This window comes from Malus domestica, chromosome 10, assembly GCF_042453785.1.
Source record: "Malus domestica chromosome 10, GDT2T_hap1".
Lineage (NCBI taxonomy): Eukaryota > Viridiplantae > Streptophyta > Magnoliopsida > Rosales > Rosaceae > Malus > Malus domestica.
The window spans coordinates 12,963,455-13,035,543 of NC_091670.1; the positions used below are offsets into that span (position 1 = coordinate 12,963,455).

Genomic DNA, 72,089 nt, shown 5'->3' on the forward strand with positions numbered 1-72,089 from the left:
ATTTTGAACTCCCTTAAAAATAATGTTCACGAGGGTTTGCAGGGTTTTAAAATTTCAAATGACAATATGATCATCGTCAAAGCGTAGAGGAGATCACGAACATTTACATATTTGTTTAACATTATTCACACTTGTAAATTAATTATTATGAATATTTATATTTTCTTACAAAGTACCAAAGCAAATTAAAAAATAATTATTATTATAATAATTAATTTACAAGTATGAAATTTTGAAAAAAAATATGTAAACGCTCGTGATTACGTTCTTTGCTCGTTGAGACAATATTACAAGAGTCATAAATATATGTACTTTTTGTTTAGGTCGAAATACAGAAATGTTTACTAGTATTTGTAACTTATTTGGTTGGATTGGACTATATATGGTGAGTCATATCAGTGTCGAGGGTGATGCACATTCGTTTATATGCCCTGATAGCCCTGATTATTGCCAATGATAAGTCGGAGACCGAGACACCTAGACCTATGGCTAGCTTAGCTCTTCAACAAATATATATAGAGGCTAGAGAATCAGCAAGCAAACCTTGGTCCTTCTGTATATGGTAATGACAGATGCTGATATGTTATATATGTACGTATTATTTCCTTTTGCGGAAACAAATGGCAAATAATAGAGGAAAATCGTGTAAAATTGGACATATGGAAATTCCACCTTCATATATTTATCCGACGACATCATCACATGGTGGCCTAAAGAGGTTGATGGATGGGTGACTCTTGTTGCTGTATGTGTTGGTTTATGAAAATTCCATGTGATGCGAGCAGCTTTTGTCCCAGCTTCAATGCCAACCAGCCACCACCAGTCCACTACTGTCCACACCAACACCATTTTAGAATGTAGGACGTACACAATATATGACCTCTTGTGAAATCCTATTATTGAATTTAGATTTTAATTAAACCAGTTACGAAGTTTGAAGTTTGGAAATTAATTTTAAAATCTGTAGACCTTTTGAGGTCACAATTTATATTTTTGAATAGATCTTGAAACCACAAATGTTTAGGCGAAAGTCGTTTACAAGTCTGGATTATAACGGTATAGTTACGGACATTTAGTAAATTCAAGTGGAACTTTCTGGAAGCCACGGACTTCATTTTTGCTTCTTTCCTGCGTGAAAAACCAGGAGGCCTGCTGATTTTTCTACCCTTTAATTCTCCTTCACTCCAAAAAAATTTCAAGGAATCATAACTTTCTTGTACGGCAACGAAATCACGCACGGTCGAATCCTATGTATTCGTAGCGAAGCGCTCTTCAAATTGATACCAAACCCATATGCTGGAATCAAACGTGCCCATATTTTGAACCCTAGAAGCTTCGACGGCTTTTGTGGGTTTTTCGCCGATTCCGGCTAACCTCGCCGGAGATAGGTCTTGACCCAAGAGGGAATAATACTCCTCTCTTCATACGCTTCCAGGATATGTAAGTGGATCTTCCGAATTTCAAATTTTATTTTTCCACAAGTTTGAGATTTATTTGTTTAACTTGAATTTCTGGTGTTCTTGATGGGGAGTTATGGTGATAACATTGATTCAAGAGCTTAGTAGCTAAGTGGAGATTGATGAACGACTTTGGAGGGCAGGACAAGAACAAGAAATGGTACATACTTTAATTTTATTGAATTGTTTGTAGACTTTGGCTAAAAGAGGAAGAATTAAGCATGTTATAGGTAAGCTAACACATTGAAATAGAAGTTAAATATGATTCCTTGATAGTTTGGGAAGTGCTCTGAAATTGTAAATTTGATTAAACGAGTATGGGTTCTAAATTACAGGAAACTTATTCATTTTGCGGAGAGAAACTATGTTTCATGTAGCCTACTTTGGCTCTTGATTTCCATGTCCTTGGGAGTTCCTTTTGATCTAATATTATGTGTTTTGGAAATAAACATGTCCATGATCAAAACCCATCTGATTTCACTTAACTGCGTTGAGTCTTGATAGATTAAAATCATGTCCAAAGTTGAGTCACAGGGCTGCCAGGCAGCAACAAGTTCTGTAATTCCAGTTTTGGAACTTCATTTCATAGTTAGAATAACTTACCATTCAAAGTTCCGTTTGCTACCAATATTTTATGATTTCAAAGTGCACAAAACAAGCCTCCAAAAACCATTTAAGTTTGTACCATTTGGTTCAGGTTTGAGCTTTCAAAGTAACTTGGTTGATCGAAGCAGTTTTTATGCAACTTTTGTGGAGAAAATGAGTGTTTATTTCTACATTATCCAATTCTTCTCCGAGTTTTTCCTTTAAAGTGCTTTTGCTTTGTACTAGTATCGTTATTTGAAGTATATATTGTACTAAAATAATGTATATGTTACGTGGTAAAAAAATGGATATATGATATTACTTTGGCTGCTAGTTGATTTATTTCAAATGGAAGAAAGGATCAAGGAATAACTACTTCACTTGTGGTCAACCTGTAGCTTGCATATAAGGGTAAACATTTCAAATTTCTTCATTCTTCTAATGACTGAATATAGGTTGTTATATACAAAATTAATATGGTTTATGGTTCAGAAAAGTAGAAAGCCTGAATTAGAGCGAAACCCAATGGCTCCTCCTATTTTGGTTCATTGCGTTATATATATACAACATGATAGGTGATTAGTATAATAGGTATTTACAATAAGAAGTATATACCTCTTGGTTTTTATGTTTGGAGGTCGAGATACAAAAGGATGTATAAGACATCTGGTTATCATTTAATTAATTTCAAAGGATAGCATACTTTTATCTAACTTTTACATTTTCCATGCTACTAAAATTGTACTTGTTCAAATGTATGGGTGACTAGATATTGGTAGTCAAGAGGAATCGGCAAAATGTATATTTGGATGTGTATTGAACTTGTTGTGAAGTGCTTGTTGAATTGTTTGATGAAATGTGATTTGACGTGCATAATTGAATTGTAGTTTGATTCACATGATTGGTATAGTGTGATGAAATGTGAGGGCTAGAAGTGGACCGTTAACCATTGTGATGGGGATTTGTTGCTTCGATATTGTTTCATTTTCCTCTACGTTGATTAGTTCTAAATTTAGTAATTGTGTCTAACTTCCCTTTGTTGAGCTTTTGTAAATTAAGTAACCTTTGCTTGTCTCATTTCTTTGAGTCGCCGTACATTATGGTGTTGGCCTTCCACGATTCCGTTGAGTGACGGTCCGGAATCGTATCCACTCGGATTCTGTTGAGAGATGGTCCGGAATCCCTCCTACTTCGTGATTCCATTAAGTGATGGTCCGGAATCATATCCACTTGGATTCTGTTGAGAGATGGTCCGGAATCCCTCCTACTTCGCGATTCAGTTGAGTGATGGTCCGGAGTCGTATCCACTCGGATTCTGTTGAGAGATGGTCCGGAATCATTTCTACTTCGCGATTTCGTTGAGTGATGTTCCGGAATCGTATCTCATTTGGGTTTCATTTAGTGGTTGTTATGCATTGTACTCCGCGATTCCGTTGAGTGATGGTCCGGAATCGTATCCACTCAGATTCTGTTGAGAGATGGTCCGGAATCCCTCCTGCTTCGTGATTTCGTTGAGTGATGGTCCAGGATTGTATTCACCTTGGGTTTTATTAAGCTTGGATTGAGATAGCTTTAGAGATGTAGGCTTCGGTCAAACTATGTCACTCTAGCCTTGCATTTCGATGAGTGGTATGTGATATTAATGATTATGATGGTTGGCATTATTGTTTGATGTGATTACGGAATGATGTTGGTTATGGTTATCGTAATTATGATATGCTTTGTGATATATGGTTGAAGCATAGCAATTTATGTGATGATTATTCGATTGTAGTGAAATAGTGAACTACGAATGGCTTGATCCCTATAGAGGGTATGTAAGCAATCTAACGAGGAGGTTAGATGCAGCCATAAAGTAAACAAAAAATTACTTTGCAATTTAATTCTCGAGTTGTGATTTGCCATATCCCGGAGGTGGGGTATGTGAGATATACGAATATTTGATGACGTCACGTGTCGATTCTGAACGTATATCAGGATTGGAGCATGACACATCTACTGTTTCTTGTGCTGATCTTCTGTGTCCACAATATCTAGTTGAATGGAAACTTGGAGGTCATAACAAAATATATGGTTTTTATCACAAATAGTTCTTAAATTTGACTCACACCATTAAAATAGTTTCTGAAATTAAAAATCGATCAATGTAGTCAGTGAAAATAGGTGTCACAAATCAATGTGGTCATTCTGCCATAACTCTGTCTAAATTTCTGTTATATGTTGATGTGGCACATAAATGGGTCTAACAAGATTTATAGGTTTTTTTTTATCACAAATGATTCTTAAAATTGACCCACACCATCAAGATGATCCCTAAAATTGAAAATCGATCAATATCCCTTAAAATAGGTGTCACAAATCAAAGTGGTCCTTCCATAATTCTGTAAAAAAAATTGTTATTTGTTGATGTGGGTTTAATAATTTTTAATTGTCAAAATACCTTTTTGCACAAGGGATTATCCGAAGGCAGAGCTCACCGTTCTCTGCATCACCAAGGTCATTAAGAGAGCGTCCAACAAGCTCTCCAAGTTAAGGTTATGAGGTTGTCGATCATCTGAATATTAATGGTGATGTCATAGGAATCATTCTAATCCAAGCCGTCACCAAAGGTGGTCTCCATCCTGGGGTAAGGCTAGCCGACATTCACCTCTCCCAGACTCTGCGTAAAGCGGGGGCCTTGTGCACTGGGTACGACCTTTTTTAAAAAGAGATGATGAAGGTTACCATAGATGGAGGTAGACGAGTGTGGGTGACAAACCGAGGTTATAGCGAGACTGAGTTTTTGGTTGACAACTTTTTTAATTATTAAATTATTAAACCTATTTCTAATTTATTTTTAAGTTAATTAGACTTGTGGGACCCATTTACATGTCACATCAACACATAACAAAATTTTTGAAAGAATTGTGATAGAAGTACCACTTTAATTTGAGACACCTATTCTAGGACTACATTGATTTGCAACACCTATTTTCAGGGACTGCATTGATCGATTTTCAATCTCATACTCTTTTGACGGTGTGAGTCAATTTTAGGGACCATTTGTGATAAAAATGACTTGTGGGACCCATTTATGTGTCACATCAGCACAAACATAATTTTTTATAGAATTGTGATAGAAAGACCACATTGATTAACGACACTTATTTTCAGGGACTACATTGATCGAATTTCAATTTAAGGGACCATTTTGATGGTATAGGTCAATTTTAGAGACCATTTGTGTAAAAACTGCAATATATATATATATATATATATATATATATATATATATATATATATACACATATATAAATTTCTTGAAACCAGCACCATCTTGTTAATAAACCAGAGAAAGCTTAATTCATAAGAAACTCTTAAGAGATGAGAGATAGATATTGGACAGAGAAACTAGAGAGAGAATTGTAATAACTGTTTTATGTTTTTCTCTATTGAACAATGATACCTTGACAATAATTACAACTCAGTATATATACTTTTACACCCACACAACTTCCTTAAGATACTATTGCTAACGTAATGACACTTGTCAAAATCTTGTCTACTTATACACACTATCATCCCCCCTTAAACTCATGCTGTGAACAACCAAGCATGAGATTTGAACAATTAAAACTAAATTGAGGAGAACAAAGCCCTTTTGTAAAGACATATTGATCTGCAGAATTAACAAACTGTAACAGAATGGTGCCACGTTGAACTCTGTCACGCACAAAGTGACAATCAATTTCAATATGCTTGGACTTGGAGTGAAAAACAGGATTTGTAGCAAGAGCCATTTCTGAGATGTTATCACAGTGAAGCAATGGTGTGTCAAGAACCGGCATATAGAGATCCTGTAACAACTGTTGAATCCAAACTATCTTAGCAGTAGTAGTGGCCATTGCCCTATATTCAGCCTCAGTAGAAGACCTGCTCATTGTATGTTGCTTCTTGGAGCTCCATGAAATTGGATTAGACCCGAGAAAAATAACAAACCCAGTAGTAGAACGACGATCATTAGGGTCATCGGCCTAATCGGCATCTGTATAGGCTCGTAAGTGAAGTGAACCAGGTCGAAAACAGAGCCCCAAGTGCATAGAACCTTTACGATATCTTAAGATGCGTTTCACAGCAGCTAAATGAGACTCAAGAGGAGAGTGCACGAATTGACAAACCTGATTGACTGAGAAAGCAATATCAGGGGGAGTAAAAGTAAGATATTGCAAAGCTCCTACAAGACTTCTATAGGAACCAGGATCTGAAACTGGAGAACTACCATGTGTAAGTAATTTCTGATTTGGGTGACAGGGAGTAAGACATGGCTTGCAATCCAACATATTTTCTTTTTGCAACAACGCCTTCACATATGTGGATTGATGAACAAATAATCCTTGAGATTGATACTCAATCTGCAACCCAAGAAAAAAATGTAAAAGTCCCAAATCCTTCATGTCAAACTCAATAGTAAGTTGAGAAATCACTGATTGAATAACAGCATCACTAGTACTAGTAAGAATGATATCATCCACGTAAAGCAAAAGAATCACAACTGAACTATCAATGGTCTTAACAAATAAGGAAGGATCGGCATAAGAAGTATTGAAACCCAACTGAATAAGGAACTTGGTAAACCTGTCATGCCAGGCACGAGGAGCCTCTTTCAAACCATACAAAGATCGTTTCAATTTGCAAACATAATCTGGATGATCATGGTCCACAAAACCTTGAGGTTGAGACATATAAACTTCTTCATCAAGAAAGCCATGAAGAAAAAGCATTCTTGACATCTAATTATTTTAACTTCCAACCATGAGTAGCAACCAAGGACAAAACCAATCGAACAGTGGTTGGTTTCACAACTGGACTAAATGTCTCATAATAGTCCAAACCAGCTTCTTGAGAGAACCCTTTTACCACTAATCGAGCCTTATATCGAGCAACAGATCCATCAGGATGTTTCTTGATCTTGTAAACCCACTTACAACCCACAAGATTCTTGTGAGGAGGCAAAGGAACCAAACTCCAAGTATGTTGTTGTAGAAGAGCATTCATCTCTTCCTTCATGGCAACTTGCCAGTGAGAGAGCTTAGAAGCTACTTTAAAGGACTGGGGTTCAATAAGAGAAGTAGACTCAGAGGTAACATAAGCATGAAAAACTCTCTTTTTGAAGATACCAGACTTAGACCGAGTTTGCATAGGATGAGAATTAATAGTGACAGGTTGCAGATCAGGAACCTGAGATATTGAAGTATCAGGATTGTCTTCTGAAAAATACACTGAACAGTCCAGAGCATTATCTTCTTGTATACTTAGTGAACCAACAGCTGCAGAACTAGAAGAGACAAGGCCACCACGTATAGGAGATAGTGAAGGACAAGACTGAGTAACGTTTGAGACACCAGGAACAATAGGATAGGGAATGGGAATGGAAAGAAGGTTGTTTTGACTAAATGTATTAGGGTGAACCACAGATGATAGTGAATATGGTAAAGAGATAAAAGACTAAGAAAGTGATGTAGGAGACTAATTAACACCTGGAAATTTGGTTTCATCAAAAATAACATGTCTACAAACAATGAGCTTGTTTTTCTGTTGGAACAAAACAAATGTATCCCTTATACTGAGCAGCATATCCGAGAAAGAAACATTCAGTGGTCTTAGATTCTAATTTATTAGATCTATAAGGTTTCATAGATGGGTAACAAGCACTCCCAAAAATCCTCAAATGATTTAGTGTAGGTGGTGAGTGATATAAAACCTCAAAATGAGATTGCATATGCAAAAGAATACTCACCCCCCCCCCCCATCACTTTGTACAATTTTAACTTTAGCATAAAAAAAATGAGATACAAAAGCTAAGAATTGAACAAACACAGTAAACACACCAGCTTTATTCATTAATGGGAAAATTCATGTATACCTTGTACACTCATCTATGAATGACACATAATACCTAAACCCTTCTAAAGACACATAAGAAGATGGACCCCATACATCGGTATGAATTACTTCAAATGGAACAACAGATTTGGAAGCAATAACAGGGAAAGGCAATTTGGTAAACTTGCCTTGCAAGCAAGCAGTACAAGGTTTGGGTTTGAATTACAAGAGAAAGGAATTTTAGACCTACTTAATGCTGCATTAACCACTGGATTAGCAGGGTGTCCTAACCTGCAATGCCAAGGCTCAGTAGATACTTTTTGTCCCAAAAAAGTTGCATGATGAAAATGAAGAGGCTTGGGAGGTTTTAAAACCAGAAGAGGGTAAACTGCATTGTTACTCAGTTCTTGGTAAAGCATTTGTCCTGTGGCCTTGTCCTGTATACAAATGGAAAATTCATCAACAAAACATCGACACTTGTTATCTCTACATAATTGATTCATAGATAATAAATGATGAGACAATTGAGGAACATGTAACACAAATTTAAGTTGAAATTGATGAGATGGAGTAGTTAAAGAAGTGTTACCAATATGAGCAATAGCTAAACCTTTACCACCAGTTCCAGTAACAGTTTCAGAAGAACAATAAGGAGCAGCCTCTTGAAGATTGGTGATATCTGAAGTCATATGATTAGTGGCTCCAGAATCCACTAACCAATATTCTTGTTGAGGTGCAGAGGGAGAAGGATTGATCATTGCAGGCATAGCAATAGGAGAAGATTATGAAGAGGCATGAGGCATCATAACCTGTGATGAATACTGGTACTGGTGTAGAGACGGAAACTGTGGTGGAGATAGAAACTGTTGTGGAGACGGAAACTGTGGTGGAGATAGAAACTGTTGTGGAGACGGAAACTGTTGTGGAGACTGATACTGTTGATGAGACTAATACTGTTGCAGAGCAATCATGCCACATGAGGAATAGTATGGATGTGCCTGAGACTAACCATTATTTCTATCAAAACAAGTAGCTGCAACATGTCCAACCCTGTGACAGATTTGACATCCATGTGTGAAAACAATTGAGTGCCGAATGTCCCTTTTTGTCACAGATCTGGAAAATTTGCAATAGATTATAGGTAGTGGAGAAGTCTGTTGTTGACCAGATGATGGATAGAAAAACTGAGATCTAGAGTTACCAAATTGTTGGGTGGATTGAGAACCAGAATAAAATTTCTTCCCTTTTCCTTTGCCTTTGTAATTGTTGCCGTGGAAATTATTGTATGAATCAAAGTTGCCAAACTGCTGAGTGGATTAAGAAGCATATGCAACAGGTATAGTGGGAAACTAAGGTTGAGAATACCCTTGCATGGGCATTGGAGACATAGGAGACATTTAGGGCATGGAAGACAACTAAGACATTGAAGATGGGGAAAAACCCTGTAGTGATACAGATGATGACCCTGGAGAGAAAGGAGATTGAACACCAGAGGTAGAACCATGATCATATAATGAAGTAGAACCAGACCCTTATGCAAGCATAGTAGACATGATTGGTATCTGTTGAGCAGCTTCATTCAAGGTGGATTCCTCAGCTTTAAGTTGAGATCGAAGCTCTTTCAGATTAACCAAACTTTCTCTACCCCTGATAACAGTTTTGATAGTATTATACTCGAAAGGAAGCCAATTGATCCCTAGAGTCCTTAATTCGCTGCAAATATTGATCAATAGTTTCTGGTTCTTTTTTAATATTCTGAAGATCAATCTTCAGTTGAACAATATTAGTTCTGGTTATACTTGCAAATCTTTCATGCAGAGATTCCCACATCTGACGAGAACTAATACAACCAATGATGCAAGACAAAGCAGATGGTGACAAAGTGGCTGTGATAAGAGTCATTAAAGCCTTGCCATGTATCTTCCAGACTTTGTAGGCATCAGAAATGATAGTATCATGCACAACCGTACCATCTTCAGTATCAGTACTATCAAACTTCTCTGGACAAGCAATGGAACCATCAACAAACCCCAGAATTCCATTACCCTCAAAGAGTAAGTCCATTTGAAAACTCCATGTCACGTAATTAGAATCATCTAGTTTAACAGTGGCCATGTTACCAACACTCGAAATCAGAGATGAAATTGGAGATTGTGTGAGAGTTAATTGTAAAGAATTCACCATGATGAATCGAACAAGAAGACAACTTCAGTGTGAACACCAATCACAATACTCCAATAATCAAGAACAACAATGCTACAAGAGACACAATCTCAATACTCCAAAACAAAGCACAATTTCCCAAAATTAGGGTTTCAGATCCAAAAATGCCACAGATGCAGAAATTAACTACCAGATTATTGACGAAGATCAAGAATGCAACCGAGACACAGAAAGATCACACAACACAGACTAGAAACAAATCAATCAACAACAATTGGATAGAATGTACCAGAAATTCCCAAATTAGAGGAACGAAAAATAGCAACAACAATCAAGCGCGACGACAACCAACACCATAATGCAGCAACCACAACCAAAATCCACAACCGACATCGAGAAATCAAGCGAAAGCACCAAGATCGTCACTCGACAGCGGTAGCCACCGGTGAAGATACCATGTTAATAAACCAGAGAAAGCTTAATGCATAAGCAACTCTTAAGAGATGAGAGAGAGATTAGACAGAGAAACTAGAAAGAGAATTGTAATAACTGTTTTCTGTTTTTCTCTATTGAACAATGATACCTTGAGAATAATTACAACTCAGTATATATACTTTTACACCCACACAACTTCCTTAAGATATTACTAATGTAATGACACTTGTCAAAATCATGTCTACTCATACACACTACCACATCTAACTTCCTCATTCTTTTCTCAAGTGTGGTTTAGATCGAGCTAGATTCTCTTTTTATGGTCGATCGTGTATTAGCTTTTATTTTTAATATAGAAGGTATCTCACCAGTCACCACACATTGATGAAAAACTAATCATCCTTTCTATAGTCTTAATATCAGATGAGGCGATAGTGTACTTTTTGCTCAAGTCAAACGGTTGTCTGCAACTAGAAGCTCCCAAAATTAATTCGAACACTTGTCATGAATGTGAACTCTCAATGAAAACACATTGTTAGAGCCGTTTTCCAACCGTCAGATAAGGAACCTGTGTAGACCAAAAACAAGCAGATACCGTGAGTTCAAGCGTCGGGGGGTGTTTCCCGACATTGAGGCTCCGATGCTCAAGTCGGCAAGGTAGAGGAGAAAATGGGCGTAGTATGTTTCTGGGGTTCGGAGTGTCTAACATTTCTTGAGGAGTCACCAAGCGTATTTATAGGCCTTGTAAAGTCAATCCACATCATCTGACATTCCCCTGAGTCGTCGGGGACATTGGAGGCCAGCAAGGGGACTAGTATGCCACGTCAAGGAAGTAAAATTTATCTCTTCCACATCATGGGCGGAAGGCGTAGCCACACCAGTAGGCATAGTCTAACACTTGATGTGGGCGAGATGGTACTGCGCAGTCTAGGTAGGACAATCTAGCACCTGAGTAAAGACGGCTGGCTAAGTCCGTACTCCGAAGTCGCCAGGAGTGCTTTGACCACGGATACGGGATTGATTACTTTTGTTCACACCGGGAACCACCTGATTAGATCATTCCCCCATGTGGCAGTACTTGGCCTTCTCTTTTCGCCGAGTTAGTCCTGCAGAGTGAGCGTGCACTGCTATCACTCTAGGGAGGTGGTATTTTGGTTCTTACAAATGTCATCGCGGTTGATCACTAGTGGCCAGCGCTCTAGCTTAGCTTCTCGTCAGAATGACCCGGCGACAGAATTGCCCAGCAACACCCAAGCGACCACTCCCAAATCGACTGCCGACCCAGTACATCTGATGCATCGGGGCGGATGCTCCAACCTACCTACCCTGTTGACGCTGCGATGCCGATTCGGCAGCAGTGTACATGGAGGGAGATGAGAACTCCCAACCGGAAAGAAGACCAAAGTGCGAATGAGAGAAAAATTTCAAACCTTAGAGAACTCCCAGCAATGAGCTGTCGAGAGAGAGAGAGAGAGAGCAGCTACTTCGATTCAAACCTTAGAGAATGAGAGTCTGATTATGGCTAAGAAAAACATTGGACGGTCAAGATTAAATCTCAACTGGTCCAACTGTTATCAATTTTTAAAATTTAATTTAAGTATATCTATATATTTATATTTTAACTTTCAATTCAGTTTGGAATGAAATCCTACTTCTGTTAATTATAGTATTTATTTAATGGTATAAAATTATTAAATTAATATTTTTCTTATTGTATAACAGATTACCCATGTATATAGCTAGAACGACTCATATCTTAACAGGTGCTTATCGGATTACCCTATAATGACTCAATTCATTATCTATCGACCCGAAACCTGTTAATTTCTTGTCGGGATAACGGATCGTGTCAGAAATTGACAAGCCTATGTAGTGTGTATATATAATTATTGGTTGATAGTTCATTACTTTAATCACAAGCCTAAGAGCATAAACTAAAACATGAAAAGGAAAAATGGAATTTCAGAAAAATAAAGATTCCGGACTGTTGTACCATCTTCCGCAACAGGGCCAATTAAAAGGCTGTAACAACATACTGTCACAAAAGATACATTAAAGTAGCGCTCATGCAAATGCTAAAGCAAACAGGGAAGATAATCTAAGCATGCAAAATTGTGGTTCAAGAAACAGGAGTATATGCACTTTGAAGGTTTACATGTTGTAGTCGTCAAGTCCCAGATCCCTCAATGCATCGGTAGCGGCTTCATTACAACTTACATGGTTTTGCTTGGCCATCCTTATGTGTTTCTCCATACCGCTATTGAGCAGAATAGTTCTGTGAAGTGAAAAATTGGATATCACAAGAGTTGGGTATTATGGAAAAACCACAGCAAAAAACAATGCCATGCATGATATGAGAAAAAAGATGTGACACTGAAAACGAAAAGACGGGAAGAGAAACTGTAACAGGGAGTGAGATGGATTTATAACAAAAAGACTTGCCTGTTGGCTGCGTTTCTTGAGACAAGATTCCGAATCATGAGACAGGAATTCCTCTGCATTTGCTGTGCCGCAGGGAACTTCTGCATAGCTTGGAGGGCAAGTTCTCCAGCCCCAGCTTCAATGGCAATGGCTGCATTGTCTGGGGACCTTAAGGAGAGTACAGAAATAACAGCCATAATCTGAACCATAACGGAAAGAATCAATGCGAAGATTGAGCAATAGAACAAATGTCTGTATCAACTGCAAATCACAGTTAGAATTAGCGGTTTGGGAAATCATTTCAACATTATGCTTTCGCAAGGATCTCATCACTGAAAATATTTTGTTCAGCATTCTTCCTTATTAAAAGTCAAACAAAGACACAACATTTTCTTGCTAACAAGAATGTTAACTCTGCCATATCATTAAAGTCATCCAATCAACTTACAGTGACACTATAAAAACCTAAAATGCAACAGTTGAAAGATCAGATGAATACAGAATGCAACAGTTGAAGTATTCAGAAAAATACAGCTAACATCTAGCGATACTACCACATAAACTGAGAATTTCCCTTGAACAGAAACCTCAGCCCCATAATGTGTTCAAAAGTATGCAAATTCAATGTGAAAGAATTGTGGTTCCTTACCTCTTGAAGGACAGAAGGGTCATCAAAAAATCTAGATGACAGTTTCATTAGCCTATCCATACCCTTCTTCTCAACAATGGCATTCTTATTTGCGTCACTTCCTGCCAACTAAAACACAATAATGCATAAGAGGCACTAAAATGCTTCACCAGAAAGTAACACCAATAATTTTCTAAGTAGCACGAGTAAATGATAACGAATGTATTTACTCACACGAATTGTGGTTCAAGAGTTCTACATAAAACCTTAGAAGATAGAGTTGAAATTTAAAACATTCAATTTTGGATTCAAAAGCTAAATAGTAAGCCAATTCACATACAAATGATAAGTGTGATTTAGACCTTGCAGAGCAAAGAACAGCAAACTTTAGCAACAGTTTTGTTGCCTTGTTCACTACTGTCATCAATACATAAGAGAACTGCATCAATTCCACCATTTTCGGCAATGGATGTACATATTTCATCCTGTGGAAAATTGAAGACCAATAAATAACAGAATTAGAACAAGAAAATATTCAGCGTACAAAATACTACATTAGTTGTTAGTATATTTCCATATCATTCAGACACATTTTCCAGTCATAAGTCAAACCGATAAAAGAACAAAAAGGACATATAGGGTGAAAATAATGAATTGATTAACTGATCTTATAACAAAGTCTAACACACAAGTCAGAATGTTTCACACTGACTGAACATTAAAACTATGAAGGCCAAACAGTCATTATTAAAACATCAACTCTTAATTTGTATCCCATCAGATTACAAAAGTCTTACATTGACAGCGACAGCCTTTAAAGCAATGCTTGCTGAAACAAGACTAGATGAGCTAAGCCCCCCACGTACTGATTCAACCAGAGCTCCAGCAATTCCAATTTTGGCAAAGTTCCGCGCATAACCATAAACCTGAATTTTGCATTCACAGTCATGTTATAAACACTTGAATGAAAAGGTTCCATAAAGAAGCTTCTGGATATCTAATCATCAACTATCGCTCAATTCATTTATGTTTATTACAGTTCTACATTTGAGACAAAAAAATTAAATTGCTGGAATTTTGCAATAAACCTCAACTTACTTGTGAAGCCAAAACACGATTATCATCAGGTGTTAAGAGAACCCGTATAGCATCATACAAACTCTCAATGCTGACTTCCCTTTTTACACTCAATACTTGCAGAATAAGCTCATCAATCTTCAACTCCATGAATAACTCCTTTATGACCTCATTACTCGTTGCAGCCGCAGCAACGACAGAAAAACCACTACTCACTATGTCAATATTCTCAAATCCATCAGTTAGAATACCCACCAAAATCTTTGGTCCACCACTTGCCCTAAATGCTTCTCGACTTTGCAAATCTACAAATCAACAAAAATCCAGAAAATTATACACAACTCATGCAACGTTTTAGAAAGACTTCATGAGAAACCAAAGAAGCAAGATAGACTGTCCATCATACCATGTAGCAATGAAGCCAATGCCCTCAACGCCAAAAAGACAGCGCGTAAGCACCCGATCTCAATCTTAGAACATATAGAACAAACTATTTCAACCCCTCCATTTCTAGAAGCTATTGCTGCATTCCCAGAACCTTCGGCTTTACAGAGCTCGGTAAGTTTATCAAGTAAATCCACAATTTCATCGCCAATTTGACTGTTTGGACTAGAATTCAACTGGCTCAATCTATCCAAGCACTGTAACACAGGATTGTCTTTAACACTACCCTCTCCGGGGACGCAGGTCACGATCCCTGCCAAACACAAGAACCAAAATTTACATATCAAAACGAAACAAATGCTGCATTCATCAAATGGGTTCTGTTTGGTTTCCGAGAAAATACGGGAATACAAATTGCAGCAATCTCTCTGTTTTCTCTTACTTTTTCTACAAACGAATCGCATTGGGGGATTTGGGGGTGTAAGAGAGAAGAGTACCGGAGAGATCGACGCCCTGGAGAGTTAGGGTTTGGATGGCGTCTTCGAGGGCCTCGGTGGGGTCCATGCCGAGATCTTCCATGTTCTCCTTCACCACCTCGTCGAAGGCCTCCTGAGAGATCGTACGGGCGGCGTTCTTCGGTGGGCCCATCTCTGCAGTCTCCGGCACCGTCCGATCGCACTGGGTTGTGGTGGTGCCTGGGATGGATGATGGTAGTAGAGTTCTGGAGAGTTGAGAGTGGAGAGAGTGGGTGGCGAAAGGCAGCGCGCCGATTTGAAAACGAGGGATGGTCTGAGATTTGATTTGAGGGTTACTCGTCTGTCATCAAACTCTGCACACAGCCAATTATGTCATCCCACCTGTCACTAAAATTATTGGGTGTTTAAATAAATATAATTTTTACGTTCTCATTTTCTTCTCTTTCATTTTTTCTCTAGCCCTGTAATTTTATTTGGGGTGTGATATTCACACACCCCATTTTACTTCTCATACATCTTTTTAATTTTCGTCTGTTAAATCGAATGAATTGAAGAAGATCAACAGACATAAATTATCAAGGGGTGTGTGAGAAGTAAAATGGGATGTGTGAATCACACACCCCTTTTATTTTTGTCAAACAATAGATAAATACACACAAAACAATTTGATTGGGACTAGGGATGGGCAACGGTTATGGCGGGCGGGTAACGCGGTTATTTACCCATAACCATTTATGCTCATACCCGCATAACCGTTTACCCGTTAGGTAATTACCTAATCGGTTATACTCATACCCATAACCGTTTATAAACGGTTAACCATACCCATAACCGCATACTCATTTAATCGTAACTGTTTAATACCCGTTTACCCATTTACCATTTTTAACCCGTTTATCTTCTTTATTTTTACCATTACCCCATTTTCACCCGTCTACATGATTTTTAACAACTTGAAAATTAATAAAAAAATGTCATAATTTTCTTTTTTTTTTGACAATTAAACACCGTTATAGGTATATTCATCATACATTTCCGTATTTTAATTTTTTAAGTCCTTATACCATTCCAATAATTGAAATAATAGTTTACTGACGATATTTTTAACTGTTACTAATGAAGGTAAATATAATATTTGTTAAGTATTATTGGGTTACAAAAATTGTTTATGAGACATTTCTGTCAATTTCACGATTACCCGCAAGGAATTTAAATTAATTTAGCGAATTCCTTGATGATGAGATCATTCCTGTAGCAGTGTTATTGAGAGAAGAATCGATGAATTTCTTGCTAATTTATTGGGTGCTAAGTATTATTGGATCGAGAACATGGTTTGTGTTAGTTTTACATATATAAAATAAATGGGTAAACGGTTACCCGTTTATAATCGCAGTTAATACTCATAACCGTCCATTTAAATTTCATGGGTAAACGGTTATACCCATAACCATTTATTTATCTAAACGGTTACCCATAACCGTAACCGTTTAATTTAAATGAACGGGTAACCGCGGTTACCCATAACGAATGGGTATTTGCCCATCCTTAATTGGGACACCAAAAAAAAATGATGAATAAGGTAATGGATATGAGTAGGCTGGAGATTGAGCAATCAAATGTTACATTCTGCTTTTAGTTTAATTGTAAATTCGTCATTGCAAATGACGTTTTACTACAATAGCAGAAAACAATCATATCTATACACTCTGGTGTTAATGACAAAATTAAGAGATTATCCATGTCAAATTGAGTTCGGATGAAGAAAAATTGAGTGAGTTTTTAGGTGGGTGGATGCTGGAAGCTTAATGCAGGTTACTTAAACATGGATTTGTTAATATAGGGGGATTTTGTGTTAACCGAAGAAAATATTGGAAATTTTTTAAGTAACTAGAATACAATGATTATTTTAGTAGTATGGTTTGAATTCGTTTGTTGGGGCTTCAAAAGAGAGAGGATATGTATTTTGGCCCTGGAACCAAAATGTAAATTGTGTCTAAATCATTTCGTCATGAAAAAGATCTGGATTGTGACTGAAAACCTCATAACTAATTGATTTAATCACAAGAAAGCACATTGATTGACTAAAAATGTATTAGTCACAACATACGTTGTTACTGGAAAATTAAACCAAATTCTAACTTTCAGTCATAACATCCTTTTAGTTATAACATAGTAATCATGTGTCATCCCTTATAAGGACTAATAAGCATTTAGTCACAACCACTCTTCATGATTAAAAAATCTTAGTGATAACAACTATAACTAAAACCCTATTAGTAACAACTAACGACTTTAACTAAAGTCTATTGATCACAACTTGAAGGAGTAGTGTTTAATCGAGAGCCGGGGTTCGCAACTATCTAAAGTAAGAAACATGCCACAACAAGCAGAAGTAGTAAATTGATAAAAACTCCTTCACATATACAATTAATTGAATAGCCATGGCATTAAAATCAATCGTTCACCTTGTAATTTATAAGAACAAGCACATCCAGTAGAACAAAGATAACGAATATTAGCCACTTAGTACTACGGTATAGTGGTATTTATCTTCACTTTTAAGTGAAATGTATTAAATTCAATTATAACCAAAAATGAATTTGAGCTGATGTGGTAGATAAATGGGCCTCATAAGTCATTTTTTTTCTTCTTACAAATGGTCCTTGAAATTGACCTAGGACATCAAAACTGTTCCTGAAATTGACCCACGACATCAAAATGGTCTCTGAGTGGTATTCCTCTTCACTTTTAAGTGAAATGTATTAAATTCAATTATAGCCAAAAACGAATTTGAGCTGATGTGGTAAATGGGCCTCATAAGTCACTTTTTTTCTTCTTACAAATGGTCCTGGAAATTGACCTAGGACATCAAAACTGTTCCTGAAATTGACCCACGACATCAAAATGGTCTCTGAAATTGAAAATTGATCAATGTAGTCTTGCAAGTGTCTTAAATCAATGTAGTCCTTCAGTCACAATTTTGTCAAAAAATTTGTATGTGTTGATGTGACACATAAACGAGTCATACAAATCTAATTAAATTTAAAAAATTACAAATATACTTAATAATTTAATAGTTAATAAAAAAGTTGTCAACCCAAAAACCCAGTCCTGCAATCACCTCTGATCCCAATCCACATTTCTCTACCTCATTAACTATCTATTCTCTAAAAAAAAAATCTCAATATACCCATCTTTACACACTTCGACACATTTCACCGAATTGAACCTGGATCGAGATCACCTTTAGTGACGGCTTGACCAATTGGCAACGACTTCTAGGACATCACCATTAACATTTAGGTGATCAACATCCTTACAACCTTAATCTTAGAGAGCTTGTTCGGCGTTTCCCTGGTGGTATGATGATGCAAAGAACAGCGAGGTCTGCCTTAAGATAATGAGGTTATACCCGAGGTGCGTCTATTGTTAGTTGAAAACTATTTCCACACTCTCTCTTACCTTTGAGAATTTATGGAAGGGATCTCTCTTCGGAGTAAGCCTTACTATAAGAAACAAAGATTTCATTGTGCAAAAAGGTATTTAGACAACTATTTTAATTAATTATTAAACCCACATTAGCACATAACAAATTTTTTTACAAAATTGTGCGAAAATATCATATTGATTTGCGACATCTATTTTCAAGGATTACATTGATCAATTTTTAGTTTTAGGGACCATCTTGATAGTTTGGCTCAATTTTAGGGACCATCTTGATAGTGTGGCTCAATTTTAGGGACCATCTTGTTGGTGTGGGTCAATTTCAGGGACCATTTGTGATAAAAACCCGTAAATCTTTTGGGGTCCATTTATGTGTCGCATCAGCACTAAACTGAATTTTTAACATAATTGTGACGGAAGAACCACATTGATTTGTGACACCTATTTTTAGGAACTATATTGATTGATTTTTAATTTCAGGGACCATCTTAATGGTGAGGGTCAATTTCAAGAACTATTTGTAATAAAAACCCATGTTATAATGCACACATGATAAAACAAGTTGATGTCCGCGATCCTTTTTTTTTGCCTTTTGAAGGTCAGTTTGACTAAACAAGTAATGTTCAAAATTCTGATGCAACTTGTTGTTTCGTTGGTTGTTTTTAAACCTGACATTCGTGTCGTGTTTCTCGTGTTCGTGTCATTTTCGTGTCATATACGATAACTTAACCGGTCATGTCATGTAACACTCATTAAAGTAAACGGGTAATATGACTTGACCTGAAATCGACCCGCTAATATTTTCAGGTAATATGACCTGACCTATTACCCGTTAAGAAAAATATATTTTAAATCAATAAATAATGAAAATGAAAAACATAATTTGACCCAAAAAAATGTAAAACATAATATTAAATTAGTATATACATACTAAATTTCGGAGTTGACCCTTTCACGAAAGTTGTAAAGCTTGTCATTACAAGTGATATTATATATATATATATATATTACATTTTTCACGCTTCTAAAATAATTATTATTAATTTTATTAATTTTGTACTCAAATAAAAAACACTATTCATGAGATTTGGAGGGTTTTAAAAATCTAAACGACCATGTAACCATCGTCTAAGCGTAGAGGATGCAATTACGAGCGTTTATATATGCTTTCACATTTTTTTGACTTATACATTAATGATTATGAATTTTATTTATTTTGAACTCCCTTAAAAATACTATTTATGAGGGTTTGTATGGTTTTAAAATCAAACGATAATGTACCCAACCTCAAAACGTAGATGATGCGATTACGAGCATTTGCATATTTTTTTCACATTATTTTACACTTGTAAATTAATTATTATAATTTTTTTAATGTGTTTGGTATTTTTTAATTGCTTGATATTTTTATTTTTAATGTGTTTTTTAATTTTTTTAATATCACTATTTGCCTACAATATACTATAACAATAAATAAATAAATAAATAAAACTTAAAATTTTAAAATTTATTTAGAATAATAATACAATAATAATTAATAAACAATATATATGTATCCATTTATCTATTGACACACCCCGTCCCGAAGGAGGGCATGCTGGCCGTCACGTGAGAGTAACATAACCATTTAAACAGTTCGAAAGCTTTAAAGATACAATTACTAAGATGTAACACCCGGGGGTGAGTCCTACTTTTGTGAATTCTGTCAGAACACCGTGGGAATCCTCGTGAGCCACCAACACTGCTAACTAAAACCTGGAGGGGCGCAAAACAAGATTGAGTGGGTCAGTAAAACAACGCTTTTAAAAAATATTTCAGTTAATAACATTTCTAACCCCTCGCTGTAAAACATGTATACTTTCCCAGAAAAATAGTATATAATATGCATATAAATCTTCAAATATCTCAATTGTATTTTATAGTAAGTTTTTTTAGTAGTTTAAAAAATTAAAATCATCAAAATAATTTTTTCCTTATTGTGTCGAAACAGGTTACCCGCATCACTCTCGTGTAAGCCTGTTAAGGACCCGTTATTAACGAGTTCTTATCATGTGGCCCGGTAACAACCCAATTAGTTATCGTGTTGACCTGAAATCCATAATTTTTGTGTCATTTTCATGCCGTGTAAGAAATTGTCAGGTCTGGTTGTTTTATGCGCAAAGTCTTTATTGTAGCAATCTTTCTTTTGTAGTTCCCCTTCGAAGTCGGCATTGCTTGTATGCAAAGAGTGTTCCCCAGTTTTGTTGGCAGTTTTGTGCGCATATTCTCCCATGCTGTTATGAAGTGATTGAATTTTTAGTTGATGGGATTGAAGGTCTTATGGATTTGGTAGCTATTAAATGGGCCAAATTGACCTGGTCTTTTCTTTGTTTTTTTTGTTTTGGAGTCCTTTTTGTATGAAAAGCCCTTAAATTTAATCCAAAATGCTCATTTGAAGTTTGTACATTTTATTAAGATGTTAATGAAACCGCTATTGTTTCACCTCAAAACTTCATCTCAGCATGTAAAGAGATGGTTCCTTATATGTAGAAAGATTCCTCCTAGTTATGCTATGATTTTGTATATAATTTGTGGATGTCATCAGTATGTCAACATACGTATGACATAACCATGATGAAAGTTTCCACAACTTTTAGGCGGCAATTCTTACTAGTTTCCCCCACTCGAGTAGTTCGGTTAAAATCGCAATGCCCCAAAATTTGCATTGACAATTTGACATTGATTTTTCTATTTCAAACAACTTTCAAACTCAAAAGAAAATGGTTGACCCTGTTTTCGGTTGAGAGGAGAGTATCCGTCCAATCTGAATCGACCCATTGACTCCCTTATCAATCTTTTTGGAAGGGTATCGATCTTTGTTGCTTCATTTTTTTGGGAGGAATTAATGTTTATGAATTTGTTAGGTGTTCGCTTCCATATTATTAATTCATAAGTTCATTAGGAAACTAGAGAAGCCACGTACTTAACGAATCAAACTTTATATTTTTGGCTTTTTTTATCATAAACGGACTTTGAATTTGACTCACATTGTTAAAATTGTCACTGAAATTGAAAAATAATCAATATAGTCCCTGAAAATAGGTGTTACAAATTAATATGGTCATTTTGTCACAATTATGTCAAAGTTCTGTTATGTATTGGTGTAGCACATAAATACCTTGAAATTGAAAATCGATCAATATAGTCCCTAAAAATTGTGTCGCAAATCAATTTAGTCATTCCGTCACAATTATGTCAAAAATAATATTATGTGATGATCTGAGTAATAATGAATTTAAAAATTTGTCCAAATACCTTTTTGCACAGTGAGATTATCTCAAGGCAGAGCTCGTTGTTCTCCGTGTCACCAAGATCATTGGAGGAGCTCTAGGTTTTGAGACTATTGATCGCCTAAATGTTGATGGTGCTGTCACAAAAGTCGTAGCCAATCCAAGCCGTCACTGAAGGTGGTCTTGATCCTGGTGCAATTGGATGAAAGGTGTAACGATGGGTGTCTTAAGAATTTATTTTTTCAGAGAAACGAAGGTGAAGGCTACCATAGATGGAGGTAGATGAGTGTGAGTTGGGATAGGAGGTGATAACTTTTTTAATTAATTATTAAATTATTAAATCTATTTCTAATTTATTTTTAATTTAATTAGACTTGCTGAACCCATTTTTGTGCCACATAGAACATAACAATTTTTTTTACAAAATTGCGAAGGAAGGACCATTATGATGTGAGACACCTATTTCTAAGGCTTCATTGATTAATTTTCAATTTCAGGGACCATCTTGATGGTGTAGATCAATTTTAGGGGCATTTATGATAATAATTTATTATTATAATATATAGAAACCAAAGAAAAATAACTAACCGACCACTAGGTGGATTTTGAGATCAATTTGAAACATGTTGAAAAATTACTATTTTATTCTTATTATATTTAATTGTTTTGTTTTGAAACTCTAATCGGAAGAAGAGTATGGCTTGATATTGTGAAGCTTTTAGGGTGTTTAACTTAATATATAGTGAAGCACGGGTGTTAACTTAATATATATAGAAATTCAATTTCATATTTTGCATTCACTTTCTGTTTTTCTAATTTTTCTCACTTATTCAACCATTTACTAACTAGTGCTGTTATTTCCACTCCAGTGTCTTATTTCTTCACCCACTTTTTAATGAAAATTTTAATTACAAGTTGACTCATTTGTAAAATGATCAATAAAGACAAAGATAGCCTTCTATTCACAAACAATTATCTACCCTTAAACCCTAACTCACCTAATAAAATCCCAGTGCAACTTTAGCTTGAAATCGTTTCGATTCCGCACATTTTCTACATTTTTGCATATTAATTCTCCTAAAAATCTTGAAGACGAAGATGAACCCAAAAACCAGGTAACCATAGTTTGATTCTTCTCTGCTTTCTCCGGCCACTGTGCGGTTCAAATTTAATGTTTTTGTTGTGGTTGGATGTTTCAACAATGGATATCAGCATGAATTGATATGTAATGTGGACTTGCTGCATATGTATAGAGATGCAAATATTTCTATACACAAGTGTGGAAGAAGAACTGAGGAAGGGTAGTCTTCTGTAAAGTGTATTGAGTTTGATTAGTAGAAAAAAAAAATGGTGCAAAGTCTATCACTGAGTGCTCTAAAATTATTTCACCACTGGTGCAATAATTTTAGAGACAAGCTCAGAGTGGAGAGAGAGTGCTAATGAGAATATTTTAGGAATAAAAGTGGGTGAGAAAATAGCATTTTAATTTTGTAACTTTTTATGGTGGGTGGGATTATAATATGAGCAGAGAAATAAGACAATGGAGTGGGTCTAGTAGCTCTCTTAATAACTTCCTCCTAAGTACATGCATAGAGGAGTGGAGGTTGCTAGTAATACCACCGATACGCTTGATATAGACAGCTTTAGGTCCCTTATATAGAGAGACAAAATCAGAAGGAAGCACATCACATACGAGTCCTCAATTTGTTGCTAATACTTTTGTTAAAACTGGAGGCTTAGCAAACTTATGTTTAGCCTAGTTAGTTAAGAGTAGTGTGATCTCCCTTTTACACCCAAATTCAAATTCTCTTTCCGTAGTTCAGACAAGATTAATTCAAATACCACTCAAATCAATAAGAAAAACAATATGGATATTTCTAATCCACATCACAATTAATTTGATTCTTTAACTCTGGTGATTAGGAAACACAAATCTCATTCTTGACATAGCAAAGACATTAAGCATGATGATTGAGAACAGGAGAATTTAAGATACAAAAGTGGAAGAGTGACTCTTAGAGGGAGACTTGAAACTTAATTAGGACTTATTTTCTTCATCTTACCCACCAATGTTGAAAAGGTGTTATAAATTCGGTCATTTTGCATTACTTAATTGGCCTACAAAAGCACCAACTTACTCATTCTAAATTCACCACAATCTCATTCTTAAGTTTCATCCTCCCTAGCTTCTAAATTTCACCCTATCTTCCACCAGTTGTTGCATTTGATAGGGAACAATGGGTTCCAATTTTGCTCAAATTACACTAGCAATGGTGCTAATTGCTTCAATGCTGGCAGTTAGCACAGCCAATAAGGATTGGCAATCTGGTAATTACAGCGGTTGGGGCTTCAGCCATGGCTCATATCACCTCAATAAGACCCAAGGACCAAACAAGATCGCTGTTGGTGGCTCAGAAAACTGGCATTTCGGATTCAACTACACAGAATGGGCTTTGAAGAATGGACCATTTTACCTCAAGGACACTCTCGGTGAGTATCCATTTTTCTGTGCATTTTTGGCTTTACTTGTTGTTTGCAAAGATCTTACTTGTTTAGCTCCCCGTATTCAATTCTTGTTGCAAATTTTATCGGGAACTTTGAAACATAACATGTCAAGCGGTCGACCTAAAATCGAAAAATATCGCCCGTTTAAATTCTAATGTAACTAGAATGTTTTCTCTGCACAATTTGTTCAGCATGAGAAACGCTTTTTCTTTTGTTCATAGAAATGAACAACTATAGTTACATGATAAATGGTGTTTTGCAGTTTTCAAGTATGATCCACCGAATAACACCACACGTCCTCACAGCGTCTACTTGTTCCAAGACTTTTGGAGCTTCTTGAACTGTGACTTGAGTCGAGCAAGAATGGCGGGAAATCAAACACAAGGAGGCGGAGACGGCTTTGAGTTTGTTCTCAAGAGGTGGCAGCCTTACTACTTCGCTTGCGGCGAGCATGATGGTTTACATTGTAAGGACGGATTGATGAGGTTCCCTGTCTTCCCAATGTTTCGTGGCTAGTGACCAATCGATGTTGAAACGCAGTATTAAGGCAATGCACAAAACACACTTTGCATTCGTGTTGAGCAAATAACAAAGAGACTTGGTATGCAAGTTTTTGAGAGAGTATAGTTGACAAGTTCAATGACATAGGTATTGACCATGTCTACTATTTAATTATTATTGTTCTTTAGTGATGTTTTACTATGTAACCAAAAATTTGAAATAGTTTTTGGAAATTTGAAATTGAATGTTAATGGTAATGTTGTACTAATTAAACCTCTTATATTTCCTCTTCAGAAATAATATTACATTGAGGTAGTGCATTCTCATTTTATTATTAAAAAAATTATATATATAAAAAAGAAGATTATCCTTGTGTTTAGTGCAATTTTCTTCAAGTCATTGCATCTCGATTTCAAACCCTGCTCCTTAGGGTAGATTAGGGTATAAGCTTTTGCACAGCTGGTTCATGCTAACATGTAATATTAGCAAACAACCACTCAACTTTAGCAAATTCTAACTTTTGCAAATTCTTACTGAAGGGCATCAAATTCTCCAGCAAGGGGGCCAAGCAAATAATCGAGCAATAGCAAATTTGGAAAATTAGCAAGTTGGTCAAATTGCAGCGATATTAATTGGTTGAAAGCAGGGAAGAAAATGCCGATAATATCGGCGAAATATCGCCGATATTATCGGTTTTTCGGGACGGCGATATTAAAAGTGGTATCCGCAAGCTTTTCGGCCAAATATCGCGATATTAGGAAATTATCGGCGAAATATCCATGGACGGTGGAATCGGAATCCGAGGCGACGTCGGAGAAGAACGCCGGAGACGGTGGGGCGATTCCCGGGCCGGTTTCGTCCCAAAAACCTTGCAAAAACACGAATCTTAACATCAATTTCACAAATATACATCAGATTTCACGCATGCATAAACGATTCAAGGCAGGGTGAAGTCGGAGAGATTAGGGTTTAGGGTTTCATGGAATCTCACCTGACGAAGCGGAATACGAACGATCCTTGCTCAGCGGCGCACCTCTGACTTCGCCTGAGCCACGATCAACGGCGATCTCTGTGTGTGTGTGTGTGTGTGTGTTTGGGAGAAGAGAGATCAGAGATCTCTCTTTGTATGTGGGTGTTTGGGAGAAGAGAGATCGGAGAAGGGAGAAGAGAGATCGGAGAATGGAGATGAGAGATCGAGAGATCTCTGTGTGCGTGTGTGTGTTTGGCAGAAGAGAGATCAGAGATCTCTGTGAGTCCGATCTCTGTGTGTGCGTGTGTTGGACTTGGATCCGATGTCAACCTGTGGAGCTCTCTGTGTGAGTGTGTGTGTGGGAGAAGAGAAGGGAGAAGAGAGATCGAGAAGGATGATCGAGAGAGAGAGAGACTGAGGAGCTCTGTGTGTGTGTGTGTGTTTGGAAGAAGAGAAGGGAGAAGAGAGAACGAGAAGGATCGAGAGAGAGAGAGACTGAGGTGGTCTGCGTGCGTGCGTTGTGTGTGCGTGCGATGTGTCTTTTGACAGTGATGATGTGTGTGGGTTCCTCCTGTCAGGAGGATACAACTCACTCAATATTTTTACAATTATTTGGACAATTTCATGCAGCTTTTACAATTATCAATTGTATTCTTTTCAGACCATGAATGGTGGTCATTTGTGTGTGTGTGGGTTCCTCCTGTCAGGAGGACACATGACTCACTCCATATTCTCGACAACACGAACAATTATTTGGACAATTTTATGCAGCTTTTACCATTATCATCAGTAGTCTTTTCAAACCATGGACGGTGGTTTCATTCAAAACCGTGTGCCAATATTGTTTTAAAAGGTGGAGTTTCAGAGTTATTGTGTGAACTCGTTCAAAGTTGTCATTGTGAAAAAATTTCAAGAGGTGGAGTATCAGTATCAGAGGAGCCTTTTCGATTATTTTATTTCCCTTACCCCTTTCAAAGTCATTCCAGATCCAGAGCTTAAACACAAAGGGTTCCATATTTAAAGTAAGTTTACAAACTTATATTTATATTCTTATAATTTATACAACAACAAAAAATTTGTGTGAACTCGTATGTAAATTTTTTAAGTAATTAATACTTGCATGTTAGTTTTTGTAAGTAATTAAGTAATGTTAACAATTGCATGTTAATTTTTTTAAGTAATTAAGTAATGTTAATACTTGCATGTTAGTTTTTGTAAGTAATTAAGTAATGTTAACAATTACATGTTAATTTTTTTTAAGTAATTAATACTTGCATGTTAGTTTTTGTAAGTAATTAAGTAATGTTAATACTTGCATGTTAGTTTTTGTAAGTAATTAAGTAATGTTAACAATTGCATGTTAATTTTTTTAAGTAATGTTAATACTTGCATGTTAGTTTTTGTAAGTAATTAAGTAATGTTAACAATTACATGTTAATTTTTTTTAAGTAATTAATACTTGCATGTTAGTTTTTGTAAGTAATTAAGTAATGTTAATACTTGCATGTTAGTTTTTGTAAGTAATTAAGTAATGTTAACAATTGCATGTTAATTTTTTTTAAGTAATTAATACTTGCATGTTAGTTTTTGTAAGTAATTAAGTAATGTTAACAATTACATGTTAATTTTTTTTAAGTAATTAATACTTGCATGTTAGTTTTTGTAAGTAATTAAGTAATGTTAATACTTGCATGTTAGTTTTTGTAAGTAATTAAGTAATGTTAACAATTGCATGTTAATTTTTTTTAAGTAATTAATACTTGCATGTTAGTTTTTGTAAGTAATTAAGTAATGTTAATACTTGCATGTTAGTTTTTGTAAGTAATTAAGTAATGTTAACAATTGCATGTTAATTTTTTTTAAGTAATTAATACTTGCATGTTAGTTTTTGTAAGTAATTAAGTATTGTTAACAATTACATGTTAATTTTTTTTAAGTAATTAAGTAATGTTGTATAATTATTCCCTAGGATAATTTTAATATGTTTAATGTTATTTATTATTTTATTTCCCTTACCATTTTCAAAGCCATTCCAGATCCATTCCAAAGCTTGAACACAAAGGGTTCCATATTTAAGGTAAGTTTACAAACTTATATTTATATTATTGTAATTTATACAACAACAAATAAATTTGTGTGGACTCGTATGTTAATTTTTTTAAGTAATTAATACTTGCATGTTAATTTTTGTAAGTAGTTAAGTAATGTTAACAATTACTTTTTAATTTTTTGTAAGTAATTAAGTAATGTTGTATAATTATTCCCTACGATAATTTTAATATGTTTAATGTTATTTATTATTTTATTAATATTAGGTTTTATTATCAAATAGGATTATTCTTCATTAATATTAGGTTTTTTTATTATCAAATTGGATTATTATTCATTAAATTAGATTATTATAAAATTAGATTATTATTCATTAAATTGGATTATTCATTAAATTGGCTTATTATCAAATTGGACTATTCATTAAAGCCCACTCAATGTAGTCTCCAAACTTGACCTTAGGCCCAAATCTCAAACATAACCACACTTGGGTTGGGTTGGGTTGAACCAAAAGGTCCAAAACTTAGGAAAAAAAAAACGAATTATTCATTTTTATTCATTAATATTAGGTTTTTTTTATTATCAAATTGGATTATTCATTAAATTGAATTATTATTAAAGTGGATTATTATTAAATTGGATTATTATCAAAAAGGAATATTATTCTTCACTATGTTTTATATTAGGATTATTTTCATGAAACATAATTATCATCATTTATAGTAGGATTATTTATATTAGGATTATTATAAAAAAGGAATATTATTCATCATTTATATTAGGATTATTTTTTTATCAAATTGGATTATTATTCATTAATATTAGGTTTTATTATTCCATATTAATTTTTTAATTACTTAAATTTTTACAATCATTTTCTTTACTTCATATTGTATTCTTCTGTAGAATAACTTTATTATTTAGGTTCTGTAGAATAACTTTATTATTTAATTCTTTTGTCTAATTTTCATGAAAAATAAATGTAGGTACGTTTAAGATGTCTAGTGGAGCTAGTAAACGTGATCCAGCTTGGGAACATGGCGACCCAATAGACGGAAACAAACATGGCACAATTTGCAAATATTGTGGTCGGGTAATGAAGAGTGGTGGAGTGACACGACTTAAGTACCATCTTAGTGGATTAGATCCAGCAAAAAATGTCCAACGATGCGATAATGTCCCCCCAGAAGTGAAGGCATTCATCAGCACATTATTAAAAAATAAAAAACAGCAGAAGGAAAAGATGACACAAGGAATGGAAAATATTCGAGCTGGGCTACGGGGAGAAGTCTATGGCCAAGCGGTTGGCAGTGATGATGATGACGATGAGGACGAATGTGATGATGACATGGGACCTGAAGAACGACGCAGTTTGAAACAAGCATTACGTGCCTCCAAACAGTCAGCATGGGAAAGAGAACACCTTCATAAAATTCCTAATAGGGGACAAGGTTCCGGGACAAGTGGTGGTGCACAAATGAGACGGGGAGGCAGTCTTAGAGAATCACAACCAACACCACCAATAGCCCCAAGTTTATATAAGTCATCCAACGCACGTCAAAAGAGTGTTTGGAGTTATTTCAAGGGAGGTAATGTGAAGGAGGGAATGGGGCGTCTAATTAGCAAGTTCTTTATCTATGAAAATGTCCCTGCTGCGAAGGCTTCATCACATCATTTCAAAAATATGGTAGTGGGATGTCAACAGGCCGGTGTTGGAGTACAACCTCCCACTCCCTATGAGATAAGAAACAAATATTTGGATATGGAGTATAAAGACATTGGCGAGTATGTTAACAAGTTGAGGTCAAAGTGGGAAACTAATGGTTGCACAATCATGTGTGACGGATGGACCGGCCCGACCAGATTATCTATCATCAACTTCATGGTATATTCCAAGGGCAAGACAATTTTTTTGAAGTCTGTTGATGCTTCAGACCATATAAAGAATTACAAGTATATTTACAAATTATTGAGGGATGTAATCATGGAGGTGGGAGAGCATAATGTTGTCCAAGTCGTGACCGACAACGGTTCTGCATTTGTCAAAGCTGGAAAAAAGTTAATGAAGCATCATAATGTGTTTTGGACATCATGTGCAGCACATTGTATTGATCTTATGTTTGAGGCAATGGGGAAGAGAGAGAATGTTGCTACTGTGGTCAAAAGAGCTGGAACGATCACTAATTATATTTACAATCACGGTTGGTTGTTGGCAAATATGCGTGAATTTTGCAGAGGAGAAATTATTCGTCCAGCTACCACTCGATTCGCCACCAACTATATTGCATTAAACAGCCTACTCAAGAAGAAAGCAGGGTTGAAGCAACTATTCACTAGTGACGATTGGGCCAACCACAATTTCAGCCGCTCAAATACAGGTCGTATGGTGGAAAGTATAGTGCTTGATCATGCTTTTTGGAGTCAAACAGAACATGTGTGTCAAGTGTTTGAACCTCTTTACAAAGTTTTACGGATCGTTGACACAGAAGTGTATCCTACTATGGGGGCTGTATATGAGTTGATGCGTGTAGTGAAGGATGAATTGGAAAGAAAACATGGTGCAAGGTGGGTCGTAAAAATAATTGAAGACCGATGGTATAAAACATTATACCACGATTTGCATGCAGCAGGTATAAATTATGTCATAATTTGCAATTCATTTCTTTAGTTGCATAAATATTATTTATCTTATTAGAGTATGTGTTTCTTTGAACAGCATATTATTTGAATCCCCGATACCAATACAGACCCGGTGTTGGAGATGATGGTAACCTTATACGTGCTGTACATAATGTATACTCTAAATTAGACCCTGCATCACCAGCAGTTGGCCAATTTGGAAATGAGGTACACAATTACTTAAATTATAATAATTACTTTGTTGGATTAAACTAACACAATTTATTGTATTCAGCTAACATGGTTTAAAGATGCAAGAAGAACATTTGGAGAACCAACATCAGTTGCTGCTCGAACAAATATGCCTCCTAGTGAGTATAAACATATTTCACTATAAGTTTATAATAGAATTTGTTGGAGTTATTAGGCTTATCAACATTATTTTTCATTGTAGCTGAATGGTGGATCATGTATGGGACCGATGCACCAACTGTGAGAAAGTTAGCAATAAAAGTATTATCACAAACAGCTTCCTCATCTGCTTGTGAAAGAAATTGGAGCACATTTGCACTCATCCACACAAAGCAAAGAAATAAGTTGGCTCATAGTAGCTTGGAAAAATTAGTTTATTGCTACTACAACATGAAGCTTCAAATTCGAGATAAGGAAGCAGAAATCGATCATGTCGACCGTGGTGACCCACTAGACGTGTTTGATATTGTTGGTGAAGATGATGATACGGAGGGTAACCAACTTTTTCAATGGATTAGACCTCTTCATTTAGATGATGATGAAGGCAACCCAGCTCCCAGAGTTGCTGAAGAAGCACGTAATGAAGGGATAAATGTAGAAAGAGTATTAGAGGAGGAGGTGGGATCTAGCAGCGCTACTCTTTCGAAGAACTTTTGCACCCAAGACCAAGCAACACTGGAATTCCACATTTTTCCAATCCTACACAACCACAACATCGTGCTGATACTAATGATAGCTCTAGTACAAGATCAGGAGACTCACCTACCACCGGAGGTGGGAATGATGAAGGACATAGTGGAGCTGGAGGTAGTGGTGGTGGATATGGAAACTATTATGGACCACCACCTCCCGGATATATGAGCCCCTTCACTGGTGAGGCAAACTTCACGCATGCAACCCAGGATGATGACCATGGCAGTAGGCGGGCAGGACCAGGAATTGGTGCCATAGGGAAGGACTATACTCGCAGAGAAAGAGGCAAAGGGATTTTGTCAAGTCAAGAAGATGACTCGTTATCTAGAACTTCAGACTCTGTTGGATTGGGAAGTACTAACTATGGTTTTACTCATAACCAACCATTTCCCTACCCTTCATATCCCATTCCTATTGGGATGGAATCGAGCGACTCATGGAATCAATCCCAGCCTCAATCTTCAAATGATTTTTCTTATGGACAACCTTAACCAATCTCGGATCCATATGGGTGGCATATTAACAATTACATGCAAAACTATTTTGGGGATTTATCATTTGATAACTACTCTTCACAATACACTCATTCTACACATAGAGATGATGAAGATAGTGACAAATTTGAACCTCATAGGAACTCTATGTGGTACTAAAGTGTAAAATATTGTACTAATTCATTATATATAAATGATTATGGTGTGTTTAGACTTCTTTCATTAATTACTACATATTTTCTACACTCATAATGTTTGTCAGATCGCTATATAATCAACTTGATAATGTTAAATCCATCATGCAATGCATTTCCTTCCAATTTTTTGTGATAAACTAATAGATAATTGACTAAATAAACATCCTACAAAGTTTCAATAAAAATTTCCAAGTTTTTCTTACAATTTCCGTGGTTTCCATGTAATTTTTATCGATATCGATATTTTACCGATATTTCCATCGATATTTCCGTGTTTTCGAACTACCGATATTTCCGATATCACCGATATTTTCTTCCTTGGTTGAAAGAGACCAAGTAGTTTTTCCAAGCGAACCCGAAGCTAATCCAATTGAGCAAAGTGCGTGCCATACAATTGAAAAATTTGAGAGTAGGGAAAAGATGTACAACTCGGTGAACTAACTAAAGAGGAAGCAGAGAAGAACAGACGATGTCACCCCACTTTTTAAAAATCCTACTTATGAAGACGAGTTGCCCTTTCTGCAATGTTCATAAATCCAAATAAGGAGGAGCCTAACAAAGAGTTAGAAAGCCAAACGGATGAAGACGTACGACAGAGAAAGAGACTGACAAGTAGGAGGAAGACTTCCAAGACCCCGCTTGAAGTCCACTACTCAAATTGTGGAAGAAAATTTGGAATTGAACCAAAAGTCGAAGATGTGAATGATAAATTCGATTTCACACCAATGGCCAAGATATGGTGACAACGAAAAAAGAATGAAGAAGAGAAAGAAGTCTCGAGCTTTGAGATTGAAGAAAAGTTAAAATATGCAACCCTTCATTGTTCCCCATATGATCACCATTTGAGATTGAAGAAAAGATAAAATGCACACCAAATTTCAAAGCTACAAGGTGGAAGAAAGGGATTCAGAAGAAGATTCATGGAGTTGTTCCCCATATGATCACCATCCTCTACTTCATTCCGCCTTACTCATGACTATAAAAAATCGCTTCTTGAGAGGCAACCCAAATTTTCTTAAAATTCCGTTCACTTTTTGCATTAAGTTTTGTGCTTCTTGTTTGCATTAACATTGGTTATCCAAAATTCAAGTTTGGGGAGTTCGCTACAAGCATGTCGCATGAACCTTCAACTATGTTCATTCATGCTCCAACAAAAAATTCGGGAAGTTTTCACACCCTCTCTCTCATTAATTTGCTCTTAATTTTCCATGTTTTCTTTATTCTAAAAATTGAGGACAATATTTGATTTTAAGTCTAGGGGTGAGAATTAAAGTTTTAAAAGATTAAAAGCAAGAAAAATCAGTGCATTGAAAAATTTGCGCGGGTTGCAATTTTAACACCCAGACTTATTTTGTCCCATCATGTGCATGGAATTTGTTGTGTTATTGGGTCCATTTTTTTAGTTAGTAAATTAAGTTGTTTTGTCCTTTTCCTATTTTTATGTTCGTTAATTATTCTGTTATCTGTGTCTTGTTAGTTTGTGTCATAGTTCTTCATAAATAAAAAATTAAAAACAAAATCCATAAATTTTTTTTTTAAAATGGCAAAGATTTTCTTTTTCTTGAGTCATTTTCTTTTATTAGACATTCCATAAGTCAATGATAATACTTTGCTTTTCTTTCAGGTCACAAGCTTATTTGAATTGGTGCTTTTTATGTGGAACTTCAGTTGTTTTATATCGTTAATCAGATTCCTACATGATTATTCTCAGGTTCATTTTATATAGACAGTTAGTATGACTAGCTCTTAACTTCGAGAATTATATGTGAATTTTAAGTGAAAACTTATTGAACGTTTGTGAGATTTTGAGCCTCTTGCATATTCTTTCTTGTGAGTTTTATGATAATATTGTCATTCATTAGAACTTGCTTCAATATCTCTCGAGGAGAAATTCTAAATCATGCAACATTAGGGAGATGATTTTGGCCATCTTTGGGTCATTTGAGCCTTTCTAGCTAACCTTTTATGTTATATATCCCTAGTTATCCTTTTGAAGCCAAACACTTAGCATTTTCTTTCATTGCCATGCATTTAACCTATATTAGCCATACCCTGTAGCTTGAGAGATCCCAAAGTGATGTCGAGGGCGATAAAGGTTGGGTTCTACACAAAGAAGTCACGTGCACCGAGGTACCACGTGTCATATTATCTTTTTTTTTCTTTTCTAAAGAAAAGAAAAAGAAAATGATAGTATCAAAGAAATTAGGAAAATGGTAGTTTGAAAATTTTCCATTCCTACAGCATGAGTCTGGATGCCAAGAATTGAAAATCAAGTTTCAAAAAAGGGCCGGCCAAATTTCATGATGAATATATCTTGGTATTTCCTAAGTTCTAGTTTTCCTTATCCTTTCTTTCGTAGCCCATAACCTAGTTTAACATTACAACCTTTGTAAAGACCTTTGGTCTTTGGTGTTGCATTAATTTAAATCAGTGGAGAGATGATGTGAAGAGCAAGCTTATGGGGTTTTATATTGCTTATAATGTTTTGAGTGGCACTTTACCCTTTAATGTATGGTTTCTTTGTGAGTGATATTCATAGTGGAGGATTTGAAGTGGAAGCTTTGGTTTACGTATACCTGTCCAGGTTGAGTAAGTTGTATTGATATTGGTTATTTCACTCACTACACTTGAGTATCTTATGTAAGGTTTCGATAATTCTATTTGGAAAAGTGTTTAATTCACTTAAGTTTGGTGACCCTTTTACATTGCACTGAGGCTAATTTACGGAAGATCTATTTATTTCTTGTTGTCTATTACTTTTGTTTTGCTCGAGAACTAGCAAACGTTAAGTTTGGAGCTATTTGATAATTGATTTATTTCTCATATTTTCAATCCAATATCCCTAAGTTTTGCTAAAGAGTTTATTTTAAAAGAGCTTTATTAGTTCGTTTCCTTAATTTCAGCCAACATATGCATTCATAACATTTTTGGTGATAAATCGACTTTCTGGAGGAGTTTTGATGCAAGACCAATTGGAGAAGAATGTTAAGAGGCTGAATATAATTGCATTTAAATTTCATAATTTTTCATAGAGCCAAACGTTCCAGTTTTGTAAATCCTTCCCATAGAAGTTGCATTCCCGTGAAAACTGCACATCTGTGGGAAAATGAAGATTCAGAGCCTTTCCTGGTTGTTCCTAGTGGCGTGCAATATATTCCTAAAAGCTAAGACATAGAGCTATAATGGTTCCTATTTCTCTAGAATTTTCTAGAAGCTAAATCAACCTCAAATCTAGCATGCAAGATAGATAACGTTTGTCCCAAGCCATGAAGGATTCTTTCCTAGTTTGTGTCATTAATTGTTTAGGAATTTGTTTTGTTTTAGTAGATTTTCTAAAAGACATGTTAGGGTTTTTCTAGTATTAATAAGGCATCTCAAGCTCTCTCTACACATCATCACCACACCATAATACCAATATCACCATCTACGCAATTCGCAAAGAAGAGTTTAGGGACGTGCCTTGCCATGGATTCCGGGTTCTATCTTTCTTTTATTTTTATTTCTATGTGTAACTAAGTTATTTTTTAAGGTTTGTGATGAAGTCATGACATGAATATTTGAGAAGTACTTTGTTAATTGCTATTTGATTATGAGCCATGTTATATTCTCAATCTTTGTACACAATTTATTCTAGATTTGAATTTCTAATGACTGGTCACTTTTAGGAATTTTGCATCTAGTTACCAAAATAAATCTATGAGAATGACCAACCAATTAGGTTTACTAGATTTAAGATTAAGTAGATTAGATAAACTAGTGAGGATGAACAATATCAAGCTAGTCTTACTTGGTTGACATAATTCTTGTACACTTAATGGGCTTTTGTGTATGCCTAACTGATAAGATATGGTTATTATGTAGAGATACATGAGTTGATGTCTAACCACGTATTAATTCATACATTAGAAAGAACAACCTTTAACATTGGCTTGGTAATTAGATAGTAGTTGGCTCTAGGAAAAATATATAAAATTGTTGTTGGTGGATTCATAACATTAGGCTTCATTGTTTTTGAAATTCTTCTTGACTTGTGTTTATATTATTTGCTTGTCGTTTTAATTTTATTGTTAGTTTTAGTCTTAATTCATTATTCATTTAACTTATTTTTTGTTTAATTAAGTCTAGCGTGATTAATTGGTTAAATTGGTGTTAAAGTAATCCCTTTGAGTTCAACTTCATATTTGTATATCTTACTACAATTGATCGTGTGCTTGCAAGTTTAATTTGGTTTAAATTAATTATTATTTAACTTAGTTTAAAAATACATCAACCGGAAAGATGAAAATGAAACCTAACACTAGATAGGCCCTAGCTAGCAGCTAGCTATAACCATGACCTACTTTTCATGTAAAAGTCCAGTGATCAAGCGCCAAAATCTGTCTAAATCTTTTGGTAGGTTGGAAGTTGGGAGAACTTTCATTCATGGACCATTTTGTGATAAATGAAGGCATTGAAGAGGTTTTATGTACCTCAAATTTTGTTAGCTTTCCGTGTACCAAATTATATATCTTCAAGTTAATTTGGAGCTAGGGGTTTTTTTTTTTTTTTGAGCGAACGACATTATCCATACTAAGGGGGTGTGAGAGTGGGCTAAGCTTCACAATAGGCTAGTAATTATGTGGTTCAAATTCACCTTTGGCGACAATCGAACACAAGACTTCTCACTTACAAGTGAAGATGAATGTCACTAGACTGTAATACTAAGGGGCTTCAAGTTAATTTAGTTTCTAAATTTCCAATTGACATTGTTTTCAGTTTCCGTAGGCTGGGGCCTAGTGCCTAGGCGGGATCTAGGTTGACTATACAGATTGAAGTAAATTCATTTATATTGTATAAAGAAGTGACTATTTATACTAAAAAAATACATAATTGTATTGACATCCATAAATTGTAAAATAAAATGACATATAAATTGCAATATTATAACATATTAAAAATATAGAGAACACGTATATAATGAGTATTCATCCAAGTATTCAACAAGTTTCTTACAATTTACTGAACAAAAATAAAATGCAAAATGAAAGCTATCGTTTTTCTGTTTAAGTGAGAGTTGTGACCTAAAAGGGTGTCTAAACGAGTCTAGACAGACTAAGTGAATGCCTAAAAAAGTCTATAGGCCTTTTCTTAATTTTTAAACTCCTACGCAATAACTGGGATAATAGACAGCCTCTTAACGCCTAAACAGAAATCGTTAAGACCGTGGTTATATGTGGATGAAAAATATTAATGGAAATTATATCTAGTGTCAGCCTTTGTCATTACTTGTAAATAAATAAGTTATTGTGTTTTACTTTGCTTCTTGGATTGTAATTTGTTCCACTTTACCCCCGAATTCGATTATTTAACCCTTCAATTGCATAGGCTTTGTTTTCCTACGTCCTTTAAACTTTCAATTTAGTTTTGATCTCATTCATGTAAATATCCCCCAGTCCTCAATTCTATTAAATTGGTATACTTGAGGATTATTTTCGTCCACTCGGATATTTTGTAGATGAGTTGAGTTTCAATTCCTCTTCAATTTTTCTCCTTACTCAATGAATAGAATTCTGAGTCTGACAAAAATAATAATAGAAGTCTACGTATTTACTAATTTTACACTAACAAAAAAAAAAAAAAAAAGCTTTCCCAACGACTGCGCTGACAAGTTTTTACGCAAAAGAGTTCAATTTTCGCCGAAAGAAATGTTGGAATTTTGCCAGATTAAAAAACTTTTTCCAACAAATACCAAGTTCACTAAGAGAAGTTTTGCTGCGAAAGCAACTTGTTTTTTATAGTGTTATTGCGAGTGTAGCTTCATATTTTTTAGGCATTGTGATGAGTCCATATTATACCATATATTTTACCATAATCTTAGTATTAATTATTGGTTATTTTGATAGAAATTTCATATTTTGTTATGTATTTTCAATGTATCATATTCGATTTCCTTTGGAGCAAAAAGTGATCAAACGAATCAATTTTGGAGTGATTCCAATTGGAGGATGTTCATGAGTGTTTCAAGATATTTGTATCAAAGTTTCAGATTTTTCTACTAAGCCGTTTGACCGTGGAGAAGAAAATAAGACCCAGCGCGCAGCTTTCCCAGATTGACGTTTTTGGGCGTTTTGGGCATTTTGGAGGTCAAGATGACATATTTTGAGGAAGATTCCTTCTAAGGATTTATAGGGGACATCGTCAGCTTTCAATAGATATCTTTTGAGACCAAATCGGAGTTGCTTTGGTTGGTCAAAAGACTAAATTTCTGAGAAGTCTGAATTTTAGTTCAAATAAGAAACCTTTTATTTTCTGTTTTATTATTTTATTATGTTTCCTAGTTGTATTCTAAAACCTTTTAGGGTTTTATTTTGTTGTAGTATAGATAAAGATATTTCGCTTGGGAGAAAGAGGAGAGAATGACACACCCCGACCCGGAATACCTACTTGGATTCCGAATTGAGCTGTGTTGGCTGACACTTGGAAGGTGACAAAGCCATAAAGTGTAGTGTAGTGTAGTGGAAAAATGTTAATAAATTTAAACCTAAAAGTGCCTAATTGGAAGAGTGCACTATGAGTGGGAATGAATCCATTTCACACGTGATGACAGAGCATAAGTAAAGTATAGTAAAGTGGAAATGAGAATTATACCATCGAAGGTAACCATCTATACCAATATTTGCCAAGAATTCTTGTCGATACGAAAGCTCAACTACTGAAACCTGGAGGGGCAAAACATAAGGGTGAGTGAGCTTGAAAATAAAGTTTTATAAAAACCTTTCTAAAAATATGGTAACCCCTCGCCGTAAAACAAGTATAGTTTCCAAAAAATCATACTACATATAAGTATGAAATCAAGTGCATGCCAACAGTAAATCTAGAACTATGCCACAACACAATATCTCAATGGCAATATAAATATAATCATGTGCATGCAAGTCAGAGTCACCTAATGTGACCTGTACGACTGCACCTATTGCTCATCAATCTATGCTAGCACACGAGTTGGAGTCACCTAATGTGACCAGTACGACAGGGCTAGGTGTAATAATATACGCTCTAGTACTACAATCACGTGAAGGCTAGCGTTATTCACTATCACATACGAGTCAGAATTGCATAATGCAATCTGTATGACAGGGCTAGCACCTACTTGGATCCAAGGCGAGCATGCGATGCTGATGTGAACGACACGTGAAAGACTAGCCTGGCCTAGGCTGAGCATTAACACATGGGTGTAGCAATGATGAGCCACTATATGAATATGAGCATGCCATAATGATGCAATAATTCCAATCAACATAATAAACTTACCTGAACTTACCTGCGCATCTCGTATGATCATCTTGGTATTTCACAACAGTGCAACATTTCTCATAATATAATTTAATCATCGCATGAAGTGCATAAATCAATTCAAAAGTATTTGTGGAAACTATCAATCATATAAGTATATATATATATATACACACACACATACATACATACATACATATACTACAAAAAGGAAAAGACCCACTCACCTAAGGTCCACTCTATAACTCCCAAGCACGAATATCGAGGCATCACGAACGATGAGTGCTTAGAACAATTATCAAATCACGTCTCAGGATTCTTAACGATAGAACACGTAACTTACATAAAATACATCCCCAAGGACGTTCAAGAATGATTTGAAAACCATTGACCAAAAGTCAATCGTTGGTCAAAGGTCGGTGGTAGGGTCTATAAGCCTGCGTAACTCAATCCGGAAGATCCACACCTCGGGTTTCCGATCCTTAACTTTCAAAGATCCATATTATGCTTCTAGAATATCATACTAAAGTTTCATTACGATCCAACAGTTGGATCTCCGCCAATTGCAAATTCAAATGGCAGTCAACGTTTTAGTTTACGAACTTATAATCCAATTCGAGAATATCCGTACTTCGGATTCCCAATCCTTAAGTTTCTAATATCCTCAAATATTACGTACTATAATGTATTAAAGTTTGGTGACCATCCAACGGTCGGATCATCAATTCATATAAGGATTAAGTAGCGGTCTTTATCAAAATTATGTTCAAATGATGAGATTTCATCAGTTGGACTTCACCTATGGAATTGGGGTATCAAGCTTAGCTTAGGAAGGTCAAGGGGTGCCTCGGCTCACATGCCGCCACACACGGTGGTCGGCCGCCCTGACTCGTCGGAAAAAAAATCAACTATTTCTAAAAATTCTCAAATTTCACAAAAATGAAGATCTCAATGAGTAGAGTAAGTTTTATACATGTGGTCAAGTCCAATTTGGACGGAAAAAGCCTCAAATCACCACAAACCCGTCGGAAACCCTAGAATGGGTGTTCGTCGATTCGACTTCTCCAGTGTTCCAACGCCCCTATCACTGGTTGGGTCTTGTTCTTGGGTCCAAGGGGAGTTAGTTAAGGGTAGTGGTGGGTGGTGAACAGTTTTGGACCTAAAACCTTCGAATTTGGGTGGAGATGGTAGAGGGGAGGTTGTGGAAGAGATTGCAGGTGTTGGATGATGATGGTTCGACGAGAAAAATGGCGGAACCGCTGGAAATTTGGTCGGGTAGGTGCATAGATGGGTCGATTGGAAGGGAAGGCTGGGAGCTTTCTCTCTCTCCTCTAATTTCTTATTTGTCCTTCCCCCTTTAATTTGATTGGTTACAATTCCCACATGGTGGGAGTTTAATTAGTTTATAAACTAAAATTTGAGTAAACAATTTTAAATGTCCGTAACCATACCGTTATAATCCGGACTCATAAACGGCTTTCGCCTATGCGTTCGTAGCTTCAAGATCTATTCGGAAACGTTAATTGTGACTTCAAACGGTCAACGAAAGTCAAACATCCTCGCCTCTAAGGGCATTTTCATAAAATCATTATTTTTAAATTTATAAAACTTAAAATTAGGGACGGGTTGTCACAGAGAACGCACACACTACTTTGGAAGATTCAAGTTTATTTTCAAGGTGTTTTCTATCCATGTTTTTAATAATATTTTGTTTTATGATTGTTAGTAACTAATTTCTGTTTGCTAGGGCGAGGCCACGAGTCTTAGCAAGAATATGTAGTTTCTTTTCAATTTGCTTATGATATTGTGCATGCAAGTTTTGAATTATTAATCATCGGTTTAAACTATCTAATTGTCTTGATGATTAGCCACCATTAGGATATTCAGAAAAGTAATTTGATGCAATTTTGGCGGAGGGTTGTTCCTAAAATATACGTTGGCTTCTTGTGGTTAATATGTGTAACTTCTTAGGACGGACGACACATCTTAAGGGTTATATGGTTTTTCCAAAGGTTTTCACAAAACTTAATGACTCTTGCATGTTCACATTCAATCTGAATGCCACGGATGGGTTGCATGATAGATATACGTTCTATGTTGGAGGTTCCAAGTAGGATATATATTAGGAAAACCTAACCTTCAAAATATGCATGAGTAATTCATAAGTAATTGGAAGAACTATGTAGGATTGTTAAGGTGACGGCGGAACCCTAGTGCTTAAATTTATTTTCAAAACTATTTTCTTTTGTTTTATTTACTTTCCCAATTTGTTTAATTATTTTTAATTAAATTCGTTTTTAATATTTTAGGTCATTAAATCAACCTCTTCCAAACTTTGTTTTCAAATAATTAATTAAGATTTGGTTTTAACATAAATTATTCATTCAATCCCTGCGGAAACGACCTTGCTTGAGCTGTTATACTACAACAACCTTGTACTCTTGCAAGTATTTTTAAGTGTTTTTATCCTTATTTTGCAGGTGGTAAAATCCCTATCGCATTGCATGTGATGAAATTAACGGAAAATTGTAACGATTGATGGTTGAGGAGAAGTGGGCACGAATTGAAAATTTAGGGGTCAAAACAAACTAAAAGTTTAGCAGGGTTCAGAACCATAGTGAAAGTTTGAAAGTAAAAGCAGAACAATGACCTAAATTCAAGGAAGATTGCTTTAAGTTTTTGGTAAAATCTAAGTTCAAAATGTTCTGCCACTAAAGGAGATATGAGTTAAATAAAGGTTAGTGAATTTTGTAGGTGAATTTGGTTATGATTTCAGAAGGAATTCGATATAATTTTAGAAGGAAATGACGAGGTTTCCAGGAGGAGTTAGAATCGAGGATATGAACTCAAAGCTTAAGTTATTCGTGCATGGCGTGGCGGTGGACTCAGTGGTAGTGGTGGTTTTCAGAAGGGGTTTATGATTTCCCGGCTCACCATCAACTTTAATGTTCATCATTTTCATCAGTAGGGCAGCAGTCTTTAATTAACCTGATGGGGTAACGCTCGGGCGGTCGGTAGGCAAGCAGTCTAAAATCAACATCAATGAGGTTGGTTATGACTCTGGAAAAACAGTGCACTTCAAGACACTTTTTTTTTTTGGACAAACTAATATACTTTTCCATTAAACAAAGAGACTAATACAAGGAAAAGAGAGTCCAAAAGACATCTCACAACCAAAATACAAGCCTAGCAGGAAAAAGTAAATACAACACAAAGCCGAAAAGGCATAGCTAAAAGACAACAGAAACCCTAATAATAAATAGGAAACCAGCAGCCACCACCAAATTTGACGTGCCTCCATCGGAAGGCCACCACCACCAAAAATCGAACCAAAAACAGCAACCAGATCAAAGGAAAATGGGGGTGAGCGAGTCACCAGCGCTGTGAACGCTCCCATAATCCTACCAAATACTGCAAAAAGCACTTTAACAGCCACCCAAAACCCAAGCACGTCACCGAGGAGAAGCACCCGAGGCTGAGAAGTAGGGGTTGGTAGTTGTGGACTCACGACGGAAGGAAACATCAGAGCAGGAAGGTGTCTACAGGTTTCGATCTGAGACAAGCTCAGAGAATTGAGACAAAGCTTAAACAAACTGAGACAAAGAAAAGAGAGCAAAAAAGAAAACAGAAAAAAGCACCGCAGGAAAAAAATAGAGGAGGGAGGGCGTGATAGGGGAAGAGGGATGACTTGAGGGTATGGGTAGTGGGTTGGGTTGCAGAAGGAGAGAAAAAGGTGGAGGGGAAAGGAGGATGAGGGCGAGGGAAATGGGCTAGAGAGGAGAAGAAAAGGGGGAGCAGCAAGGGAAAGCCGGCCGACTCCAACCAAAGGAAGGAGTCGGCGGCGAAGGCTGGGAATTTGGGGGGGATCCTGGCAGCCCCAAGTTTTGAACTCTGCAACACTTGTACACTCTTTTGGCATTCTAGTTGGGGTATATGGGTATGGGATCCTTCAAGACACTTTATTTCAGAATTTAAAAGTAAAAATATTAATCTAGATGTTTTTGGCCCGTCTGTCTTCCAATATTGTTTGTAAAATAAGTCTAAAAAAATTTCACAGGAGGGATTCTGGAAAACAAAAAAATGAAACCGATATACTCACAACCCATTATGAAGAAACAAAATGTGTTCTTCTCCAAATTGTTAAAAAATTATTTGTGCTTAAATGAATCATTGTTCGAATAAGTAAAATGACATTTTTATATAGAATTGTCTTTTACTTATTTGAATATGATTCATGTGGAGTAAAAAATAATTTCAAAATTTTTAGAAACCACACGTGGACTTTTTTCCGAATAAGACAAGAATTTCCTCATTAAATGGGGAGGGCCACAAAAATTCACATGCACAGTCCAACATCTTGGAGGCTAGAGCAGCGGACTACACCATCATCAAGCTCTCTTGCTCATGGTAAGGAGGAATAAAAATATGATTAGTTACTACATCTTATCTTTAATATCCTCTTGATTGAAGATCAACTTAAACAAACATGGATTTCCAATCATATCCAGTCAAAGATATTTCCAAGATAATCCCAAGATATTATTTAACAATTAATATTTTTAAGATTATTCTTTTCTCCTCCATTCTATAGATGACTCACCTTGGCCAATCAAATGCCGCCACGTGTAGGAAAAAACCTTAGGCCAGCCACCTCCATATAAATACTCCATCTCCACTAGTTTCTGGTAATCTTTTGCTACACAATTAAGCTCTCTCTCTCTCTCTCTCTCTCTCTCTCTTTTCAGAGAAACAAACTTAGACATCAGAGATCCATTGGCCAAAACTCCTCCCCCCCCCTCCAACCTCATGGGCACGTGAGGCTTTGGCCTTGATCACAAGTGTTCATTTGTTTTGTATGTACAATTTTGTCAGGACTGAAGGTGGCGGAATTTTGCTACCATAATTCATATTAAGTACAAATAATTTGTCTTTTTGTTTATACTTAGTTAAAGGAGGTCTCAAGTTTGAGTAATATAAAAGACGAGGATTGTAGATGCAAATTTCTGCCTTCTTCTTCTTGGACGAAATGCACTTGCAAAGCAATTAACACCTGAGGTCAAGGCCAAGAACCTCACGCACCCACGATGAATTGGGGGGGGCTTTGGTCGAAGAACCTCCGATGCCAAAGTTAGAATTTGAGGGAAAAGTGTTTAGAGAAATTTGGAGAATTTTATAAGAGAATTGGACTTAGGTTTTTGGGAGAAATGAGAGCTATTTATAGGGGTGTGGCCGGCCCTTATTTGGAGAAAAGGGGTCCGGCCACATATGGTGGTTTTTGGCTCTAATTTCAAGATATTATGTCAAAATAATATCTTGCAATCAATTAGAAAGTTAATTAAAAAATTAACCAATTAATTAGAAAATTAATTAATTAATTTTGGTAATTAATCATAATTTGAAAAGAATAAATAGGGTTACCTTGTGGGGAGGATTTGATGAGGATTGATGAAATAGGTTTTGAATAAATACTTATTTTGTTCATCTTTGACCTTGATTGAGCCATTATTGTCTACTTCTTGAGCGTGGGAGTTCCGATGTATCTCCAGGGTAATTTTATATTTTTTACCCAAGAATCCATGTGTCGCCTCCATATTTTTCTTGATTATTTTTTGCTCCACAAATGCCCCCACACCTGTTGGGCTGCTCGCAGAAAAGGGGCAACAAGTGTAGAGATCTTCTTCCTTTAGGAAACATAGGATTGTTTCCTATTTTGATATAATTCCCTTTTTAATTGGAAATTAGATCCTTCTAGGAAAGAGAAATAAATTACTTCTATAGTCTATTTAAGTCTACCTTAAGTAGATTATTAAATCAACTTTAGAGAGTAATTTATACTACCCTACAAGAGAGAAAGAGCTAGAGGATATTTATTCCCCCTCCCCTAGCAATCTTCTACACTTGCCTGTGCAAAAGGTCATCTTTTGTTGCTTTCTTCGTCTTCACGCCGCATCAAGGTAAGAAAAAATTAATTTTTACTTGTCTTTGTAATTTTTGGGAGCATTGGGGCTTAAAATTTGGCTCAACGAGGGTCAAGGATGTGTGAAAAATTGGTTGGAGTGGGCCATGGCATGGTTGTTGCCGTGAGACTGTTTGGCGCTACGGTGGCTAGGTCGAGTTGATAGACGTTGGGCTGAGGAGGCTCGGGCTCGTGCTAGAATGGGAGGAAGGTAGGCGTGGGCCTCATTCCTGGGTAGGATGACTAGACTTTGGCCCACAAGAAAAGTGGAAGAGGGCGCCAACCCTCCCTTTGTGCTAATGGGCCGTGAGGCCTACGGGCCGAGAGAGAATAGACCAGGTCATGGGGCCTAGCGCGGCTACTGGGTTCTTGCAGCTTGGATCTTCAATTTTTTTTTTTTTTTGGGTAGCCGTCAAATGAATTTTTTCTTACGCCTTTGTAGAATTTCTTTAAGCATGTCTTCTTCAACCCAAAAGGGTGATGATGGTGTTCCGCCGTTGTATCGTCAAGGCGAGTCTTTGAGTAAGATGGGCTCCTTCAAGACTGCTCACTTCAAAATTAGCTCCGATGATTCATTTAGAGACTTTCTTGAGGCGTATGGGCATGCCATTTCATCGGGGGTGCGTGTGAAACACATCAAGGAAGGTGGCAGCTGTGAGCCATGTGGTGAGGATCAAAGAGCCATCAAGTTCCATCCTTATTACTTTGTGTTGGGATTTACTCTATCCACGCAATGTTTCCAAGGGGTGCTCTGCTCCATGAACTACGCCTCTGCCAAATGTTCTCCTAATGCGGTTTGCGTGATGGTGGGATTTCACAATGTAAGCCAATTCTTTGACTTGGATTTGACTGTCAACGAATTTTGGTATTTCTATGACATTGGCCACATTGAAAGAGTTAGGCAGCTACGATCTCGCCATAGGCTCTTTGACCAATCGAGCAAGGGAAACCATGATTGGGCCAATGAGACTTTGGAGATAAGCGGAGAATAGGAGTTTGATTCTTCCCATGAGTCGCGTGTTCCAACGGTTTTCATCTCCGGTAAGTAGACTGCTTAGCACTTTTGCTAGGTTGTTTTCCGATTTACTAATTGTCTTTCTCCATTCTCGCAGATTCAGAATTTGGCTCGACCCCTTAAACTTCTTAAAATATGAAGAAGGTACATATTGCCTTTGGCATCCATTCCGAGTACCGTGAGTGGCATTGGCTGCTTAGTCCTCTTCGTCGGGAGAAAGGTGGGCTGCCCCCGAGAAATGAGATAAAGCGAATTAAGGCTGAGGCGTTAGCTCATCCAATCACTGTAGTTGAGTCTGTTGCTCATGAAGGTGGAAAGAAAAGATCTCCCCTACCTGCTCAAGAGATGCCGCCTGCATAGGAGATGTCGCGCATATTCAGTCTTCTTCCGCTGTTTGCGAAGGTTCACCGGCTACTCCCAAGCTGGTGATTAACTTGACTTCCCCTAAGGGCGAGAAAGAGGAGGCTGGTAGATCTGTGTCAATGGTGCATGCCGCTCCAAATGTGGCTAGTTCGATTGCTGACAAGATTGATGTTGAGTGCGTAAAGTTACACTTTTACGCCCTCTTTTACTTGGGTTTTTGACTTAAAATTTCCATGCATAAAGTATTTTGTTGTTTGTATTGTATTTCACGATGAAAGTAAGGGTTTAAAGAAATCATCTTATTTTGAATATCTTAAGAGCCTAGAATGGATAGTTTGAAGCCTAACTCGCCCAAGACCAGACCATAGCCCACAAGTTGCCCAGGATTCGCCAGAAAAGGCCCTTGCAGAATAGCCAAGTTGCTAGCTTTGCCCCGAAATGCTCAAAACGAATTAGAAAATAGGCCATATATGGTTGGAAAGCCCTAGAAGTCTTCTTTTTTATGATCATCATAGCTTGTGATTTAGAGGTTTCAACAAAAAGTTATGACAGAATACAGAGGAGCTATTCAGTTACAAATTCTGATAACAGCTAGTTTTCAGTTACTCCAATACTAAAAACTGGTTATTATGAGTTATAAATGAGAGTCAATTCGAGGATTTAAATGTGTCAGATGTTAGATAAGTCCTAAGCCTTTTAATAGGAGACAAATACTCAACAGAAGGAGGAGAATTTGAAGAGAGAGAGAGAGAGCAGGAGTCTTCAGCCTTGAGCAGTTTTTAGGTTCTAGCTTTCTTGACTTTTTATGTATTTTGTTTTTATGGATACTTAGGGCTGCTTTGAAGTAGGGATGGGCAACGGTTATGGCGGACGGGTAACCGCGGTTATTTACCCATAACCATTTATGCTCATACCCGCATAATCGTTTACCCGTTGGGTAATTACCTAAACGGTTATATCCATACCCATAACCGTTTATAAACGGTTAACCATACCCATAACCGCATACCCATTTAACCGTAACTGTTTAATACCCGTTTACCCATTTACCATTTTTAACCCGTTTATCTTCTTTATTTTTACCATTACCCCTTTTTCACCCGTCTACATGATTTTTAACAACTTGAAAATTAAAAAAAAATGTCATAATTTTCTTTTTTTTGACAATTAAACACCGTTATAGGTACATTCATCATACATTTCCGTATTTTAATTTTTTAAGTCCTTATACCATTCCAATAATTGAAATAATAGTTTACTGACGATATTTTTAACTGTTACCAATGAAGGTAAATATAATATTTGTTAAGTATTATTGGGTTACAAAAATTGTTTAGGAGACATTTTTGTCAATTTCACGGTTAGCCGCAAGGAATTTAAATTAATTTAGCGAATTCCTTGATGATGAGAATCATCATTCCTGTAGCAGTGTTATTGAGAGAAGGATTGATGAATTCTTTGCTAATTTATTGGGTGCTAAGTATTATTGGATCGAGAACATGGTTTGTGTTAATTTTACATATATAAAATAAATAGGTAAACGGTTACCCGTTTATAATCGCGGTTAATACCCATAACTGCCCATTTAAATTTCATGGGTAAACGGTTATACCCATAACCGTTTATTTATCTAAACGATTACCCATAACCGTAACCGTTTAATTTAAATGAACGGATAATTGCAGTTACCCATAACCAATGGGTATTTGCCCATCCTTACTTTGAAGCCCTAGACATGATTGAATTAATGTTATAATGCAGCTTTAGTTTATCAATTTCATTTGCAAGCTAGAATCAGTTTTCTGTTCAATCATTTCAAATGCATATTTTCAAGCTTAGCTACCTTGTTTATGTTTGCTTTCTATTGAGAATGATAAGGATGATTGCCATATCTTCTTTCATTCACTAGCAACATATGGTTAGGTTCAGAACTAATCATGTAAATTGATTCCATGAAGTTCTAGGATAAATGCCATGTTCTAGGGTTCATGTGAAGTTCCTAATCCTCTTCGTTCTTAATGAGTTTCTAGGTGCTAAATTTGAGTATATGCCGTGCTAGGTTGCACTTACAAATATAAGTTTTATGTATATGCCATGCATCTAACATGCAAAGTAAGAGAGGATTCATACAATCTAGTTATATGTCATGCTAGATATGTGAACATCTTAGTTGTGCATTTGAAAGGGATAAGTTAAAAGATCATATCACTGATTCAGGAATGTTTAGGAGAAAGCCTTTGTTCATTTGTAGTCAGATTTATGTCCTAAAAATGTTTCTAACCTATTCCATGTCTGAGGTTTGTTTTTAGATAGTTCTAATTTTTCCCTTTTCTTTCTGTCTTTATTTCTTTTCCAAAATTACTCAAACCCCCCATTTAAGTCATAGGAGTCTTTAACTAATGCTAATTTGTAAGAGTAAAAGGTTTTACTAAGTTGTTTCACAGTCCCTGTGGTTCGACACCCTTACTTGTGCCGCTATACTATCCTTATATTAGCACTCGAAAGGAACTTCAACAAAATGGCGCCGTTCCCGAGGACTGCACTTAAACAACTTTGTAATTCCTTTTAGTTTTGCTTACTAACTTAATTTATTTTGTTTTCAGTTGTATGTCTTTCAATCCATCTAAGCAGCCCATTGATTTAGAGCAGCTACAAAGTGTGTGGTATTGAATTTTTAGTCTTTTTGAGTCATGATTAGAGCTATTTGCAATTAAATAATGGGAATGTACATGTTTAACTTAGTCTTGCAATCATAACTTTGGCTATGCTTTGAAAGTTGTTGTATCTGCTATTTAATACCACTGTTCACAGTTCTGAGAATACTTGTGAAAAGTTACTAGTTCAATCCTTAGAAGAAGGATAGTGGATACTGCCTTTTGTAAAATTTTGTGCCTATTTGCTTCTTTTAGAGGGATTAAACTATTTCTATTCCTATCATTTTCTTTCAAATTCATTTCAAATGATCTCATTACTCATTTTTGATTGAATACTAAGAGTTATTCTTTTTTGTGGATACTTGTGCTTATTATCAACCATGAATGAACTCATTGAGACGATGTTAGGCTGTGCATGTTTTAACTAGTAAAATGGCATGATTCCCTACCTTTGTTGTGTGAGTCATTAACCATTTTGAAGCTAAACACAGCCATATCTTTCATCACCCACACTAAACTTTACCCATTTCCCCCCATAATAGTCATTCCCTATAGCTTGGGGATTACCAAAGTAATGAAGAAAAATATAATGCTCGAGTGTTAAACTAAGAAAGTGGCATGTACCGAGGTAACATGGGCTGGAATTGCAAAATAAAAAAAAAGGACAAAGAAAACATTTTAAGAAGAAGAAAAAAAAAAAAAAAGATGCAATTTCTTAATCCATGGATCCTGGATGTCGAGAACAAGTAAAGAAGATCAATTCAAGAGGAAAGCATGCTGGTTTTGCAAGGAAGACACTTTGGTATATCTCAAGTTCTAGTATTCCTTATCCATCCTTTCATAGCCTCTACCGTAAAAACCTTACATTACAACCTTATGAAAAACCTAGCTGATCCTTGATGATGTATTCATAGATGTCAATAAGTATGTGTGTTATTCTATTCTTAGTATTTGATTCCTTTCATGAGATCTGTCTAGAAAGTTCTTTTGTTTCTAATTGAATTATGTGTGAGAATCTTGCTTTCCATTACAAAACCTCACTCACATATACTTGTTGAGAGCAAGCCCTAGGAATCAAGTGAAAGAGTGAATCTGTGAGAATAGAGTTGAGATGAATCTTATCTTCCTTACTTGAGCTTGTAACTTAGTAACAAGTTGAATTTGGGCTAGAGCACCTCACTAACATGCATATTTGATTGCTGGAAAGGTAAAGTCAAAGTTAGGAGCGTAAGGCATAGTTGAGCTTTGATTCTTATTATCTTGTTTCAAAAGTGCTCTAATCGTTGTTTTGTAGGTTGTTTCAGAAGTTTATGGGTACCATCACTGTTAAACCCTTAGGAGACAGAACTCCTTATACTAGGGATGCCTAGAGGTTTAAAGTCTTGATGCATAAGCTGAATGCATTCATCTCACCAATTGAATTGGTCTTAGATTAACTTATGTTTGTCTTTTGTGTTGTTTTTGTTTCTTTTAGTTTTGGTTTGCTCAAGGACTAGCAAAATCTAAGTTTGGGGGTATTTGTTAAGTGTATAAAGTTATACTTTTACGCCCTTTTTTAATTAGGTTTTTGACTTAAAATCTCCATGCACCAGGTATTTTGTTGTTTGTATTGTATTTCAGGATGAAAGTAAGGGCTTGAAGAAATCATCTTATTTTGAATATCTTAAAAACCTAGAATGGATAGTTTGAAGCTCAACTCGCCCAAGACCAGACCATAGCCCACATGTTGCCCAGGATCCGCTAGAAAAGGCCCTTGCAGAACAGCTAACTTACGAGCTTTGCCCCGAAGTGCTTAGAACGAATTAGAAAATGTGCCATATATGTTTGGAAAGCCCTGGAAGTTTTCTTTCTAATTGTCATCACAGCTTGTGATTTGGAGGTTTCGAAAAAAAAGTTATGACAGAATAAAGATGAGCTGTTTAGTTACAAATTCTAATAACAGCTAGTTTTTAGTTAGTCCAATACTAAAAGCTGGTTGTTATAAGTTATAAATGAGAGTCAATTCGAGGATGTAAATGTGCCAGATGTTAGATAAGTCCTAAGCCTTTTAATAGGAGACAAATACTCAACAGAATGAGGAGAATCTAGAGAGAGAGGGAGAGAGAAAGAGACAGAGACAGAGAGCATGAGTCTTTGGCCTTGAGCAGTTTCTAGGTTCTAGCTTTCCTAACTTTTTATGTATTTTGTTTTTATGGACACTTAGGGATGCTTTGAAGCCCTAGACATGATTGAATAAATGTTATGATGCAGCTTTAGTTTATCAATTTCATTTGCAAGCTAGAATCAGTTTTATGATTCAATCATTTCAAGCACATATTTTCAAGCTTAGCTACCTTATTTATGTTTGCTTTCTGTTGAGAATGATAAGGATGATTGCCATATCTTCTTTCATTTATTAGCAACATGTGGTTAGGTTCAGAACTAATCATGTAAATTGATTCCATGAAGTTATAGGATAAATGCCATGTTCTAGGGTTCATGTGATGTTCATAATCCTCTTCGTTCTTAATGAGTTTCTAGGTGCTAAATCTGAGTATATGCAATGCTAGGTTGCACTTACAAATATAAGTTTTATGTATATGCCATGCATCTAACATGCAAAGTAAGAGAGGATTCATACAATTTAGTTATATGCCATGCTAGATATGTGAACATCTTAGTTGTGCATTTCAAAAGGATAAGTTAAAAGATCATATCACTGATTCAGGAACGTTTAGGGGAAGGCCTTTGTTGTTGGAAATGTGCCCTAAAACCAATCATGTGATGATACTTTACGGACATTTGACATGTTAAACTAATTTAGTTTAAATATAAAGGGCAAAGATTATTGTTTGAGCCGTCTCATATAAATGTTATATGCTTAAACGATAAGTCCAAGGAATATGTGATTGGAAGAATACGATCTAAAGAAGTTAGATTCATGAGACCATTCTTTCGTAGACACATCCTAAACGTTCCTGATCATAGGATTGCCAATTGGGCATTGACAGTCCGTTAAGATCAGTACGTCCTGTGTCTTCTCTCAGGGAGAGTGACTAGTCTCGAGTCATTGGTGTGTGTGACATCAAGACAAGTACGTAGGTACTCAATAGAGAATGAGTTCACTGAACACGATCAACGAAGAGTTCTCATATTCATGTCACATGAGAACTCATGGTTGGGATAATGCAAAGTAGTCCTTTGACCTGAGGCATCACAGTTGTCTTGTGGTTAAGTCCTTGATCTTTGATTATGTCAAAGTCACCCCATCGGGGTTCCCACGGCATCGTTGGGGTTAAGCCACCTAGCCATGGAGACAAGTGAATGCGCAACAAGGGATCTCTAACCTTCAAATCGTTTGAGGGAGAATACTCTATGATATGATTTAGAATCTCTGGCGCCAGAGTATGAATGAGATTTAGGAAGTCGTTCCAAATCACATTCAAGGTAATCATATAAGCACACGAATCACATTGGATAGTAGACATGAATAAATAAACTATCAAACCAAACAATGTGGTCAAGAGTATTGTATTAGAGAAAGACCGTATTGCATTTGTAGTCCTAAACTGAATAGGTTCTCCACTTCTTCTGATTAGCTTGGGTAACCATGATATGCTGCTAGGTGTCACTCATGGTTTGTGGAAGCCCTAAACGTGTATAATCACTAAAGGGAGAATTGAAAGTAAGTTTCAAATTCACAATCGATTTGAAATGGTTTTAATCGCCCACTGCCTCGCTAAAAGGAACCTAATGGATCGTACACCGTATAAGGTGGAGATTGAAGAAACAATGGAAATGAGTAAGAATAATTAAATGGTTTAATTATATATGGCAAGGATTAATTAATATGTTAATTAATCAAACAAATAAGTTCGTTAAAGACCTCGGGATAATTTTGGACCTTAAGGCCCAATGGGCTTTGAACGTCAAGTCCATTAACTTAAGTTGTATGACAACTTAATGAATAATGATTCACAAAGGCCCAATTAGTCCAAAAATATCCCAATGGCTGGCCATATTAGAGATGGAGTGGGTTTTGGACTTATTTACAAGTTTGCCACTCCAATGAATTAAGGTATAAATATGACTTTATAGCCAAAATTCATTAAGGGTTTCTTTTAGAGAAAATTGGAGAGAACATGTCTCTCCCTTTCTCTCTAAAGAGGCCGGCCACCCTTGGAGGGTGTATCTAGCAATCCTAGTACTCCAAGGTCACTCATTTCTTCTCCAATCTAACCTTGGTGAAGATACTTAGAGGTTCTCAATTTTGGGAACTTGGAGAAACCTTTTCATCCATCCAAATCCATAGATTTTAGATGCAAGGAATGAAGGCCCTCTCTTTGGGTGATTAGCCTTTGCTTATGCAAAGAGGAATCTACAAAGGTATGATTTCAACTCACTTTGTTTTGAGTTGAGTTTTGGTTCACCAATCTACTAGGCTTTGAATTTCATGGGTAATGTTTTGTTTTTTGAGTGCATGCAAGCATGATTCCGCCTTTAATTGTTAATTGCATGCTATATGATGTTGTTCAAATGAACATGTTTTCACAAAATCTTCCTTCATTTGTTCATTTGAAGTTAGATTTATGTCCTAAAAATGTTTCTAACCTATTCCATGTCTTAGTTTTGTTTTTAGATGGTTATATTTTTTTCCTTTTCTTTCTGTCTTTATTTCTTTTCCAAAATTACTCAAACCCCCCATTTTAAGTCATAGGAGTCTTTAAATAATGCTAATTTGTAAGAGTCAAAGGTTTTACTAAGTTGTTTCGCAGTCTCTATGGTTCGACACCCTTACTTGTGCCGCTATATTATCCTTATATTTGCACTCGAAAGGAACTTCAACAATTGCTCAGCGTAGGAGTTCTACCATGCCCCCAGTACCAAAATTTCTACCCAAACGTCCATTGTGGGCTAAGTCTGGTTCACCTTTGGAGAAACTTGCTACTATGAAAAGCGATAAGATGGACTTCGCTACTAAAGTGGCTCCAAAACCCACTCCCCAGGCTGCTGAGATTGATTATTCTGTTGAGAAGAAAGAGACTGCTCGTGTGGATAGCCGTGAACAATCCACCAAGCCTGTTTTTGGGGAAGCTGCTGAGATTTGTGCACTTTTGAGAATAGATATGCTTAAGGACATGGATGTGTGTGCCAAGTTTGTTGATGCCGTCAAAGGGGTTGTTGGCCCAAGTTCCTTTGTGAAGTATACGACCGAGTACATGAGGACTGCTCTGCTGTCTATGATGCAGAAAACAACGATTTTAGCAGCCGAGTCTTTGCTCCTTGATCAATAAGACACCAAGGTTGCCAATAAGGTAGCAAAGACTATGGCAATCGAAGCTACTCCTCGGCCAAGAAAGTTAAAAGGTTGGAATCTGAGCTTGCCACTTTGAAGGGGTCTAATATCTATGCCCCCACTTCTCTGCAGCTTGAGACTGTTTTTCGGGAGATCGTGGATTTGAAGACTAGGCTTGTCACGATCCAAGTTAAGTAAAAAAGTGTAGAGAATGAGATTGGGTATTACATACCTCAGATTCAAGACCTTGGGCGTGTCATCTCTGAGCTTCGATCCGCTGCTTATGCAAAGGATGAAGATCTAATTGCGACTTATAAACAAGTGATTTACTTCAAGAAGGTCGTTGATAGGCTTGAACCTCAAATGTTGGAACTTCAGGATGCTTTGAAGATCAACAATAGTCTGAAGAAGGAAGTGGATGAGCTGCAGCGCATCCGTGCCGGTCTGCTAAAGGAAAATGAGCAGTTGAAGGGTGAGAAAGTTGGGCTTGAGGCTTTGCTTACTCAAAGTCAAGCCGATTTCTACACGCTGGGTTATGTAAACTATTTCTTTGGGCGGCCGTCTGACTTTGAGTTTTTTGGTAAAGACTTCGAGACCTTCTCCATTTCTATGGAAGACTTGCTTGCCTTTACTTTCGAGGTTTCCATTGGTGAAGTAGTTGGAGAAGCTGATGCCCAAGCTGGGGTAGTCGGGGATGAAGCGCTGAATGGTGCCACTGCTGAAGGTGCCGTGGCTGCTGAAGGTGTGGCGACCGAGTAGTTGTGGAGCATCCAAGCTGCGGATGAGTAGTCTTTTATGTACTCTTCAGGATTTTCTTTGTTTTCCTTGTTGCTTTTGCTTTGCTTGAACTCATTCGGTTTTTGCTAGTCGTATATCAATTTTTCTAGAAAATTTAATAAACTTGCTTCCTTTGTTTTTCTCCATCTTCGCTTATTTTGTTCATGCCCTAACATTTAGACTTTATAAACTAGTGGCAGGTATGCTACTTTTCTATAAGCAGACAGGCCGCGTAGCCTGTGCAGTCGTAGATGTTGGTGTAGAACTTTGCAAAGTTGTTAGCCATAGGGTGCCTAGTCGAACACCTTACTTATAGAAGCAAACAAGTCAGCGTGACCACTAGGTTGTTAACCTTGGCTTTTTCCAATTTCGTAGGTTGCGCATCAAGTATCACAACACTTTAGGACTTGGTGTAGGTTGTTCCGCTCTTGGCAGAGATAAAGCTTATCAACTACGTAGCATGTCGGCAGTGGATAAAGCTTCGTAATTGTGCATTAGCTTGTTTAACCCTTCACAAGAATGTGCTGTTGTATATGCCTAGCACAACTTTACTGCTCGAAGGGCAAGCCATAGGTAGTCTTCCAAAAACCGTAAGCTACCTTGCTGCACTTGGTAGCAACATTAGGATTCTAATGCAGCCATCCATAAGGCGTATTGCATAATGTGCCACCTCCATCTTTAAGGCCTGATTCCCAATGGATTAGGCTAAGATACCCAAAATCCTTTAGTTAGCTAAGTCTTGAAAAAGACCATTGTAGCTACTTTTAGGAATCTCGGTGCAAGCCATTGTGCATCTAGTTATACTAGGGCAGCTCGGCTCATCCACGTCTGGATATTCAGAGTGTAAACTTTATCCTCCCACTTTGGAGAGAAGACCCACGTGGGTGTCAGGGAATTGGTTTAGCCTCTCGCACTTAAGAGCATGGTTAGTCCATTGGGGGGTGCAATTCCTGGGATGAGTCCCTAAGAATGGCGCGATCTTCTTTTGAAGTGCAGGAGTGAATAGTTGTTGTAAGCATGCAGCCAAGCCAAGTTGTAAATTACTTCTTAATTCCTTATTGAAAAACGAAGGAAACGAACGAAAACTTAGCTGTAAGGTAGGAACTGCATAACAACTTGATAGTCTTCAGCTTGCGAAGTGGTGAATGTCGAGCTATTTAAGTCTTCGGGCTTTAATGTAGCAGGAGTTCATGCATAATACTTCCTTAGATTATAGGCATTCCACTACTTTTTGATCTCTTTGTCGTTCATGGTTGCGAAGGTATAGCTACCCTTACCGCCTACTTTGCTGATCTTGTATAGACCTTCCTAAGTAAGATCTATCTTTTTGGAGCATTCTCTTTGGGCAGTGATGAAGGTTTTTCTTAGGACTAGATCTCAGAGCTGGAACTGCCGGATCTTGGCCCTTTTATTGTAGCTAGAGGAGATGCTACTAGTAGGCTGCAATGCGTGTGATGACCTTCTCACATTTTTCCTCTGCCAAATCTAAGTTTGTGGCCATCTCCTTTTCGTTCTACTCAATGTTTAGTAGTAGAACGTTAATACTCAATACGATGACATTGGGATGAATGATTACTTCTGAACCAAATGCCAAAGAGAAAGGAGTTTCACTGGTTGCTCGTCTTTTGGTGGTGTGATATGCCCATAGACATGCGGGGAGTTCATCTGGCCATTTTCCCTCTTGTCGGTGAGGGATTTCTTGAGGCAGTTGAGGATAGTCTTGTTAGATGCTTTGGCCTACCCATTGCCTTGAGGATATCTCGGTGTGGACATGTACTGCTTGATGCCATACTTTTGGAAGAACTTAGCCAAATCTTTACCCATAAATTGCGGGCCATTGTTGGTGACGATAGATTAAGGGATGCTAAATCAACAAATGATGTTCCTCCATATGAAAAACTCTATGTCTGTCTGAAGTAATCGGTTACTATGATCATCATGCCCCTGCTTCTAGTAGTGGGCGGCATTGGCCCTACCAAGTCGATTGCCCACTGCATGAACGGCCAAGGACTCGTCTGCAGGTATAGCTGGCTGATAAGCAGTGCGGGTACCAGCTTGTAGCATTGATAGCGGTCGCATTTTTGTATTAACTCCTTAGCGTCTTGATGTATGGTAGGCCAATAGTAGCTTGCATTAAAAGCCTTCTACTCTAAGGATCGGCCTCCGGAGTGATTTCCACAAACGCCTTCGTGGATTGAGCTTAAAACCTGAAGGGAAATAATGAGATTTATGTGGGATTTCTAGTGACTAGCATGCATATACAATTCAAAATTTATATACATTAGCAACGGAAGCATGTTATCACATAATATCAAAGCTATAGTCATGCAAATCCCCTTCAAGAAGCATAGGTTCATATATGATGCATCTAAGAAATTATTGAAGAACAAAGTGAAGGTATAGTTTTATACCTCTTGATCTAGACTTGAGACCAAGGATTGACCACCTCCAAGCTCTTTGTTCTTGGAACTCCTTGAGCCTAGCCTCCCTCCTTGCTTCCTCCACCTTGCTAGAATGAGTGCTCCTTGGTTCTCCTTTAGTCTCCAAGGTTGAAGACCTCTAAAGATCCGCACCCACTAGTGTAGTGAGATGGATGGAGGAATAACCAAAAGGGAGAGAAGATGATTAGCTACTTCTCCCTTATGGTGGCCGACCTTGTGTGTTTTTGGAGAGAGAGATGTTTTCTTCTTTTGTGAAAAATGAACACACAAAACCCTAATGAAACTTTTCACTAAAAGTTCCTTTTATATCTCAAAGATAGTTAGCCAACAACTTGACTCCCTTTCTCTCCCTTTCCCTTTATTTGGCCGGCCCCTTTAGTGTTGTTTGGGCTTTGGGCTTTTATTATTTCAAGTCATCCTATGCTTAAATAAAATCCCAATGGGTTTGGGCTTAATGGGCCCATATTAACCCGAACTTTTCTTTAAGTCCAAAAACGATCTTTCATCGCTTCTATGATTTCTTTAGACTTTCTAATCAATCATAACACTTAATTAATCCAATTAATTTATTCCATCATCCATTAGTTGTCTCATTACAAGAGTGTATCGGTGTACAATCATTTTAGGTTCTAATTAGCAAGGTAGTGAGGTGATTGGCACCAATCCAATTGATTATATTTAATCCAATCACTTAGTGAATTAAAACTTACTTTTAATTCTCATTCTTCTTTGACGACTACTTATTTAATCATCTAGAAGAACTCACAAGCCATGAGTGACATCTAACCATATATCATGGCTACCCAAGCTAATGTAGAATTTGTTCGGAGAACCTATTCAGTTGGAATTACAATGTAATTCGATCCTTCTCTAAAACAATACTCTCAATCACATTATTAGGGTATGGATATATTATGTCAAACCCCTAATGTGATTATTTCATGTTATATGATTCAATTGAGTCGTATAGGAACGTTTTCCTTTATTACGCTCGATACTTCGACCGAAGATTCCCGAATCATATCTTAGAGTATTCATCCTCTCATAACGAGGATTAGAGATCCCTTGTTGATCATTCACATGCCTCTGAGAATAAATCACTGACCCCCAACAATGCATAGAACACACCCAAGATGAGGTGTGGTCACGTCTCATTATCAAAATGATCAGCAACGTATCCCAAAGACAACTATGATGTCTCAGGTCAAAGGATTACTTACATTATTCCAACCATTAGAGTTACTTGCTTGACATGTGAGTAGACCTCCATGCAAGTACTCTCGTTCGATTGTGTTCAGTGAACTCATTCCCATAATGAGCACCTACATACTTGTCTTAGTGTCACTACACGAATGGGATGAGACTTTCCATCCTTCCAATTGAAGGGGACATAGTATGTACTGGTCTATGCATTGTCAGTATCCCTCTGACAATCCTATAACCAGGAACCTTTTTGGACATGATGGTTATGTGAAGAAGGTCTCTGTAGTCTAACATCATTAGATTACTTCTTCCATCGATCCGTTGTCCATGGATTCACTATTTAGGACATATATCGTTTATAGAGACAGTCCTAATTAGTATCTTTGCCTTTTGATGTATAAGAGTCATCTATACACTTATTCATTGTCCTGAAAGGTTTCTTCCAAAGATTGACTTTCAGGGCATATCTCCAACAAAACCTTTATGTCGTCGGGAGGCGCTAGGCAGTGGAAATGTGGTCCAATATAGGATATTTGGATGAGAATACTGTTCCACATATAGTTACGTGCTACCTTTATTTGGAGCTTTCTAGACTCCAACCTTTCCGTGAAGAGTGTTTCATTGACCAGGTAGTCTTTAATAGAACTTTACCAGTTCGGAGTTATACTAACCTGTGACACTTCGGTTGCCAACTCTGCTTCTATGCTTGGTTTATCTAGATACTCCACCGGAATAGAGCGTTTGAGTTGGTGGTAGAGGGCAAAGCTTAGGCCAGCTAGCGCATCTGCTTAAACGTTGTCTGCCTGCGGAACTTGAGTGAGAGTGTAAGTTTGAAATGCCTCAAGTTGCTTGCATACCTTCTCTAAGTATTACGCCATCCTTGGATGTTTTACCGTGTGCTTCCCAGTAGTCTGGGCGGTGATTAGCTGGGAATCAGAATGAATTGTGAGCTTTTTCACGGCCAAATCTTTCATCATTCAGAGGCCTGCTAGTAGGGCATCATACTCCGCTTTGTTGTTAGATGCTTTGAAGCCTAGAGTAATCGTTTGCTCGAACATTGAACCGTCAACCTTTGCAGTTGGATGTACCGTCGACATGCAAATGCTAAAAGTCTCCATCGGGTAGAGCATGCGCGGCTAAGGTGTGCTCGGCTGCCTCTAGGGCGTCAATGGGCTACTTTCTTGCGTTGCCTAGGCTAGGCGTGAATTCTGCTATAAAGTCCGCCTAGGCTTCGGCCTTTATCGCCATGCGGGGTTGGAAAACTAAATCGTATTAGCCAAGTTCCAATGCTCATTTCATCACTTTTTGAGAAACGTTTGGACCATGTAGGATTGATCGTAGAGGATACTGAGTCATAACGATGACTATGTAATCTTGAAAGTACGGACTGAGCCTCCGAGCCGCAACAACTAACTCCAAAATTAATTTTTTGATATTTGGATATCTAGTTTTCAAATCGAGAAGAGCTTTAGAAGTGTAGAATACCGGCCATTGGGCCCCTAGCTTTTCTCGTATGAGGGCAGAGCTCACTGCTACTTCTGAGACTATTAGGTAGATGTATAAGGCATCCGCTGCTTCCGGCTTAGATAGTAAGGGAGGTGATGTGAGGTATTTCTTCAGGTCTTGGAAAGTTATTTCACACTCATCATCCTGTTTGTCTCGTTGTGCCCTTTTGATAGCCTTGAAAAAGGGCTTGCATCGATAGGTGGATCGTGAAAAAAAGGATTGAGGGCAGTTGCTCGCCCGGTCAAGCTTTGGATCTCCTTCAAGGTGGTTGGAGATTTCATCTCTAAGATCGCTTGAATTTTCTTGGGATGTTCTTCGATTCCTTGTTGGGTTACTAGGTACCCTAAGAATCTGCCTGAAGATACTTCAAATGTGCATTTGGCGGGATTGAGCTTCATCTTGTACTTTCTAAGGATGTTAAAAGTTTTCCCCAGGTTACCGATGTGGTTCGACCGTTGCTTATCCTTCACCATGATGTTGTCGACGTAGACCTTCATGGTTACTCCAATTCACTTCTTGAACATCATGTTTACTAACCTTTGGTTGTAGCCAGAGTATACGTCCAAGAAACTGAGCAGCTGGTTCCCAAAAGTTGAATCTACTAATAGATTGATTCGGGGAAATGGATAAGGATCTTTTAGGCGTGTTTATCAATTTCTGTTTCGATGGTTGTCACTCGTTCGAGTGCAAAATGCCTTTTTTTTAGATCACTGGTTTGGCAACGGAGTTGATGTGCAGCTTGTGGGAAACTATCTCGAGGGTCAATGTCGGGCATGTCAGAAAGTGACCACACGAATATGTCATGATTTTCCCTAAGGAAAACCGTGAGTTCTTTCTTTTCCTTCGAGCTCACACGTGAGCAGATACTAGCAGTATTCTCTAGCTGCTGGGATCAAGAACGATGTGTTCGGAGTTCTCTTCAGGTTTCCATCCTATCTCGTCCACTAGAATGTTGGTTTGGGCACCATCCTCTTGATCCGCTTGCTGTAATTGCTATTTGGTAGCTTCATTGTCCATTTGGACGTCGGTAGTCTCTACGGGGGTAAAGTTCTTTTTCTTTGATTCCTTCAATACTTGAACAGTGCATTATTGAGATGCGGCCTGGTCAGACTTGATTTCTCTGACTCTTCATCTCGAGATGCATAATCAGATTTTTTGATAGAAGTGACGGTATCTAGCTTTATTAGCCAAGGTCTCCCTAGAATCCCATTGTAGGGAGACCAGTCCCTTACAATTGTGAATGTTTGCTTTGAGACAACTGGCGATGTCTTCACGTCAAGTGTGATATGGCCGATGGCAGTCGAGATGTGTCCGTTGAATTCGGTGAGTACCTCCACTCGGCGTATGATCGTGTTTTCCAGGCCCATTTTCTGAATTATTGAGAGTTGAAGTAGGATGACTACACTTCTATTGTCAACCATCATTATGTCGACTATGACATGGGCTAGTTGGACAGATACCATCAATGCGTCGTTGTGTGGGAAATTGACGCCTTCGGCATCTTGCTCGATGAAGCCAATGATGGGTCCATGTTGGGTGTCGACTGCTTGGACTTGCGAAACTAGTAGAGCCTGCTAATCTTCATTTTCTTTAAATTGTTGGTGGCCCCCAAATGCTCATATTCGGCAAAGATGCTGTTAATCTAAATATAGTAGTTGTTGGATTCTAAGCCTTCTTTAGTCATGGGTCGATCCCTAAGCTTAGCCTCCTGCCTACTTTTACTGTACTATTTCATGTTCTCCTTCTTTTAAGCCACTGTTGACTCTTTTTGAGGTTCCTCGGGTGCGTTGTCTGCTCGCTAAGCCTCGTACCAAAGTGCATGCTTCTCTGCTAGAGCGAAAGAGTCAGCCAGAGTTAAGTCTTCTTTCATGATTAATTCTCCAAATAGTGGGTGGTCTGTTAGGAGTCATTTTTGGAAGGCTGCGCATGTTATCAAGTCGTCACATCTGACTATCTTCGCCTTCTCTACTTTAAACCTCTTCACATAGTTGCAGAGCAACTCTTTTAGGATCTTCTTCATGTTAAACAAGTGGTCGGACTTCTTCTTGATTGAGCGGTAGGACGAATATTCTTTGGTGAAAACCAAAGAAAGATCATTAAAGCTCCGGATGGACCGTGGCGATAGGGTATGAAACCAATCTTGCGCCTCTCCTTGTAAAATGGTGGTAAATATCTTCCACGTAAGGGCATCGTTGTTCTGATGAAGAACCATCGTGTTTCGATAGTGCTTTAAGTGCCTTTCCAGATCTCCATCTTTTTTGAAAAATGTGAAATGTGGCATACTAAACTTGCTCCGCCTGCTCGATCTTGTCCGTGAAGGGTAACTTGCTCATATTAGTCATGTCTCGTCTTGTTGCTTCATCGGTGACTTCGTTGCGTTAGAAATCACGCAATCGTTCATTCAAGAGCCTTTCCACTTCTTCCTGAATTTACCTTTGTTGGGGGTAGCAGAGCTCTTGGTTGCCCCCAGTCTTGACCTACTAGTTTAGGTTACTTTTCCATGTGTTTAGCTCGTCACTACGGTGCATGTGGTATGTTCTTGGCAAGCGAGCGATTTCCTCATAGGCTATCGGTTGAACTTGAGCTGGATTGAGTGACTGCTTTTCTCTGTCTGTCGTTATGCTTACTCTAATGTGAAGTTAATGATGCTCCTTGCGGGCCTAGCCACGAATGAACACTTCGCCTAGAAGGTTGCTCATGTTGATTGTCAGAGTATGGTCCTAACCATGAGTGTATGCTCGTTCATGGGCCTAATCAAGAGTTCACACTCATCCGCGCGCTAAGACGGGAGTATACGCTATCTCAGGGGCTTAGTCAGGAGTGTACACTGTCGGAACTCTCGGTTCGTGGTTGGTTGAGTGGCTATTTGCCGGGTCGCTGCTGTAGAGGTTCTTCATCTACACTTGTCCTACTTTGGGACACCTCGTCAGGGGCACGTTGCAAAAGCTAATTCACCAAGGTTGTTTGTTGTACGAGGGCACTCGTCAACTCTATGACTTGTCGAGACAAGTGTTGTTCTGCATTTAGGTTAGAAGAGCTTGGACGGAATACGTCTCCTTGAGTAATGAGAGTGTGGGAAACTCTGGGCGTGAGATTTGAGTTGGGAAATGTCAAATTCGCAGAGAAATGTGGTGAGATTCCCCCAGTTCAATTATCGATCAAAAAATTTGGAGCTGGGACGGTTGAACCGGTCTTGGACTAGCTTGGGCTGCTTGGGACACCAAGGGAGTGGGCTGCGGCGCATGTTGGGCTTGGGCTAGGCTTGGCTGGTCCCAAGCTCAGCTCGGTGGATCTTGGGCTTGGGCCCGTGGAGTTTGGAATGACGAGGGGTGCTGGGTTGGTGCGATTAGGGCCTGCAGGCCTTGGGCCGTGCGTTGTGCTAGAAATTAGGCTGCTGGGGTAGCGACTTGGCCTACCATTTGCGTCTGGGCTTGCTATTCCCCGTGAGCTGTGGGCCCTCAAAAGGTGGCCACAGTGGTTGCTACCGTGGTGGCCATCGTGGTGGATGTTGCGGTGGTGCCTCGTGCTGGTGCCACTCCACTCGTTGTTGTGTTAAGTCTCGTGGATCGCCACGGTCCCAATTCTTGAATGTTCAAATTTCGGTTCATCGTGGTTTTCGAATCTCTTGTCATTGTACTTTTCTTTTACGTTGATTCAAAGAATTTTTATAAAAAATTCTATGAATGAGAATGTACGAAAAATCTACAAATGAATAAGAAAACAAAAAACCTTTAATGCGAGTCTTTTTTCGAGCATTTGATCAAGACTCTCAATGAAAGCACCAATTTGTGGATGTAAATTTCTGCCTTTTTCTTGTTGGATGAAAATGCACCTACAAAACAATTAACACCTTAGGTCAAGGCCAAGAGCCTCATGCGCCCATGATGAATGGGGAGGGGCTTTGGCCAAAGAACCTCTAATGCCAAAGTTAGAATTTGAGGGAAAAGTGTTTAGAGAAATTTGGAAAATTTTAGAAAAGAATTGGACTTAGGTTTTTGGGAGAAATGAGAGCTATTTATAGGGATGTGGCCGGCCCCTATTTGGAGAAAAGGGGTATGGCCACTTATGGTGGTTTTTGGCTCTAATTGCAAGATATTATGTCAAAATAATATCTTGCAATCAATTAGGAAGTTAATTAGAAAATTAATTAATTAATTTTGGTAATTAATCCTCATTTAAAAAGAATAAATAGGGGTTACCTTGTGGGGAGGATTTGATGAGGATTGATGAAATAGGTTTTGAATAAATACCTATTTTGTTCATCTTTGACCTTGATTGATCTGTTATTGTCTACTTGCACGTGGGAGTTCTGGTGTGCCTCGAGGGTAATTTTATCTTTTTCACCCAAGAATCTACGTGTTGCCTCCATATTTTTCTTGATTATTTTTTTGCTCCACAAGAATTGTATATGTTTGCTGTGAATTCGATATCTAAATCATGACTGGGCCACTAGGATGAAGGAATTTCTTGTGCCAGTGTTGGTGCTTTATAAATATCCTATCGCTTGCCACCATATAAAAAGTACAAATCATTAGTTATAATAAAATGGAATAAATAATAAAGATTAAACCTAAAGTAATTTTGTATTAAATTTAATCCCTAGATTTTTATTAGGGAACCAAACTTAGAGTTTTGAAGTAACTATCATATGGTTGAGTTGGAGAGACATATATATACATTTTGATATACCATCTTAACGTCTCACACACGACATCGTATTATTGACTCAAAATGCCACAAGACGTCTTTTAAGAGTGTTTATAAGTCCTTCCCCAAACTTGGAGCAAATAAATGAAGAAAGACTTCCCCATGGGGTTTGATTGCAATGGATTCCAAGCTTTTCCAATGGACCAATCCCCGTAGCCATTGGTTAGTATGCTTCATAAATATTGCATAATACTTGGATTATGACTAATACCATATGCTTATTATTTTCTGTCCTCCAATATTGTTTGTAAAGTAATAGGTCTCAGAATTTTCAGATGAGAGATTTTGGAAAACAAAAAATGAATCTAACATACTCACAATCCCATTATAAATTGTTCATTTTTTCCAATTGTTAAAAAATTATTTGTATTTAAAATGAGTCATTATTCGAATAAGTAAAAGACAGTAGAAATGTCATTTACTTATTCGAATAATGATTCATGTGGAGCCAAAAATAAGTTCAAAAATCCTAGAGACGACAAATGTTTTTTTTTTTTTGAAGAAGATAATAATGTCCTCATTAAATGAATAGAGCCCATAAAGATTCTCTTGCTGTCCAACATCTATGTAGGCTAGAGCAGACTATGACATTACCAAGCTCCGTTGTGACAGCCCGTCCCTAAAAATTATGGTTTTTATAATTTTAATACATGAAATTACGGAAATGCCCTGTGGGCAAAGCGTGATTTTCGAGGACGTATGTGATTTTCATATATTTCGTCATGTTTCTTGACATATTCGGATAGAGATCGATCTTACGGACGCGTAAGCACAGGTAGAAATGATTTTGGAGTTATGGTTAAAGTTTTATTGAGTTACGAACCCGAAGGTATTTGGAATGAAATACTATTTTAATTATTTTTCACTATGTTTTTTTTATTATTATTAAATGATTTATATGCCATGGGTGTGTGTGTGTGTGTGTAGGGGGTGTGGCGAGGGGAGAGGAAAAATAGAAAAAGAAAGGAAACAAGGAAAAAAAAAAGAGGAGGGGGCTGCTGCCTAATTGGAGGAGAAGAAGAGAGTAGACTGACTAACCGGAGAGAAGAGAAAGAAGGGAAAGAGGGAAGGTGAGAAGGAGGGGAGAATCGGGTCTCCTCCTTGACTCGTGCGACCCGGCCGAGTATCAAGGCCATATCCGTGCATTTTCCGACCTGTTTCCGATGAATTATGTTGAACCACAACCTGGAAATACCACCCTAACCCTCTCTTTTCCATTTCCATCCCAAACTTAGAAGAATTTGGTGGTATTTTGGAGGAAAAACCGACGGTGGTACGTGTGGGTGTATGGCGACAATCCGTAAATATTGAAGCTAACCCAACCAATTACCACCACCCATAGGCTCCCCTCAACCTCAGGAACAAAGCCCAAGCAATGGTCGAGGCGTCGGAGTGAGTATGGAGGTCGAATTGAAGCACCATTTTCTAGGGTTTCTAGCAGTTCGTGGCTAGTTTGTGATGTTTTCCGGCCAAATTGGCCTTGGCCGCAGGTATAAAGTTTATTCTACTCTTTGAGATCTTCATTTCTGTAATTTTTGAGAATTTATAGAAATAGTTGAGTTTTCCGTCGAGCCGGGGTGGCCAACCGCCACCCACGGCAGCTGGTGCGACGGCGCACAACCAGTGAGCCGACATGGTTTTATTTTATGAAATTTGTTATTTTAATTATGCTTTTGAGACCTAATTGTTGTGGTTTGAGCATTAGTACGATTGTAGTATATGTTGGATTAAATGAATATATTTGGATTTGGTTTGAACTTTGGAAATGTGAACTACGAATGGCTTGATCCCTATTTAGGGTACGTAGGTAGTCTAACGAGACGTTAGATGCAGCCATACAATATTTGAGACAAAAGCCTTGTTTGGGAAATCGAGCAATGTGAAAGAAATTGGTGAAAATATGAGATTTAACCTTATGATTTAGTGATTGGATGTTGGTCATAAATCATTGTGTGAAGGATCGAGAAATTGAAGTAAAGAATCATAAGTATTGATAGTTAAACTAGTGTTTAGTTGAGCTTGTCACCGATAATTATTCCCAAAAATAAATAGTTCGGGAGTAGGGCGTTATAGATTGTGCATTTTATGCCACATTATTGAAGCACTACGATATGGTTAAGTTTTGGATTGCATCAGGGCATGTCCATAAGTATATTATTGCGCATAATTATTGTGAATGCTTAAAATACAAAGGTGAACGCAGGATGCACAGATAAGTTCAGGTGAGTATATGTTGTGAAATGTGGGATGCATGGTTATGATTACATTTTATTTGGAAAAATTGAGTGATGGCATGACTATATTTATGTTTTAAGCAACTCCGACACTGTCGTACAGGTTGTCTATAAGTCATACATGCCATATTAGATGCATTTAGAGCTTATAAACCTACACCCCGATGTTAGTGCTCTCGCCCAAGGACAGGACCTAACCTTCACGTGATCGTTCACCTCCCGCACCACATATTCACCTTGGATTAAAGGTAGGTGCCAGCCTATCGTACAGACCACATTAGGTGGTTCCGACTCGTAGATGACTTGCAATACTTCGCACAGCCTTCACGTGATCGTAGCACTTGAGCGTAATTATTTACACCCAGCCTGTCGTACAAACTACTAGAGGTGGTTCCGACTCGTGTACAGGGATATGTGATGAGTTATGGGTGAGTCGTACAGGTCACTATAGGTGACTCCGACTTATGTGCTAGCATTGAATGATGAGATATGGATGAGTCGTACAGGTCACAATAGGTGACTCTGACTTATGTGCTAACATTAATTAATGAGATATGGATGAGTTGTATAGGTCACTATAGGTGACTCCGACTTATGTGCTAGCATTGATTGATGAGATGTGGGTGAGTCGTACAGGTCACTATAAGTGACTCCGACTTATGTGCTAGCATTGATTGATGAGATGTGGGTGCAGTCGTACATGTCACATTAGGTAACTCTGACTTGGATGCTAGTATGGATTATTAAACACCTAATTATTTATATTGCCGATGAGATACTTTGTGGTGGTATACTTCTAGATTACTGTTAGTATACATTTGATTTCATACTTATACGTAGTATGATTTTCTGGAAGCTAAACAGGTGTTACAGCGAGGGATTATAACATTTAGAAGGTTTTTATTAAAATTTTATTTTCAGTGCCACTCACCTTTGTTTTGTTTTCATCCCCCAGATTTTATTAGCGGAGCTTTCTTTTCAACAAGGATTCGTGGCAAATCTTGGTATTGGGGATTACCTTCGAGGGTATTATTCTCAATCCACTCTACTGTACTTTACTTATGCTCTGACATCACGTGTGAAATGGGTTCATTCCCTCTCACAGTGCACTCTCGTATTTAGGAACTTTTAGGTTTAAATTTATTCATATTTTCCTCATCACTATATTTTATAGCTTCGTTACTTTCCAGGTGTTAGCCAGCACAGCTCGATTCGGAGTCCTAGTGGACATTCCGGGTCGAGGTGTGTCATCCGTGCTCATCACAAGCAAGAAAAGTGAAAGACATTAAACATAGGATTAATTACTAAATCTTATTTTTAATAGGGATGTGATTTCCACACACCCCTTTTTACTTCTTCCACACCTTTTTGGTTTTTGGTTGTTGGATCGGATGAATTGAAGAAGATCAATGGACAAAAATTAACAAGGGGTGTGTGAGAAGTAAAAAGGGGTGTGTGGATAGCACACCCCTTTTTAATATTCTCCTAATTGAAGATCAACTCAAACAAGCAAGGATTTCCAATCATTTCCAATCAAGGATATTTCCAAGATAATCCCAAGATATTATTTAACAATCCATATGGATGACTCACCTTGACCAATCGAAAGCCGCTACGTAGGGAAAAACTTTATGCTCATGGTCAACCATCTCCCTATAAATACTTCATATCCACTAGTTTATGTAAGCTTTTGCTTAAGCCTCAGACCCTCTCTTTTTAGAGAACTAACTTAGGCATCAGAGATCCATTGACAAAACACCCCCTCCCCCAAACCTCGTGGGTGTGAGGGCTTTGGCCTTGAACAAATGTGTTCATTTTTTGTAGGAACAATTTTGTCAAGATTGAAGACGGGAAATTTTGTTATCACAATTCATATTAAGTACAAATAACTTTTTTTGTTTATACTTAGTTAAAGTATGTCTCAAGTTTGAGTAAAAAGAAAGACGAGGATTGTATATATTTGTGTTGAATTCGATATTTGATCGTGACTGGCCCACTACGATGGAGGAATTATGTTGTGCCGGTGTTGATGCTTTGTAAATATCCTATTTCTTGCCACCATATAGAAAATGCAAATCATTAGTTATGATAAAATGGGATGAATAATAATGATTAATCCTAAAGTAATTTTGTATTAAATTTAATCCCTAATTTTTATTAGGGAAACCAAACTTATACTTTTGAAGTAACTATCATATGGTTGAGTTGGAGGGACTTATATACATTTTGAGATGCCACTTTACCGTCTCACACACAACATCATATTATTGACTCAAGATGCCACAAGACGTCATTAAGAATGTCTATAAGTCCTTCCCCAAATTTGGAGGAAATAAATGAAGAAAGACTTCCCCATGGGGTTTGATTGCAATGGATTCCAAGCTTTTCCAGCGGATCAATCTCCCCAGGCATTGGATAAAGAGATGCTTCATAAATATTGGACAATACTTGGATTATGACCAAGTCAAAATACCATATGCTTCTTATTTTCAATCCCTATAAAATGGAATATCAACACCATATATATAACCTAACCTCCACACCTTCGTCTCTTACTTAAACATAAGTACCTTGAATCTTATGATTTACCCACTCCAATCTAATCTTAGACAACAAACAAGCCCTTATTACTTGAAAATATTATCTTGTTACTTGCTCACGTAAAGTGGAGAATGAGGTAGTCATGTCTCTTCAGTCATCATTTTTTTCACCTAAAGCGAATATATGAAGGAAGCACGTACGCGATTGATGCTTTAGCGGGAAGCAATTTGAGTTGGATATAATACAATAAGCCTTTACATATTCTAGGATTCTACCTAAAGAATATAACATGCTTCGTGCACAAGTACTCCCAAACATGTATTTACAAATGCAAAAGAATGATGATTAAATCGAGTTGTTAATCCATAACTGTTTCTATCTGCAGGCAGGTAACCTCCATTCGTTTAATTAAGTGGCATTGATTAAGCGCGAAAATGTTTGTTTAAGGGAGGTCAAATGTGTGTCCCATGTTAAAAACATGTTGATGGGGAAAGAGAGATTTGTAATTCGATTATTCCATAAAATGTGAAGTAGTGGGGAACCCACTCATTGAAGGAGTACCACAAATGGGATAATGGTGGAAGAAATTTCAAAGTCGATTGGACTCGGAATGAATAATTTTGAGGACCCTTCCCTTTAAGAAACAACAATGTTTTATGGAGGAGAAGGAGAAAAGAAAAAGGAAACAAAAGGCATAAAGGAAAGTGGCAAGTTCCATGAGATATTGGGAAGCACTTGTCAAAGAATATATAGATGCAATCTAATCTAGCCTCTGGATTGAACTCACTCAGAACCATTATGCTTTAGACTTTAGCTTTTTTACTTTTGGATGGACTGTTCGATTAATCACTCGATGGGAAAAATGTTATGAGAATACATAGGTTGTGGTAAAAAAAATCTTGGAGATTGCTGTCCCTCTAGATAATATGAACGCGTTGTACATGTGGTAGTACATATATGTTATATTGTCAAAATATTAATTTGATTCATTTGTTAGATGACTAACTATATTGTAAATTTTGTATATAGTCGACTTTGATCAATGTAGATGTCGTAGTTTCAGTTGCCCTACCTTTCTAGAAACCCTAGCCCTAGGCTCTCCTTCTTCCTCAGCCACCCTTCCTCTCTCTCCCATGGCGTCTACATATTATTATTAGTGTTTTTCATTTTTCATAATCCCACATGGATTGAATTCAATACTTTTTCTAATTTTTTTTAGATTTGGAGTTAAAATGGTCATTGTAGAACAAAACAAAGAAAAGTCTATTAGATTAGATGGTAACTGAAAGGGAACTGACAATAGGGCAAAACATATAAGGTATGGCCCTTTGGGGCTGCTCACTTAAATTAAGCATATATACGTAAGCAAGCAAATGACGTGAGCAAATAAAAGACATTTTTTTTTTTAACAAACAATATTATCTACAAGGAGGGGTGGGTTTAACCTCACAATGGTCTAACAATAATATGGTTCAAATTCGCATTTGGCGAGAATCGAACCTAAAACCTCTCACTTACAAGTGAAGAAGAATAATACTAGACCGTAGTACTAAGTGGCAAATAAAAGACTTAAATAGATAAGAATATATTAGTAGATTATATTTAATAACAGAGTAATATTTTTAAGGGAACTTTAACGAAAAGCTCCTAATACTGTTCACTTT

The 72,089-nt window shown here is 37.1% G+C and overlaps 3 protein-coding genes and 3 long non-coding RNA genes across 7 annotated transcripts; 5 read left to right on the forward strand and 1 right to left on the reverse strand.

Moving 5' to 3' along the window:
• Positions 1-1,486: 1,486 nt before the first annotated feature.
• On the forward strand, positions 1,487-1,906 carry LOC139189006 (uncharacterized). Its single transcript, XR_011572468.1, has 2 exons — positions 1,487-1,617; positions 1,793-1,906. It is a non-coding gene; the product is annotated as an uncharacterized lncRNA (long non-coding RNA).
• Positions 1,907-12,437: 10,531 nt separating this feature from the next.
• LOC103454488 (uncharacterized) lies at positions 12,438-15,867 on the reverse strand. The gene is made up of 8 exons (XM_008394074.4): positions 15,510-15,867; positions 15,035-15,325; positions 14,650-14,933; positions 14,349-14,477; positions 13,914-14,036; positions 13,573-13,680; positions 12,945-13,123; positions 12,438-12,777 (listed from the first exon to the last, which is right to left on the reverse strand). The coding sequence occupies exons 1-8, from the start codon at positions 15,658-15,660 to the stop codon at positions 12,654-12,656; spliced, it is 1,389 nt and encodes a 462-aa protein (XP_008392296.1). The 5' UTR covers positions 15,661-15,867; the 3' UTR covers positions 12,438-12,653.
• Positions 15,868-20,920: 5,053 nt separating this feature from the next.
• On the forward strand, positions 20,921-21,405 carry LOC139188388 (uncharacterized). Its single transcript, XR_011571781.1, has 2 exons — positions 20,921-20,991; positions 21,124-21,405. It is a non-coding gene; the product is annotated as an uncharacterized lncRNA (long non-coding RNA).
• A 2,963-nt stretch (positions 21,406-24,368) lies between these two features.
• Positions 24,369-25,527, forward strand: LOC103454487 (uncharacterized). The gene is made up of 2 exons (XM_008394073.3): positions 24,369-24,691; positions 24,969-25,527. Exons 1-2 carry the CDS (start codon positions 24,439-24,441, stop codon positions 25,220-25,222), a joined length of 507 nt encoding a protein of 168 aa, XP_008392295.1. The 5' UTR covers positions 24,369-24,438; the 3' UTR covers positions 25,223-25,527.
• A 2,615-nt stretch (positions 25,528-28,142) lies between these two features.
• Positions 28,143-29,489, forward strand: LOC139188339 (uncharacterized). The gene is made up of 2 exons (XR_011571711.1): positions 28,143-28,254; positions 29,213-29,489. It is a non-coding gene; the product is annotated as an uncharacterized lncRNA (long non-coding RNA).
• Positions 29,490-29,542: 53 nt separating this feature from the next.
• On the forward strand, positions 29,543-31,160 carry LOC139188340 (uncharacterized). Of its 2 annotated transcripts, none has more exons than XM_070805619.1 (2): positions 29,543-30,856; positions 30,943-31,160. In XM_070805619.1, the coding sequence occupies exons 1-2, from the start codon at positions 29,575-29,577 to the stop codon at positions 31,119-31,121; spliced, it is 1,461 nt and encodes a 486-aa protein (XP_070661720.1). In that variant the 5' UTR covers positions 29,543-29,574; the 3' UTR covers positions 31,122-31,160. The 2 variants fall into 2 exon arrangements, with proteins under 2 accessions (XP_070661720.1, XP_070661721.1); XM_070805620.1 differs by having other exon boundaries at positions 30,974-31,117.
• Positions 31,161-72,089: the final 40,929 nt, after the last annotated feature.

Bases quoted from the DNA above. Each gene is read 5' to 3' on its own strand.
- LOC103454487 (XM_008394073.3), top strand. From the start codon at position 24,439: ATGGGTTCCAATTTTGCTCAAATTACACTAGCAATGGTGCTAATTGCT. The intron at 24,692-24,968 runs GTGAGTATCCAT...GGTGTTTTGCAG, and splicing joins TTACCTCAAGGACACTCTCG to TTTTCAAGTATGATCCACCG.
- LOC139188340 (XM_070805619.1), top strand. From the start codon at position 29,575: ATGGGACCTGAAGAACGACGCAGTTTGAAACAAGCATTACGTGCCTCC. The intron at 30,857-30,942 runs GTATAAATTATG...TTCTTTGAACAG, and splicing joins CCACGATTTGCATGCAGCAG to CATATTATTTGAATCCCCGA.
- LOC103454488 (XM_008394074.4), bottom strand. From the start codon at position 15,660: ATGGGCCCACCGAAGAACGCCGCCCGTACGATCTCTCAGGAGGCCTTC. The intron at 14,478-14,649 runs GTAAGTTGAGGT...TGCAAAATTCAG, and splicing joins ATCGTGTTTTGGCTTCACAA to GTTTATGGTTATGCGCGGAA. The intron at 13,124-13,572 runs GTAAGGAACCAC...GTTATGGTTCAG, and splicing joins ACCCTTCTGTCCTTCAAGAG to ATTATGGCTGTTATTTCTGT.